The sequence below is a fragment of the Oncorhynchus tshawytscha genome, linkage group LG01 (assembly GCF_018296145.1).
Source record: "Oncorhynchus tshawytscha isolate Ot180627B linkage group LG01, Otsh_v2.0, whole genome shotgun sequence".
Classification (NCBI taxonomy): Eukaryota; Metazoa; Chordata; class Actinopteri; order Salmoniformes; family Salmonidae; genus Oncorhynchus; species Oncorhynchus tshawytscha.
In genome coordinates, this window is record NC_056429.1 from 77,839,567 (window position 1) to 77,900,568 (window position 61,002).

The 61,002-nt window shown below is 43.5% G+C and overlaps 2 protein-coding genes across 14 annotated transcripts; one reads left to right on the plus strand and one right to left on the minus strand.

Moving 5' to 3' along the window:
- Window positions 1–10,501: 10,501 nt before the first annotated feature.
- Window positions 10,502–18,539, minus strand: LOC112257362 (suppressor of cytokine signaling 3). Of its 10 annotated transcripts, none has more exons than XM_042325870.1 (4): window positions 17,975–18,539; window positions 17,254–17,369; window positions 16,196–16,569; window positions 10,502–11,530 (listed from the first exon to the last, which is right to left on the minus strand). In XM_042325870.1, exons 3-4 carry the CDS (start codon window positions 16,322–16,324, stop codon window positions 10,940–10,942), a joined length of 720 nt encoding a protein of 239 aa, XP_042181804.1. In that variant the 5' UTR covers window positions 16,325–16,569; window positions 17,254–17,369; window positions 17,975–18,539; the 3' UTR covers window positions 10,502–10,939. The 10 variants fall into 10 exon arrangements, with proteins under 10 accessions (XP_042181804.1, XP_024286681.1, XP_042181803.1 ...); XM_024430913.2 differs by adding an exon at window positions 17,546–17,615 and having other exon boundaries at window positions 16,196–17,369; XM_042325869.1 differs by adding an exon at window positions 17,546–17,639 and having other exon boundaries at window positions 16,196–17,369.
- An 84-nt stretch (window positions 18,540–18,623) lies between these two features.
- LOC112257339 (CDP-diacylglycerol--glycerol-3-phosphate 3-phosphatidyltransferase, mitochondrial) lies at window positions 18,624–52,846 on the plus strand. 4 transcript variants are annotated; one of them, XM_024430862.2, is made up of 10 exons: window positions 18,624–18,712; window positions 28,028–28,238; window positions 28,734–28,908; window positions 28,988–29,177; window positions 29,297–29,475; window positions 30,137–30,339; window positions 30,510–30,801; window positions 31,843–31,991; window positions 32,357–32,495; window positions 38,646–39,161. In XM_024430862.2, the coding sequence occupies exons 2-9, from the start codon at window positions 28,152–28,154 to the stop codon at window positions 32,474–32,476; spliced, it is 1,395 nt and encodes a 464-aa protein (XP_024286630.1). In that variant the 5' UTR covers window positions 18,624–18,712; window positions 28,028–28,151; the 3' UTR covers window positions 32,477–32,495; window positions 38,646–39,161. The 4 variants fall into 4 exon arrangements, with proteins under 4 accessions (XP_024286630.1, XP_024286621.1, XP_024286613.1 ...); XM_024430853.2 differs by lacking the exon at window positions 18,624–18,712 and adding an exon at window positions 19,640–19,907 and having other exon boundaries at window positions 31,843–31,967; XM_024430845.2 differs by lacking the exons at window positions 18,624–18,712; window positions 38,646–39,161 and adding exons at window positions 19,642–19,907; window positions 52,092–52,846.
- The last annotated feature ends 8,156 nt before the right edge of the window (window positions 52,847–61,002 follow it).

Here is a 61,002-nt window from a genome sequence, read left to right on the forward strand (position 1 = left end):
TGCCACAACTACTGGGGCAGGATGACTTCACATAGGCTCCTGGTTCACCAAATACTTCTCAGATAGGGTTCAGTGTGTCAAATCGGAGGGCTTGTTGTCCGGACCTCTGGCAGTCTCTATGTGGGTGCCAGAGGGTTCAATTCTCAGGCCGACTCTCTTCTCTGTATACATCAATGATGTTGCTGTTGGTGCTGGTTATTCTCTGATCCACCTCTACGCAGACGACACCATTCTGTTTACTTCTGGCACTTCTTTGGACACTGTGTTAACTAACCTCCAGACAAACTTCAATGCCATACAACTCTCCTTCCGTGGCCTCCAACTGCTCTTAAATGCAAGTAAATCTAAATGCATGCTCTTCAACCGATCGCTGCCGACACCTGTCCACCCATCCAGCATCACTACTCTGGATGGTCCTGACTTAGAATATGTGGACAACTACAAATACCTAGGTGTCTGGTTAGACTGTAAACTCTCCTTCCAGACTCACATTAAGCATCTCCAATCCAAAATTAAATCTAGAAATCGGCTTCCTATTTTGCAACAAAGCATCCTTCACTCATGCTGCCAAACATACCCTCGTAAAACTGACTGTCCTACCGATCCTTGACTTCGGTGATGTCATTTACAAAATAGCCCCCAACACTCTACTCAGCAAACTGAATGTAGTCTATCACAGTGCAATCCGTTTTATCACCAAAGCCCCATATACTACCCACCACTGCGACCTGTATGCTCTCGTTGGCTGCCCTTCACTACATATCCGTCGCCAAACCCACTGGCTCCAGGTCATCTATAAGTCTTTGCCAGGTAAAGCCCCGCCTTATTTCAGCTCACTGGTCACCATAGCAACACCCACCCGTAGCACGCGCTCCAGCAGGTATATTGCACTGGTCATCCCCAAAGCCAACACTTCCTTTGGCCGCTTTTCCTTCCAGTTCTCTGCTGCCAATGACTGGATCGAATTGCAAAAATCTCTGAAGCCTCATATCTCCCTCCCTAACTTTAAGCATCAGCTGTATGAGCAGCTTACCGATCACTGCACCTGTACACAGCCAATCTGTAAATAGCACACCCGACTACCTCATCCCTATATTATTACTTACCCTCTTGCTCTTTTGCAACCCAGTATCTCTACTTGCACATTCGTCATATGCACGCACATCTATCACTCCAGTATTAATGCTAAATTGTAACTATTTTCACATCTATGGCCTATTTATTGTCTACCTCCCTACTCTTCTACATTTGCACACACTACATAGATTTGTCTATTTTTTGTTTATTTTCTTTTGTGTTATTGACTGTATTTTGGTATAACTCTGTGCTGTTGGTTTTGTCGCACTGCTTTGCTTTATCTTGGCCAGGTCGCAGTTGTAAATGAGAACTTTTTCTCAACTGCTCTATCTGGTTAAATAAAGGTGAAATTAAAAATTAAAAAAGATAAACAGCACAGCTTTCAAGACCAGAGAACACCCCATTCAGAAGACGCTGAAACGTAGCAGGAGCGTTGCGTAGGCCAAAACTCATGACCGTAAAGGAGATCTGAATGAGTAATAAAAGCAGATATTTCACAAGCTCTTGATGACAAAGGCACCTGCCAATAACTTCAGCAAATCAAACCTGGCAGCATCAACCTGGTCAACACAATCTTCCATCCGTGGGAGTGGGTAACAGTCAGGTTGTCACACTATTAACCTTCCGGTAGTCAGTGCAAAATCTAAGAACCATCTGGCTTGCTCATCAAGAGACACATGGAGGCCAAACTGGAGAATGATGGTACAGCGATATCATTAACTAGCATGTACTTAATCGCTGAATCCAAGTGACGTAGCTTCTCCAATGAGACAATAAAAACGTTTAATGGGGACAGCGACCCCTATATCTCTTGACACAATGATGAAAATAATCATGGCCTCTAAACCTTCAAGCTGCATACTGGACCCTATTCCAACTAAACTACTGAAAGAGCTGCCTCCTGTGCTTGGCCCTCCTATGTTGAACATAATAAACGTCTCTCTATCCACCGGATGTGTACTAAACTCACTAAAAGGTGCAGTAATAAAGCCTCTCTTGAAAAAGCCAAACCAAATCAGCATGGCAGAAGTGTTGTTGCCTACGCTTACCACCAGGGAGCAGCCCTTCAGGAAGTCCAAGATCCAATTGCAGAGGGTCGGTGTTTAGTCCCAGGGTCCTTAGCTTAGTGATGAGCTTTGAGGGCACTATGGTGTTGAACACTGAGCAAAAATCAATGAACTGCATTCTCACACAGGTGTTCCTTTTGTCCAGTTGGGAAAGGACAGTATAAAGTGCGATTTTAGATTGCCATCTGTGGATCTGTTGCGGCGGTATGTGAATTGGAATGGGTCTAGGGTTTCCAGCATGATGGTGTTGATGTGAGCCATGACTAGCACTTCATGGCTACCGACATGAGTGTTACGTTTGATAATCATTTAGGCAGGTTACCTTCGCTTTCTTGGGCACAGAGACAATGGAGGTCTGTTTGAAACATGTAGGTATTACAGACTCGGTCAAGGAGAGGATGAAAATGTCAGTGAAAACACTTGCCAGTTGATGTGAGCATGATTTGAGTACACGTCCTGGTAATCCGTCTGGCCCAGCGGTTTTGTGAAGGTGCACCTGTTTAAAGGTTTTTCTCACATCGGCTACGGAGAGCGTGATGAGTCATCTGAAACAGCTGGTGCTCTCATGCATGCTTCAGTGTTGCTTGCCTCAAAGCGAGCATAAAAAGCATTTAGCTCGTCTGGTAGGCTCGTGTCACTGGGCAGCTCGACGCTGGGTTTCCCTTTGTAGTCCGTAATAGTTTGCAAGCCCTGCCACATCCGAAGAGTGTCAAAGCCAGTGAAGTAGGATTCAGTCTTAGTCTTGCATTGAAACATTACCTCTTTGATGGTTTGTCTGAGGACATAGCGGGGTGTTACGGATACAAATATCCTGTGTGTGTTTCTTTTCTCTCCTTCTCCCCTCACAGGTGAAAATCATCACTCCCCAATCAGTCAACAATCAATCATCAATCAGAAGACACACCTCCTCCTGTTTCCTACCCTATCACAGTTCCTTTCCCTTGGTTTAAAAACCCCATCAGTTGTTTGCTCTAGAGCTCAATCTCTCTGTAAATGCCATGTATGTAGATCTCTGTGTTTCACTCTCTCTTTGTGTCTTAACCTCTCTTTTGTTTGAGCACCTCCAAATCACTTTGTCATCTCCTGTGAGTATTGTTTTTGGTTATGGTGTTTGTGTTTGATTGCTGGTGGGAAAAGGGGAAACCAAGACAAGTCGCCCATGGGCATACACTACCCGTAGGTAGACATTGTTAAAAACACTAGTTAGAACTGGGCGGACCACCCACTGTATTTTTGGTTAGTTAGTTAGCTGTTAAATTAGGCTAGTCTAGCTTAGGGGTGTTTTGGATGCTTATTGTTTCTTTCCTTGGGTCCAGCTCAGCCCCTTTTCCTGCTCCCCCCATTACCGTGTGTTTTACAATAAACCCTGATTTTGACGGTATGATTTCAGTTGTCGTGGTTATTTTGTTCACACTTTTACTTTGTCACAATTATAATTTGCATGAGTTATGTTACGGGTCTCATTACCATCCCCCCCTAGACTGTCGGGCCAAAAGGGATTCGTAACACGGGGGTTCTTCTAAATGTCCTGATTATTGTCCTACTCCTTGAAAGCGGCAGCTCTAGCCTTTAGCTCGGTGCAGATGTTGCCAGTGTTCCATAGTTTCTGGTTCGGTTATGTACTTACGGTCACTATGGGGATGACTATGTCGATGCACTTATTTTTTATTATTATTCATTTTTTTATTTTGCCCTTTTTTCTCCCCAATTTCGTGGTATCCAATTGTTTTTAGTAGCTACTATCTTTTCTCATCGCCACAACTCCCGTACGTGCTCGGGAGAGGCGAAGGTTGAAAGTCATGCGTCCTCCGATACACAACCCAACCAAGCCGCACTGCTTCTTAACACAGCGTGCATCCAACCCGGAAGCCAGCCGCACCAATGTGTCGGAGGAAACACCGTAAACCTGGCAACCTTGGTTAGCACGCACTGCGCCCGGCCCGCCACAGGAGTCGCTGGTGCGCGATGAGACAAGGACATCCCTACCGGCCAAGCCCTCCCTACCCCGGACAACACTAGGCCAATTGTGCGTCGCCCCACGGACCTCCTGGTCGCGGCCGGTTACGACAGAGCCTGGGCGCAAACCCAGAGTCTCTGATGGCACAGCTGGCGCTGCAGTACAGCGCCCTTAACCACTGCGCCACCTGGGAGGCCGTCGATGCACTTATTCATGAAGCTGGTGACTGTGGTGGTATACTCCTTAATGCCATTGGATGATTCCCGGAACATTTTCCAGTCTTTGCTAGCAAAACAGTCCTGCAGCGTAGCATCCGTGTCATCTGATCACTTCTGTATTGAGCGAGTCACTGGTACTTCCTGCTTTAGTTTTTGCTTGGAATCAGGAATATAGAATTATGGTCAGATTTGCCAAATGGAGGGTGATGGAGAGCTTTGTATAGGTCTCTGTGTGTGGAGTAATGGTGGTCTAGAGTTTCTTTCCCCTCTAGTTGCACATTTGACACGTTGGTCTTCGCGTCGGACTCATTAAAGAAAAAACCTTCGTCCAGTTCGAGGTGAGTAATTGCTGTTCTGATGTCCAGAAGCTCTTTTCGGTCATAGAGTTAGCAGCAACATTATATACAAAATAAGTAACAAACAATGCGAAAAAACGAACAAAATAGCACAGTTGGTTTGGAGCCCATAAAACGGCGGCTATGCCCTCCATCGGCATTCTAATCTTACCAAGTATAAGTGAACCAGAGATAATGATTATTAATAAAAACATTAGCCCATCAATCAAGATTTCCCAAAATGGGTAATCTCTTGGTAATGATGGATTCTCAGTGTAATTTTATAGACACTTGCATCCCAAACTTCTAAAGCCTATGTTACATACAGTATGCTCACAGCAGCTCTAAGAAATTAACTTCCCCAGTCACTATGTTTGGCTACAGTCACTTTACTTAAAAAGAAAGATAAGGATACATTGTCGTGCGGATCCTTCCGCCCAGTATCACTCTTGAAAGTGGATTCTAAAATCATTGCTAAGGCATTAGCTTTTCACATAGAAACAGTAATACAAAAGTTGATTCGCTCACAGGTTTTATATGGAACAGGATGTCTTCAGACAATCTGACCTTTTTGAATATATACCAAGAATGCTCCAAAAGTGCTGACAAAGCATTTGATAGAGGCGATTGGAGACATTTGGTGGCTGTTTAAAAAAAAAACATGTTTTGGTCCGATATTTATTTCCTGGATTGAGCTATTGTACAAATCCCCCATTGTAAGTAAACATTTGTTCTTAATTTACTTGCCTGGTTAAGTATTTTTTTTAAATCTATATGAACAAATGGACAGATCTCTGAATCATTCAAGTTATCAAGAGAGACTTGGATGCCCTCTGTCTCGCTATTTATTTTCTTTAGCCACAGAACCCCTAGCATCAATAATTGGAACCCATGGCTCAATCCAGGCATAGAGATTGGTGGAGATGAACATGTGACATTTATTTTACTTATCAGGATTCAAAGTGAATTGGGATTTTTTTTACAATGACCTTTTTTAATTATGACTTTTCTAGCTTAAAGTAAATTTAAGTGGAAATAGACACGTGAAATACCTGAGTGTTCTGATACCATGCAATCTGGAGGAGGCGTATAAAATCAATTACTTTCCTTTTAATAGATAATATTGAATCCGATGTTCAGAGATGGAGATCTCTCCCTATTTCTAGTTAGGTAGGCTCAACATAATCAAAATTAAAATCTTACCAAGGTTGATGTATTTATTCTTGGCCCTGCCAGTTGAAATTCCATCCAACTTTTAAAATAAAATACAGTGGGGCAAAAAAGTATTTAGTCAGCCACCAATTGTGCAAGTTCTCCCACTTAAAAAGATGAGAGGCCTGTAATTTTCATCATAGGTACACTATGACAGACAAAATGAGAAAAAAAATCCAGAAAATCACATTGTAGGATTTTTAATGAATTTATTTGCAAATTATGGTGGAAAATAAGTATTTTCCAAAATAAGTATAAGTACAACTGAATGGAGGAATATCTGAAAGAAGCCGATTGCCAAGTTATATCAAGAAGTTGATTGCCAAGTTTTATCAAGGGTTGATTGATGGTTCAGAACCATTAGGAAAAAAATGGGAAATCTAAAGGACTTTTTTTTATGAGCATGGCCTTATTCTATTTCAGCATATTGAATGACTGTCATTCATATTCCATTCACACTGCTCAGTAAGTTTAGGCTACTTCATGATTCTCATGTTTTCCCTACATCAGTCATGAGGTTTCTTCAAGGGTGTAATCATTAGTCCAACAGTTGCAAACGTTGGACTAAAAAAGTATGTTTATCCCTGTTTTTTTCCATTGTCTTCTGTTTTAGAAGTGTTTTTTTTCAACAGAATCGGCAGAATGAATACACCCCTGATCACACGTAAACACAGTTCACTTTAATAGCAGCCTTAGGATCGGTGTAGAATTCCTTCTCGCATCTACGCGCTCTCCACCTCTCACTTTTTCCCTTCGCTTGTGAACTTCAGTTAGCCATCAAGCTAACAAAGTTATTCCCAGATGAGTTTTGCAATGGAGCCCTCTTTGTCTGGAGAAATAGGAGCTGTAGGAGTTGTATGTACTACAATTTGTTTCGGGACAACCTGGAGTTCCAATATGGAAATTGTTTGCTTGCAGAGGATTATAGGCTTGAGGTGGCATCCTTTTATTTTTATTTTTTTTAAATTTCACATAGCTGACGCTACACATCCAAGGATAACTAACCAAATTATGAAAAACAAGCATTGTAATTTTGAAAAGTGAGCGTGGAAGAGGTGAAAAAAATTGTCTATCAACAATGACAAGCCACTGGGGTCTGACAACTTGGATGGAAAATGAATTATAGCAGATGATATTGCCACTCCTATTTGACATATTTTCAAATTAGCCTAATAGAACGTGTGTGCCCCCAGGCCTGGATGGAAGCAAAAGTAATTCCGCTACCTAGGAATAGTAAAACCCCCTTAACTGACTCAAATAACTGAGTCTTGTTACCAACCATTAGTACACTTTTGGAAAAAGGGTGTTTGACCAGATACAATGAAAAAAAAAATGGTTTGAGACGTCTCATTGTTTTTTGTTATGGGATACTGTCTTAAGAGACCATGCAGTGGCTCATGTCCACTCTATTTGGGCTTGTGGGTTTATTTACATTTTAGATCTCTAGTTGTAACGGACACTTTTCAGCTGTTGTCATACGGTTTTCTTACCACATCCTAATTATTATCTCTGTGGAAATAATTGTGCGTACCTGAAGATACTTACCTTTGGCATTGTTACTTACTTGAAGATCTGTGGATACCTGTACACACTGGAAACCTGTGGAATAAAGTAATTTGGTTTTGGAATCTGTGTTTGTTAGAGTGATGCGCGTCTACCATACAGCCTAAAGCTATGCTATCGCTGCCCCTACATGGCATTTTGTTTTACGTTTGTGAAGTAGAAAAACATAAACAAATGGTTAATTATGTAATCTAATCGGTTCATGGAGAAGGGGAGGCAGTATCGGTAAAGGTGTGTGTGAGGGTTTGTTTGTGTGTGTGTGCATGCATGTGGTTGTGTGATTTTGGCTAGTTGCATGAGAGCTCTAAAGCAGCTGTACCTTTGAGTTAAAAAACTTGAGGTAGAAACCACAATGTAGAAATGAAACTGTGTAGGTGTGTTTTTTCCTTTATGGTGTGAGAAAGCTACTAGATGTTCTGTGTAAGTGTGATTGTGTTTATTCATCTGTGTGCATTCTCAGTACAGGAAACCTCATTGTATGTGTTTAAACCATAGCACTTGTTTTCTGATTACACCGTGTAAGTGTGATACTCAAAAAGCAGAGAGACAGAAATGTGTGTATCCAACAGACAAATGAAGGCACAAGGAGAATCAGTTATTTTGTAAAAATAGTGCTCTTTAATATACATTGTTGAAATATCTTAGAAATATAAATATGTGCAAAGTTCAATCTTTAATTTCTCTTCTGAAATGCTTTTAGTTTTTTTGTTGTTCCAGATAGTTGGGCTTGCACTGTCTGCCAGTCTAGTGGCGAGGTTATGAGCAGTCTTTATAAAAGACAAATACTTCTGACACACACATGTAGCTGAGCTGGTGCGACACATTAGGTTGATATGACGATAATAGATGTTAAAAATTACAACCGTTACTCTTCTACTAACTAGGCTCCTATCAGGAAGACATAGATTTAGCTAAACACAACATCATCTTCAAATGAAGGATTTGTTTTCTGTTTTCACACTGGGCCACAATCTTGCCTACTCATCCTCCTCACCACTCACCACTCACTCACTATACTATACACTATATTACCGCTTCTCCCCCAATCATCCTTGCATGTCCCCCCCTCATCCAGCCTCCGCCATACTCATCTTCAGCACTCTTCCCTCACCCTTCAACCCCCCTCCCCCGGACTACTGACTATGTTCGGCTTCAGTTTCTGAATGTGTCCCAAATGGCACCCAATTTTATATACAGTGCACTACTTTTGACCAGAGCTAGTGCACTTTAAAGGAAATAAGGTGGCACTTGGGACACATGTTGTTCCTGCCTGCCAGGAACTAAAATAATATCCACTGTTAGCTTTGGGGTTGAGTGAGAGAGAGATCTATTTATATAAATAAGCGACCGAGCGGTGTTAGTGTTATCATACATCCGAGTAGATGGATGGAGAGACGGGAAGAAAGACAAAGACACAGAGGCATCTCCATCACATTCTAACAGAAGAGCTACCAAAGCTGCAGTTACAGTGCTGTGAAAAATAATTCTCTATTTTTGCATATTTTTTCCAACATCGCTGTGGAGGAATTTAGGCCCACTCTTGCATGGAGAACGGATTTAACTCAGCCACATTTGTGGGTTTTCATGCATAAACTGCTTGTTTCAAGTCCTCCAACAACATCTCAATTTGGATTAGGTCTGGACTTTGAGGCCATTCCAAAACTTAAAATGTGTTGCTTTTTAACAATTTTCATGTAGACATGATTGTGTGTTTTGGATCATTGTCTTGCTGCATGACTCAGCTGCCTCAGGACCTGGACCACTTGCCTTAATAGACAGAACCATGAATTCTACTCTGTATCAGAGAAATCTACAGGAGAATGTCAGGCCATCCGTCTGTGAGCTGAAGCGCATCTGGGTCACGCAGCTAGACAATGATGCAAAACAAACAAAGTCTACATGAAAATGTCTAAAAAGAAACAAATTTGAAGCCTTGTCAAAGTACGGACCTATTCCCAATTGAGATGTTGTGACAGGACTTGAAACGAACAGTTCATGCTTGAAAACCCACAAATGTCGCTGACTTAAAGCAGTTCTGCATGCATGAGTGGGCCAAAATTCCTCCACAGCGACGTGAGAGACGGATCAACAACTACAGGAAGCATTTGGTTGCAGTCATTGCAGCTAAAGATGGCACAACCAGTTATTGAGTGTAAGGGGGCAATTACTTTCACACACAGGGGCATTGGGTGTTGCCTAACTGTGTTTATGAAATAAGTATATAACTGTTATTTGTTCACTCAGGTTCCCTGTATTTAATATTAGGTTTGGGTTGAAGATCTGATAATTCAATATCAAAAATATGCAAAAGTAGTCCTCCCGGGTGGCGCAGTGGTTAAGGGCCAGCTGTGCCACCAGAGACTGGGTTCGTGACCAGGAGGTCCGTGGGGCGACGCACAATTGGCCTAGCGTCGTCCGGGTTAGGGAGGGCTTGGCCGGTAGGGATATCCTTGCCTCATCGCGCACCAGCGACTCCTGTGGCGGGCCGGGCACAGTGCGCGCTAACCAAGGTTGCCAGGTGTTTCCTCCGACACATTGGTACGGGTGGCTTCCAGATTGGATGCGCTGTATTAAGAAGCAGTGCGGCATGGTTGGGTTGTGTATCGGAGGACGCATGACTTTCAACCTTCGTCTCTCCCGAGGCCGTACGGGAGTGGTAGCGATGAGACAAGATAATAGCTACTAAAAAACAATTGGATACCATGAAATTGGGGAGAAAAAAATAAAAAAATATGCAAAAGTAGAGAGAATTTGAAATGCTTTTTCACAGCACTGTAAGCTGTATGTACGTGGTGTCTTGTGTATGTTTGTGAGGCTCACGGCTGTCTTCAGCCATGATCCCCCACACCCTCCTATGAGGCTATGCTAGTTGGCATACAGCAGTGGAAATGTGTACGACACCACAAACACTTTCACTCTGCTTTTGGCCCCTTCGTTTGACACACTACTGTTCTCTAGACACTCTCATTACACCTCTCTCCTTGTCTCTCGCTTCCTTTCCCTCCCTCTCACAGTCCATTGAGCCCATTCTACATGTCAAACAGGAGAAAAAAGGGAGGAGATGAAAGCCTCTATTGATCAATAGAAGGAGCTATACCTCAGCCACAGCAGCACAACAAACCCCAAACAACCTTCTGGCTATACTCCTAAAGCCACACACGTCACTGTGTGTGTGTTTGCATGCATGTGTGGCATGTCCACGGTCTGCATTTTCGACCTATCAATCTTTTTGACTACCCAATCACAGCACCCGCTGGGAGATTGGGTCACTGGCTGAGAGGGCAACGACTTTTAACCCCCCCAGTCTTGTCTTAACTCCCATTAACGGTCTGTCCAGGAGTGGAGGAGTATCAATGGTTACCTATATTAGGTTCCCCTTGGTAAGAAAGCAGTGGCATCGATTTGGAACAGCTTACCCTTTCCAAATCCTATCCTCAACCGTTAGAGGGGAAAACCCCAAACCTGAACTGTGTGAGTGTGTGTGTGTTTTTGTGTGTATGTGTGTGTGTGTTAGATAGGGGCATCGTACTCGTCCAAGAAGTTCCTGAGTGTGTGAGGGAGCTGGTGTGTGTCGGGGCTGGCCGAGCCCCCGAGGTGTCCGTTCAGGGTCCTCCTACACAGGTGTTGGAGGGAGGACAGGGAGGAGGGGAGGGGTCGACGCAGCTCCAACGGAACCTTCTCTCCCCCTGAGTGTATCAGATACACACTCCCAGTCCCCGACCCCACAGTCTCCCCTGCCGCCGCAGCCGTGCCTCCCCCCGCCCTTACCCCAGCCTCCCCTCCTCCTGCTGCTTCTCCACCTCGCCCCTCCTTCCCCATGTAGTGTCCAATCAGTTTGAGCACACAGTCGAAGCGCGGGGGCATGTGTGTGCAGCACGAGTCGGGTTGCAGGTAAAAGCTTCCCCCCTGGCTGTGGATACGGAGGTTCTTGGTCCCGCGGGCCGTCTGGACCGACAGTGTGAAGAAGTAGTGGTGGTCGGATGAGTCTCGAACCAGGAAGGTCCCGGGGGGCTGGGAGCGGAGCAGAGAGCTAGCCTCACGACCCCCCACCGCACCCCAGTAGAACCCACTCTCTTGTAGCTTACGCACCGCACACAGCACCTGGAGCAAGGAGAAGAATAGGTTACTTACTGTATATTATAAACTGGGTGGTTCGAGCTCTGAATGCTGATTGGCTGAAAGCCATGGTATATCAGACTGTATACCACAGGTATACCACGGGACAAAACCTTTCTTTTTACTGCTCTAATTACATTGGTAAGCAATTTATAATAGCAATTAGGCACCTTGGGGGTTTGTGGTATATGGCCAATATACCATGGCTAAGGGCTGTATCCAGGCACTCCACATTGCCTCGTGCATAAGAACAGCCCTTAGCTACGGTATATTGGCCATATACCCCACCCACTCGTGCTTTATTGCTTAAAAATAGTTGATGACAATAACTACGATACATACACTGTCGTATACATACACTGTCGTATATTCAATCTCTTCCTATCTGCTGTCCCCACTTGCTTCAAGATGTCCACCATTGTTCCTGTACCCAATAAACTAAATTAGTGTCCTGGGCTTCATGGCGGGCTGCCCCCAGGAGGTGAAGGTAGGCAACAACACCACTACACTGATCCTCAACACGGGGGCTCCACAAGGGTGTGTGCGCAACCCTCACTGCACTCCCAGTTCACCCATGACAGAGTGGCTACGGACGTCTCCAACTCAATCATCAAGTTTGAACACAACAACAGTGGTCGTCCTGATTACCAACAATGTCGAAACAGCCGGCAGAGAGGTGGTGAGGCATCTGGCTGAGTGGTGCCAGAAAAGAACCTCTTCCTCAACGTTAAAAAGACGAAGGAGCTGATCGTGGACTTCAGGAGACACCAGAGGGAGCACGCTCCCATCCACATTGACAGGTCCAATTGACAGGTGAAAAGCTTCAAGTTTCCTCAGAGTACACATCACTGACAAACTGAAATGGTCCACCCACACAGACAGTGTGGTGAAGAAGTGCAACAGCCCCTCTTCAACCTCAGGTGGCTGAAGAAATTCATCTTGGCCCCTAAGACCCTCAAACTTTAACAGATGCACCATTGAGAGCATCCTGTCGAGCTGTATCACCGTCTGGGATGGCAACTGCACAGTCCAGAGGTTGGTGAGGTCTGCCCAATGTTGGCATCACCAGGGGCACACTGCCTGCCCTCTAGGACATCTACAGTATCCGGTGTCACAGGAAGGCCCCGAAGATCGTCAAGGACCTCAGCCACATGAGCCACAGCCTGTTCACCCCACTACCATCCAGAAGGTGAGGTCAGTATAGGTGCATCAAAGCTGGTACAGAGAGACTGAAAAACAGCTTCTCACTCAAGGCCATCAGATCGCTAAATAGTCACTACTAGCCGGCCTCTGCCCAGTACCCTGCCCTGAACTTTAGTCACTGTCACTAGCCGGCTACCCTCCGGTTTCTCAAACCTGCACCTTAGAGACTGCTGCCCTATAGGCATAGAACACTGGTCACTTTAATAATGTTTACATACAATTTTTTACCCAATTCATACGTCTATAATGTATTTTAGTCAAGGCCTATCCTATTTAACTATTGCTGTACATATACTATTCTTCAGATATACTACATACTCTCTCCATAATGTCTGTACATCCCATCATACACACACACACACAGTACATTCAGAAAGTATTCAGACTCCTTGACTTTTTCCACATTTTGTTAAGTTACAGCAAGAACAGGTTCAGACATTTTTGCAAATAAAAGAAAACGGAAATAACATTCACAAGTATTACAACCCTTTACTCAGTACTTTGTTGAAGCACATTTGGCACCAATTACAGCTTAGATTCTTCTTGGGTATGACCCTACAAGCTTAGCACACCTGTATGTGGAGAGTTTCTCCCATTCTTCGCTGCAGATCCATCTCTGGAGAGACCTGAACAGCTATTTTCAGGTCTCTCCAGAGATGTTTGATCAGGTACAAGTCCAGGCTCTGGCTGGGCCACTCAAGGACATTGAGACTTGTACGAAGCCACTCCTGCGTTGTCTTGGCTTTGTGCTTAGGGTCATTGTCCTATTGGAAGGTGAACCTTAGCACCCCAGTCTGAGTGCTCTGGAGCATGTTTTCATCAAGGATCTCTCTGTACTTTGCTCCGCTCATCTTTCCCTCCATCCTGACCAGTCTCCCAATTCCTGCCGCTGAAAAACGTAACCACAGCATGATTCTGCCACCACCATGCTTCACCGTAGGGATGGTGCCAGGGTTCCTCCAGACATTCCGCCTGGCTTTCAGGCCAAAGAGTTCAATCTTGGTTTCATCAAACCAGAGAATCTTGTTTCTTCGAAGCCTTTTGGCAAACTCAAAGCATGCTGTCATGTGCCTTTCACTATGCTGTGCCTTGATTGTATTACTGTTGATGATATCTGGAAATGTGCATGTACATCCTGGCCCATCTACTGTTGCTATTCCCAATTCTGACTTGTGCTCAGATATCTGCTTCACTGATTTCTGCTCTCGTAAAAGCCTGTGTTTTCTGTACGTTAACACTAGAAGCTTATTACCTAAATGTATCAATTGAAAGTGTAGGTTCACAGCTCCAATCCAGATGAGTTTGTCATTACTGAGACGTGGTTAATTAAGGAAGTGTGTTAAGAATACTGATGTTAACCTTTCTGGTAATAACCTTTTTCGGCAAGACAGATCTTCCAAAGGTGGAGAAATGGAAATCTTTACCAAGAATCACCTTCAGTGCTCGGTTGTCTCCACCAAGTCTGTCCCCAAACAATTTGATTTGCTGGTTTTAAGCATTAAACTTTCAAATAGCTCTTTGTTGGCTGTTGCTGGGTGCTATTGTCCTCCATCAGCACCGGCCTGTACCCTACCTGCCCTAAGCACTCTCCTGGCCCCTTATTCTAAGTTTGAATTTGGCCTGCTTGGTGACCTAAACTGGGACATGCTTAAACCACCTGACCAAGTCCTAAAGCAATGGGACTCCCTAAATCTTTCTCAGATTATTACCAATCCACAAGGTATGACTACCATTAGGCCATCAGATTTGTCACCACTGCTCCTTATAGGACACATCACTGCACTCAACACTGCTCTGTAAACTAGTCATCTCTGTATACCCATCGCAAGACCCACTGGTTGATGCTTATTTGAAAGACCCTCTTAGGCCTCACTCCCCTTTATCTGCAATATCCACTGCAACCCTCATCCTCCACATACAACACCCGTTCCGCCAGTCACATTCTGTTAAAGGTCCCCAAAGCACACACATTTCTGGGTCGCTCCTCTTTTCAGTTCGCTGCAGCTAGCGACTGGAACAAGCTCCAACAAACACTCAAACTGGACCATTGTCTCCATCTCTTCATTCAAAGACTCAATCATGGACACTCTTACTGACAGTTGTGGCTGCTTTGTGTGATGTATTGTTGTCTCTACCTTCTTGCCCTTTGTGCTGTTGTCTGTGCCCAATAATGTTTGTAGCATGTTTTGTGCTGGTACCATGTTGTTATGTTGTGTTGCTACAATGCTGGGTTGTCATGTGTTGCTGCCTTGCTATATTGTCATCTTAGGTCTCTCTTTATGTGGTGTTGTCTCTCTTGTTGTGATGTGTGTTTTGTCATATATATTTAAGCCCAGGTCCCCGTCACCACAGGATGCCTTTTGGTAGGCCGTCACTAAACAAGAATTTGTTCTTAACTGACTAGCCTAGTTAAATAAAGGTTAAATAAAATAAATAATAAAATACTGAGGAGTGGCTTCCATCTGGCCACTCTACCATAAACGTCTAATTGGTGGAGTGCTGCAGAGAAAGGTTGTCCTTCTGGAAGGTTCTCCCATCTCCACAGCTCTGTCAGAGTGACCATTGGGTTGGTGGTCACCTCCCTGACCAAGGCCCCTTTCCCCCAATTGCTCAGTTTGGCTGAGAGGCAAGCTCTAGGAAGTGTCTTGGTGGTTCCAAACTTCTTCCATTTAAGAATGATGGAGGTCACTGTTCTTAGGGACCTTTACTGCTGCAGAAATGTTTTGGTACCCTTCCCCAGATCTGTGCTTCAACATAATCCTGTCTCAGAGCTCTATGGACAATTCCTTCGACCTCATGGCTTGGTTTTTGCTCCGACATGCAACTGTGGGACCTTATATGTACAGGTGTGCGCCTTTCCAAATCATGTCCAATCAATTTAATTTACCACAGGTGGACTCCAATGAAGTTGTAGAAACATCTCAAGGATGATCAATAGAAACAGTATGCACCTGAGCTCAATTTCGAGTCTCATAGCAAAGTAATTTCTGTTTTTCTAAAGATTCTAAAAACCGGTTTTTGCTTTGTCATTATCGGGTGTTGTGTGTAGATTGCTGTGGAAATTGTTTTATTTAATAAATTTTTGAATAAGTCTAATATAACAAAATGTGGAATAAGTCAAGGGGTCTGAATACTTCCGAGGACAATGTATATGTATCCTAATGTTTCTATATTTATTAATTATATTTTTAACTTTTTAGATGTCTGTATTGTTAGATATTACTTCACTGCTGGAGCTAGGAACACACGCATTTCGCTACACCCGCTAAATATGTGTATGCGACCAATAAAAGTGGATTGATTTATCAACTATGTTGTAAAGACAACAATTGGACAAACCAAGAGACTGGGGGAGGAGTAATGATGGGTTTGCATTCAGTAAAAGGCTAGCTAGTTTACCTTGAGTACATGTGGAGCTGACTGACAGTCATGACGTATTTAACTGACCTGTTGGTAGTGTGCATGTGAGCTGAAGGGTTTATAGCGCAGGTGGTGCACATGAGACCCCTGACCTCTGGGCTCTGGGGGGGTCATGCTGCTCATGGTGGGGGGGTCGCGCCTGCTGTGGGTTACCATGGCGCCCTTACCCCCACGCTCGGCTCGTTGACCGAGGGGTGGGGGGTCCAGAGCAGGGAGGGGCGAGGGAGAGTAGAGGGCAGGAGGGAGAGAGAGAAGAAGGGATGAAGAGGGTTTGCGATGTGGGAAAAGGGTGAGGGCGTGAGGAAGGAGGGGGGGGAGAGGGGTGCACACACGTTTCCCAGAGCGATGACACTGAGGAGCAGTCCAAAGAGGACCTCAGAGAGACCACCCACTGCAGACAGCTGCAGAGAGAAAGGCGAGAGAGAGAGCAGGGGGCAGAAATGTGTTATCATACATTTTCTTGTGAACACTTCAAAGGTGTGAAGCAGTCTTTTTCCACTGATTCTATATGGAGGCCATCACATGGTGGAGTAAATCATCTGTACATAAAACACATTCACAAAAACATACATAGCTACACACCCACAAACATTCAGCTAGAGGTTTGAACCTTGATCCCTGTTGTCAGTCAGGTCATTATCATCTCTGACGTTAAGGTCCAAATAACTGTGTACACACACACACACACACAGCTCAGCTCAAACTCTCTTTTACCACTGGGGGGGGTTCAGAAAACCAGGTTATTATGAATGAGTCCAGGTTCATTCTGAATAAATAACCTCATTCCCATGCAGCCTGCTGCTTTCACCAGCAGAGCTCTATGGTTCTCCGGTTTCATGGTAAATAGGCTACCCCCGGGTGGGTGGGTCTGGCCGTCTCACTGTGCTGCTGATCAGTGCATTTGGAGCAAGACGTAATGGGCCCAGCTCCATATTTAATAGATCTCCATTCACCAAGGACCGATGCTAGTTGTTACTTGAAGCGGCAAGAGATGCCATAACTGCCCGCTCTGCAGCTGCTAAACATGGTGTCTGTCTGAGCTGAGCTGGGGCCCCTTCCAGCCACAAAATAGAAATGTGACTTACCCCCTAATTCTAAGAGTGTAGGCTGACTCGAGGAAACCTGGAGTTCCTCAAGGAGCCATTGCAGTCAATGGGTTCATATTTGCACCTTCGGTTTGTTGAGGGGTTCTTGGAATAACCTTTAATGTTTCAATATAGCAAAGGGTTAACATGATGAACATGAATAACATTTACTCTTACAGGGGGGACAAAAATAACTAAAAGTCATGCCTCCAATATTTTGATAGGCTATTGCCACTACAATATATTATTGAATAGGTTCAAAATTTAACCCCTTGCATCACAAAAAGGTTACCGTTATATGCTTTACACAGGGGTTCCTTGAAGAACTTTTTCAGAGAGGTTCCTCAAGGAACAGTTTTGACCTGAAAAAAAAGGTATGTGGCAATCTGTTGAACACCAAAAGGTTATTTGAGGCATATTTCCTTCCAAGAGTGTACAACATAGCACTGTCTATCTGGAATAAGGAGAATGAGTATAATACATCCCAAAAGCAAAGTCCTGTTCTGCATTGCGCCATTAAGCTGCCTGTAGTAGAGCTGGTTCCCTGTGATGTTTTTGGAGGCACAAATGGCTTCCCATATCGCCGTTATGATAATCATGTTTTTGCGCAATTGCAACGTCTTGCTTAACATGTGCACTGTTACACACATATGCAGTATGCTATTTTATGAACCATGTACAGCAGCACTCTATGCCCCGGGTATGGAGCCTGTTTATTTACCTTGGAGATTGTTCCTGTCCCGGGCTCCAGCGTTCCTCTCCAGGGAGAAAATATCCAAAGTCCCCGAATGTCTGTGTGTTAAATCATTTATTAACTTTGTCATTAACGCTGAATAGACGGCCTCTTCTAACCGACGGAGAAATGTATCGGTAAAGACGTCGGTGTCCTCTCTCTCTCTCGCTCGCTCGCTCTCTCTCTCTCTCTCTCTCTCTCTCTCTCTCTCGCTCTCTAGCAAACGGAGGTAGCTGTGTTACCGCGGTCAACGAGTAGAGCGAAGGCTCCACCTCCTCAGCTCTGAGGTTCTTCCAGTAAACACACACACATGCGCGCGCTTTGGCAGATTGCCAATAAATAATCAGTGCGTGACCTTTTACGGGAAGATTCCCGTAGTTATTGGCTGGTGAGTCCTCCCTTCCCATCCACTCCTCTGACAAGGTGAAACAGTTGAAGCCGTTTGCTTAGACTACCCTTGATAAAAAAACCACAATTCAAGCATGACTGACGACTAGCCTACTGCACTTATAAACAAAGTGTTACACAACACACAATTTAAACTCAAGCTTCCACAGTATACTGTAGGCCCCTCAAACTCAACTCTGGAATCGACGCAGTCACACTGCGTTTTTTCATTGTTACTGTGGTACCCTTACTAAGGTACTGATTTATATCTGGGACACCAGGTGGGTGCAACTAATTATCATGTAGAACAGAAAAACAGCAGGCTCCGGACCTCGTATGGTAAGTTGTATAGCCTGTCCCTTCTGTAGGGTATAATGTACTCCAAAAATAAAATCCAGATCAATAAAACCGCTGTAAACCTTTTATTTATTTAACCTTTATTTAACTAGGCAAGTCAGTTAAGAACAAATTCTTATTTACAATGACGGCCGACACCGGTCAAACCCCGGACGACGCTGGGCCAATTGTGAGCCCTCCCAATCACGGCCAGTTGTGATACAGCCTGGACCTTACCGTGAAATGCTTACTTATAATGCAGTTTAAAAAATGTAGTTAAGAAATTATTTACTAAATACACTAAAGTAAAAAAATTATTTAAAAAAGTAACACAAAATAATACCGAAGCTATATACAGGTACTCAATGCGTGAGGGTACAGGTTAGAAAGTAGGGTTTTCCAAACTCGGTCATGGGCACCCCTTGGTGCACGTTTTGTTTTTTTGCCATAGAACATCACAGCTAATTCAAATAACCAAAGCATGATGATGAGTTGGTTATTTGAATCAGCAGTGTAGTGCTAGGGCATCAAAACAAAAAACTTGCACCCAGAGGGGCCCATGACCGAGTTTGGGAAACACTGCTATAAGGAACCCGAGTTAGGGTAGTTTATCTTTGCAATTTCCAAAGCCTTCTGCCTGTAAGGCCACTTGAATTAGGTAGGCTATCATGCAAGTAAATATTTGTCGCCTTAGAATATTGATCTACCCCTGATAGCTAAATGTGTAGCCTATAGTAGAGGTGCGATTTCAAGGTGCCCATAAAGTACCCTCAAAGTCAGGTCCCGGACAGAACCACCTGGCTCTGTAGTTCAGAACTCGACCGCTAGAGGTCCCACTAGAACTGGAATAGTATTTATTAATACAGACAAATAAGTAATGTACTGTGTGTGTGGCGCATTCAGTTACACTGAAATAGTGTGGATACATAGATTTCTTTAATCCAGATTCTGCCCTCAACTAAATTTGGATGTATAATCCAGCTGTACCCCGATGCACAGACGTTGAACGTTGTGTGCAGAACATTTTGTGCATGTGAGGTGCGGATGTCCTTGTTTCGTTTCAATTTGCTAATAAAGTTGGGTTGATTGAAACGGCTGTTATGATGGCGGCTCCCATGTCGTGGAGGAAACTTGTGTACTCACCGGTCCTCACCCGAATATCAGACCGATTGTTCCGCACACGGGATCGGAGGAGAGGGTAATATACGACTGTTGTAGACATGGATTAAAAAAAGACAGACACTTTTCCTTCGTCAGACGTAATGACAGAGCTCTCATGTCTTGCCAGCGACGTGTGCGTACTGCCTGTCTTTACGTGCACAGTGTTTCCTGATGTTTTTTTTTCGCAATGTCAATTTGATATCTTGCGTCAAATATTATTGAAACATGTTTTTATGTTGCATTCGTTGATCTGATTGTCATTACTGTTGTGTGCAAATAGTTTACATCTTACAACATAGCTACATGCTCAAGTCAAGGTTACATAATAAACGCACGAGCAAGTCAAGTTCAGCCAGTAGATTTAAACTTTGCAAAATATTCTCTGTAGGCTAGATATGGCGCGATATGAGACTTCCTTTCCAGTTTCTTTAGCCCTTATCTGTGAATTCGCCTCTTCTTCCTTGTGTTGTCAAGTCTTTGCGTGTAGAGTAAGTGACTCAGAAATTCTCAGAATGAGGACATATCTAAGGTCTTTTTGTGGTTTCCTGAAAACCTAAAGTAACAACGACTGTCAGATGTCTGTCCACAACTGCATATAGTATGTGTCAGTTTTACATCATCTTAAGTAGCTTATACCATAATGTCTCACAGACAGTCTGTCTGGCCTAGGCATAGCTGTGAGTACCAAGGTCAGGGTTGTAGACTGTCATGCAGGAGTGAGATCAACCCTGGGCGGTCAAAACGACTCCTCATCCAGCCTAGGGTTGCATCCCAAAGGCACCAAATTCCCTATTTAGTGTACTACTTTTGACCAGGGCAAGTAGTGCATAGAGTGCGATTTGGGACATAACTGAGCTTTATCGTCATTCCTATAACCTGAGGTGGCTATCATGGCACCTAGACTAGCTAGGCTACATGTGACTCTAAAATAATAATAATAATAATAATAATATGTGGTATTTATATAGTTTTCAAGGACCAGTATAGCACGCTTATGGCCATAGACAGAACAGTTTTATCTCAATATTCATGGCACCCTAGAGGCTTGATTTGGCTACACACTATCACATCTCTCTACAGATGATGGAGGCACTTGCATGTCCAGTTGAAGTTGGAAGTTTACATACACTTAGGTTGGAGTCCATTAAAACTCATTTTTAAACCACTCCACAAATTTCTTGTTAACAAACCATAGTTTTGGCAAGTCGGTTAGGACATCTACTTTGTGCATGGCATAAGTATTTTTTCCAACAACTGTTTATAGACAGATTATTTCACTTATAATTCACTGTATCCAGTGGGTCAGAAGTTTACATACACTACAGTTGACAGCTTGGAAAATTCTGTCAATTGGAGGTGTACCTGTGGATGTGTTTCAAGGCCTACCTTCAAACTCAGTGCCTCTTTGCTTGGCATCATGGGAAAATCAAAAGAAATCAGCCAAGACTTCAGAAAAAAATATAGTAGACCTCCACAAGTCTGGTTCATCCTTGGGAGCAATTTCCAAATGCCTGAAGGTACCACGTTCATCTGTACAAACAATAGAACGCAAGTATAAACACCATGGAACCACGCAACCGTCATAACGCACAGGAAGGAGACACGTTCTGTCTCCTAGAGATTAACGTACTTTGGTGTGAAAAGTGCTCATCAATCCTAGAACAACAGCAAAGGACATTCTGAAGATGCTGGAGGGAACTGGTACAAAATTATCTATATCCACAGTAAAAACCTGAATGGCCACTCAGCAAGGAAGAAGCAACTGCTCCGAAACCGCCATTAAAAAAGCCAGATGACGGTTTGCAACTGCACATGGGGACAAAGATTGTACTTTTTGGAGAAATGTCCTCTGGTCTGATGAAATAAAAATAGAACTGTTTGGCCATAATGACCATTGTTATGTTTGGAGGAAAAAGGGGAAGGCTTGCAAGCCGAAGAACACCATCCCAACCGTGAAGCACGGGGGTGGCAGCATCATGTTGTAGGGGTGTGTTGCTGCAGGAGGGACTGGTGCACTACACAAAATAGATGGCTCATGAGGAAGAAGAAATGTTGTGGATATGTTGAAGCAACATCTCAAGACATCAGTCAGGAAGTTAAAGCTTGGTCGCAAATGGGTCTTCCAAATGAACAATGACCCCAAGCATACTTTCGAAGTTGTGTCAAAATGGCTTAAGGACAACAAAGTCAAGGTATTGGACTGGCCGTCACAAAGCCCTGACCTCAATCCTGTTGAAATTTTGTGGGCAGAACTGAAAAAGTGTGTGCGAGCAAGGAGGTCGACAAACCTGACTTGGTTACACCAGCTCTGTCAGGAGGAATGGGCCAAAATTGACCCAACTTATTGTAGGAAGCTTGTGGAAGGCTACCTGACACGTTTGACCCAAGTTAAACAATTTAAAGGCAATGCTACCAACTACTAATTGAGTGTATGTAAACTTCTGACCCACTGAGAATGTGATGAAAGAAATAAAAGCTGAAATCATTCTCTCTACTAAACTCAGCAATAAAAGAAACGTCCCTTTTTATAGGACCCTGTCATTCAACGATAATTCGTAAAAATCCAAATAACTTCACAGATCTTCATTGTAAAGGGTTTAAACACTGTTTCCTATGCTTGTTCAATGAACCATAAACAATTAATTAACATGCACCTGTGGAACTGTCGTTAAGACACTAACAGCTTACAGACGGTAGGCAATACTTATAGGTATAGGTTATGAATACTTAGGACACCTAAGAGGCCTTTCTACTGACTCTGAAAAACACCAAAAGAAAGATGCCAGGGTCCCTGCTCATCTGTGTGAGGCATGCTGCAAGGAGGCATGAGGACTGCAGATGTGACCAGAGCAATAAATTGCAATGTCCAGTATTGTGAGACGCCTAAGACAGCGCTACATGACGGACAGCTGATCGTCCTCGCAGTGGCAGACCACGTGTAACAACACCTTCACAGGATCGGTACATCCGAACATCACAACTGGGGGACAGGCACAGGATGGCAACAACAACTGCCCGAGTTACACCAGGAGTACACAATCCCTCCATCAGTGCTCAGACTGTCCACAATAGGCTGAGAGAGGCTGGGCTGAGGGCTTGTAGGCCTGTTGTAAGGCAGGTTCTCACCAGCAACAATGTCGCCTATGGGCACAAACCCACCGTCGCTGGGCCAGACAGGACAAGCAAAAAGTGCTCTTGACTGACGAGTCGCAGTTTTGTCTCACCAGGGGTGATGATCGGATTCACGTTCATTGTCGAAGGAATGAGCATTACACCGAGGCCTGTACTCTGGAGTGGGATGGAGGTGGATGGTCCGTCATGGTCTGGGGCGGTGTATTACAGCATAATCGGACTGAGCTTGTTGTCATTGCAGGCAATCTCAATGCTGTGCGTTACAGGGAAGACACCCTCCTCCCTCATGTGGTACCCTTCCTGCAGGCTCATCCTGACATGACCCTCCAGCATGACAATGCCACTAGTCATACTGCTCGTTCTGTGCGTGATTTCCTGCAAGACAGGAATGTCAGTCTTCTGCCATGGCCAGTGACGAGCCCGGATCTCAATCCCATTGAGCACGTCTGGGACCTGTTGGATCAAAGGGTGAGGGCTAGGGCCAGAAATGTCCAGGAACTTGCAGGTACCTTGGTGGAAGAGTGGGGTAACATCTCACAGCAAGAACTGGCAAGTCTGGTGCAATCCATGAGGAGGAGGTACACTGCAGTACTTAATGCAGCTGGTGGCCACACCTGATACTGACTGTTACTTTTGATTTTGACCACCCCCCCCTGTTCAGGGACACTTTATTCCACATATGTTAGTCACATGTCTGTGGAACTTGTTCAGTTTATCTCAGTTGTTGAATCTTGTTATATTCGTACAAATGTTAACACATGAAGTTTTCTGAAAATAAACGCAGCTGACAGTGAGAGGACGTTTCTTTTTTTGCCGACTTTATTATTCTGACAAAGTGGCAATCCTAACTGACTAAAGACAGGGAATTTTTACTAGGATTAAGTGTCAGGAATTGTGAAACTGAGTTTAAATGTATGTGAACTTCCGACTTCAACTGTGTTATTCATGGTCGTATTAATTTGGGCACACATAGCAAAACGTTTAGAAGAGAAAAACAAAAATGAGCATTATTGTTCAAGTGGTCACTCCATGTTTTAGTCTGTTTTCTTCCTTTTGATGGGAATGAATGACACATTTGTCTGCCAATGCCCTCCTGACTGTGGGGTAAAGGAGGGAGGGAAGAGAGGAGGATTGTGTTGCCTGTTAGCAGTAATATGAAACTGTTTGGATGGAAGACACATGATCTAAATGAACCCCCGGGACAAAGCATACAATGGCAGCCACACGTACTCACAACTAAACTGGCTTTCTTCTAGCTGTCACCGGTGTACCCCTATTGCACTAACTTTTTTTTTCATACATTTCCCCAGCACATATCTCAGCTCTCTAAGATCTTTCCTCATGATATTCCCACTGTTCTACAAAGAGTGAATCTAGTGTGTTCTCTCTATAGACACTGTATTCCAGTGTACTTACACCCATCCAACCTTTGTCCGGTGGTAAAACAGGGGTCTAGTATTGTATGGATAGGACACCGAGTTGTTGGACCACCATAATAAAGATAGTACTTCATAAGGAACCCCCCCCTTGCTTTTCCATAAAAGGATGGTTCAACCCGTAGGCTTTATAGCTATTGGTTCAGAACAGCAGTGGAGCCACATCTCTATGTGACTTGGCTGTTTGGTGTTTATGTTGATTGTTTTGTCTCCTGTGGGTTGAACCCACACTGTAATTCCCCCCCTGCTATTGTTCCTCCCCAACTCTCTGTCCTGAATGAACTCTGGGCCTGCATCCCAAATGGCACTATATTCCCTTAATAGTGCACTACTTTTGACCATGACCCATAGGGTAAAGGGTGACACTACATAGGGTTGGGCAATATTACGATAGCATCAACAATGGTTGTCAGCTATTATTGATGTGACAGACTATGGTTAAGCCTATTGAACTTGACTGGTGCAGCGCAGTAAAAAAAATATTGCAGCACACAAGTGACATTCAGCGTAATTTGCCTATTCCTATTTGCTCTAGCTTATTTGAAGAGATACCTTTTTATATATCCTACAGAATGCAAGATTAGAATCTAGGTCAGAAGGAATTCTACCAAAGGAGTGCAAAATGTCCAGTCAGAGAAATTGATCTGTCAGGTGCATGGGTATTAGGCAATAGCCAAAACTTATTTTTATAACGGACACTCCTTAAATAGCTTGTTTACCTGTTTTTTTATTTTAAAGAAGCCTATATTCCCTTGTCTCTCCATTTGATAGGCTATAAATATGACGGAAGGCTATGCTTCATCGTTTTTATGCATGGCTTTTTCTCGATCAAACAATGAATGTTTCACCTCAGTTATTTGAATAGCCTAAAACCTTAAGGTAGCCAGAGGACTCATTTATTAGCAAACAATATCCATAGCCGGAAAAATCCCTCAATGCTAGTTTGAAAACCTAATTGTCAATCTATCCTCCTCCTAGGCCTATCATGAAAGACAAGTTAAAGTTATGAACAGTAGCTTGTTTCCCAAATATTCTAGCCTATGAAGGTGTCCTAGTTGTTGTAGCTTTCAAAATTAACAAATGAAAGTCTATAGCTTAAGCCTAGACTATTCTCAATCACAGCTTTATGAGGGATAGTACGAACAATATTATGCATTTTTCAACAACAAAAAAAAGCAATTATTATCCAGTTGTGAAGACTGTAGAGTGCTTCTATCCAGTCCATGATGTAGGCCTATAACCTAGCTCACTTCAGTAAGATGGCCCATTCCTCTTCACTGCTCCATCATGTGTGTGTGCACACCTGCTCTGCTTCTCCACCAGAAAGGAGTATTGGAGAAGATTTGCCATCGCCTGCACTTAGCCTCTGCCAAGGCTTTCAACAATATCTTTCGTCATGAAAGTACTGGTCCTAAAGGTGGATGTGTTGCCGTCTCTTTTGTATTTGGCGTACATCTACCCATTGCCGGCTTGTCTGAGGAGGCCTCTAGTGAGGCTTGTGTTTCAGTTCATGTGGAGTGGCAGGTGCGAGTGGGTCGCCAGGGCACGCATGCTCTGTCCCATCGGGGAGGGAGGTAGGGGGGTACCACATTTCCCCCTCAAGCTGGACGCAATTTTTGTTTCTTTCTTGTTAACGGAGCTTGCTCATCCAGTGATACACCCGTCCGGTTACCTCCTGCGGGTGTTCTTCTCGTATCAGGCGAGAAGCGTAATGGTGTGGTCTAACACGGGTCCTCGGGCGGAACAGCTGCCGTGGCACTTTGGTCATGCGGCCAAGTGGCTGCGTGCGCACCCTGAGGTTGAAGTTGCCCGAGTAGGTTTAGATCACAGGCACCTGTACGAGGAGGTCAGAAAGGCAGGGAGTCCGGCGCCTGTAGTGGGCATCTCGGAAGTGGTTGGGGAGGGCGTGCAGGCGCGTGGCCTGGACAACAGGCTCAAGGACCTGAATTGGTTGAGCCTCCATAAGTGCTTGCCGGTACGTTCCATCATGTACCGGTATAGTTTGGTGCAATCCCCCACCTGTCCAAGATCCTCTTGTGGCAGGGAGGGGACTGTGCTCCATGTCTTTTGGGACTGTGCCTTTGCCGGAGTAGTATGGGCTAGGGCACGGGTGTTGTTAGGTTTGGTAAGTGGGGATTTTGTATTGATGTGGGCCAGGTTAGAGAGAGGTGTAGGGAGAGCGAGAGGGACGGATAGGGACAGGTTTCTGCTCTGGCTTATGAGTCTCTTTAAACGGGGGCTGTGGGAAGCCAGGCAGAACATGGTGAAGACAGGGAGAGATTGGGGGGTGGAAGGGATAGTGAGGAGGGTGGAAGGAGATTTGAGGGGGAGGATGAAGAGGGAGGAGAGGAAGTGGGGGCAGCATGCTGCTCGGGAGAGGTGGAAGGGGGGTTTAGGGCTGGGTGTCATTTAGATTTGTAAGGGGATAGATTAGGGACGGGGAGATGGGGAAAGGTAGTTTGTAGGGTGACTGGGAGGGAAGATGCTCCCCTGAGGTTTTGTTTGGGGTTTTTGTTTAGTTAAATTAAAATACCATTATTTGAGTATGTATGAAAATTATGAGTTGTAAAGAATGAATGGTATTGAAGATAATAAATTATTTTTTTAATAAAAAGATAGGCTGTATAGGTTTTACGTTCCGTTTCTTGTTTTTGTATTATCGTGTTTATTCGTTAATTAAACAAGTATCAAAATTACCACGATGCATTTTGGTCCGACTCTCCTTTGACGGAAGAAAACCGTAACACAAAGAGGCACTGAGTTTGAACGTAGGCCTTGAAATACATCCATAGGTACACCCCCAATTGACTCAGGCTAATTGACATAATTTATCAGATGCTTCTAAAGCCATTACATAATTTTCTGGAATTTTCCAAGCTGTTTAAAGGCACAGTCATCTTAGTGTATGTGAACTTCTGACCCACTGGAATTGTGTTATAGTGAAATAATCTGTCTGTAAACAACAATAACATGTACTGCTTTCCCCTCTCTGTGAGTTGATTTTAAGGATATTTCAAGTTTATAAGTCAGAACCCATCAGTATATCACAATGTTTTATGGGTACATCATCAATCATGATAGGACAAAGGTTGACATCGCCCAACCCTAGTATAGGGTGTCATTTGGGATGCACTTAGTGAATGCTGGAGTGAGATCTTTCAGGAATTAAATACAGGGATATTACTGCATGTGAAATGACCTCTGGGGGTCACAACCTTTACAGTAGATTGGGTCCTCCATCCTTTTATCTGTCAGTTGCGTTTTGAAGACGGTCACAGGCTGAGCAACAACAGCCATACTGGTATGAACCAAAGCACCCTAGTGCCTAGTTGAGAATCACATGACGTGTATGTTACTGAACATTAGGCCTAGGGATGGGGTTAGACACGCGTACACACACCAGCAATATGACTGAGTCCTCTGTTGTAAAAGATTTCAGTAAGTGTGATAAGTCACAGTGATAATGGAGGTGGGGGGGTTGGATTCGTTTTTTATCAATGGGAGGCAATCTCCACTCCAGCTATAGACTCATTTCTCTCGTTCTCTTTCCCTCCACGTCTCCCCACCCCCCTACCTCTCTCTCTTCCAGGTCATCCGTGTTGCTCTTAGCACCTCTCCTAGCGGAGGCAGACCCCTCTCCCCTTCCTGTCGTCAGGTCCCCTGGGTCGGATGAAGTTCAGGGCACCGATGGCCTCCGTGCCCGCTTCCGCTGGATGGCAGAACACGTGCCCGCCTTCAGGGTGCCCGGCACACACATCCACATCCTCACATCCCCTGACCAATTCTACCACACCATGAAGGTAAGGTGTGTGTGTGTGTGTGTGTGTGTGTGTGTGTGTGTGTGTGTGTGGTGGAAGCTTTCTCTAAATCATGTGATGTACTAAAAAAGAGGGTGTAATAAACAAAAAATGAGGAAAGGAAATAATTGATTGTTCCCTCCAACACAGTGTGCTCTTTATACCACAGTGGCGCTCAACCGTGTGTGTGTTTGTTTCTGTCCGTGGTTGACTATTTAGTTGAATTGCGTACAGGATGTGTGAGTTTGTGATAATGCTTGAGTCACCGGCATCAACCCTTTCGGGCACAGCAACAAACACAAAAAGCTGTTTATTTGGCTGTGTGGGAACATTAGGAAACAGTGCATGTGACTCACCTGATTGAGAAATAATGACTAGGCTGGAAGAATATCAGGTTCTGTGTGTTTGACGTCTTTGAATTTTATTTGGAGGGAGTTCAAGCCCCCTGATGAAGCCCTCTAGTTTTTTTCCTGTAATGTATTGTTTTTTTCTGTTCAGGCCCGTATCAAGACTGCTAAGAGGCGGGTGGTGATGGCCTCCCTGTATCTGGGTACAGGGCCGCTGGAACAGGAGCTGGTGGACTGTATGCAGGAAGCTCTGGAGCGTTCACAGGAGGGTGACAACCCTGACCTGCAGGTCTCCATTCTACTTGACTACACGCGTGGCTCACGAGGTAGGAGTGTGTGTGAGGGAGAATGCCATATTACTCTTACAAAGTTGTCTGTCTGTAACCCCTCTCTCTGTCGGTCTAGGTAAGACCAACTCTAGGACCATGTTGCTGCCGTTGCTGAAGCAGTACAGCAGTCAGATGCGTGTATCTTTGTACCATACCCCTGACCTGAGAGGGCTGCTCCGGCTCCTGGTCCCACAGCGCTTCAACGAGACCATCGGGGTACAGCACATCAAAGCTTACCTGTTTGATGACGACCTCATCATCAGCGGGTACACGCTCACAAAAAACAGTTGGTGTTTTTCTCATACAGTAGCTGATGTTTTTTTGACGTCTCTCGTTCAACCTTGTCTCTCTGTCCTTCACTCTCCGTCTCTCCCTCCTTCCGCAGGGCCAACCTGAGTGACTCGTACTTCACCAACAGACAGGACCGCTACGTGCTCCTTGAGAACTGTGGGGAGGTGGCCGACTTCTTCTCTGATCTGGTGGGCGCCGTGGGTGACGTGTCGTTACAGCTACAGACCGACAACTCTGTGAGCATGATGTACGGCATGGTGCACCCCTACAAAGGTATAAAACGCACACATAACACAGAAGTAACACACACACAGACCCTAAGTGCGTAACTCCTTGCACACTCTCATAATATAGTGTAATGTGGTGGTGTTGGAAAGGTTAATGGAATCAGATTGGCTGTAAATGTAGTCTGGTTCCAGTTCAGACACACGGTGAAATCGGCGAACTGGCATGTGTGTGAATGAGAGAGTGGGAGGCAGGCGAGAGAGCTGAATGACATGTCTGCAGAACTGGACCGCAGTTGGCACGGAGACCAGAAATAGAGCAGTGATGTCAGAGTTGCTGGTAAGCAATACGGAGTGGGAAGACACACACACTCTAATCATTAGTGAATGAAGTTCCCCAGCTGAAAGGGAGCTTTAACTTTACAGTAAAAGCACGTCTTTAGAATGAACTCAAATGCTGAACTTACAGGTACCCCTCTCCCCTCCCTCACTCTCCGAGTCATGTCTGTGCGTGGCCCCAGCCGCCAGGCGTAGTCCAGATATTTATAAGTCATGTTCTTCATGAATTAATTGATGTGTCTGTGTGTGTGTGTGTGTGTGTGTGTGTGTGTGTATATATCATTAATTTAGAAGTCCTAGAATGGATTCTAGCTTTAACCAGGTCGGTCTGTTTCCTCTTCTATTACATCACTGCATTCTTTTGTCATTAGGCAACAGGGATGATTTTTCGGCGTCGGCTCGGCAACACATTATGGAGGTGGTCAACACTGCTCACGTGCGGCAACACGTCGCCGAATCAGAACGTTTAGTGCGGGAGAGCGAGGGGGAGGAAGGAGGGAAGGAGGATACTTGGGTTTTTCCTCTGGTTCAGATGAAACCTCTGGGAATACAGGTGGATGAGCAGGTCACACAGGTGGGTACACAGACATGCACCTGGATACCACTACCCTCACCAACTAATATCAGACAAATAACTCCCATTGCACATGTTATCTTGGAATGTTTTTGTCTTTTTTGTTCATGTGTGACTTAAAAATGTAAATGTGGCCACTACATCTGAACTTCACCTATTTTCCCTTGCAGCGTTTGCTGACTGATGCAGGTCCCGGTGTGACTGTGTTTCTGACGTCGGGGTATTTCAACCTGACCAGGGCCTACATGTCGCTGGTTCTCGGGCTGGGCGCCGACTACCGGATCCTCACCGCCTCCCCGGAGGTCAACGGGTTTTTCGGCGCCAAGGGCATTGCCGGAGAGATCCCAGCCGCCTACATCCACATTGCCAGACAGTTCTACAGCAAAGTGTGTCAGCTGGGACAGCAGGAGAGGGTTCACCTCCACGAGTACCACAGAGCACAATGGACCTTCCACGCCAAGGGTGGGTGACACGCACACAGAGTGCAGAGAAAGTAGACTACACACACAATATAACCCTTGGCCTGAGAGCCTAGATTGATTCTACTCCAATGTGATTAGTTCTGTTTGGCTGTGAGTTATGCCAGGTAGTGATGTGATTGTTGTTGCTATGATGTGCTACGGTCAGACAGTAAGCTGCTGGGAAGCCGAGGGTGCGTCCCAAATGGCACCCTATTTCCTATATAGCTCTATGGGCCCTGGTAAAAAGTAGTACACTATTTAGGAAATAGGGTGCCCTTAGGGACTCGCACAGTGTCTATTCTAGCCTGACAGACAGATTAGCTGGACCACGTTCTACTGTTTTATTCTCTGGTTCTGCTGTTCTGTCCCTGTGGTAAGCTAGACATGTTGTGGGAGTCCTTGTCAAGTCGTTCACCCTTAGCCCCGGGCCAAAGAAACACACACAGTCATTTCTGGGTTTGATGGACTTCGGGGGTTTCTGTGCTTTAGTGTGTTCTTTATATTTGTGGGCGTGGCAAACAGGAACCAAAATCCCCATTTGAAACAGCTTATAAACAATGCTCTGACAAATGATATCTAAACTACTGCCAACATGCACTTCTCTTTCGCTGATACTTATAGAATAAAAAGGCAATGTGTCCAAAATAAATAATATTAAGACTTAACTGAAATGTTAGTGATGCATTAGTAGCTAGGTAAGTTGTTTTTTATTCTTCAAAAGACCCGTCTTTGAAAAGAAAATAGGGGAGAGGGAGAGCGGGAAATGAACACACACAGTGAAGAGAAGTCCCTTTTATTAGATGAAGCAGGGCGGGCCGGCGGTTTCCCGTAAGCACAGCAAGCACTGCAGGAGCGAGAACAGTGGGGGAGAACACACACAGCACCCAGCTGGGAGAGAATCAATGACCATTAGAGTAGAGCAGACCCTGACCCCCAGCTGCAGAACAAATCACTGATGTGGGGAAACTATACTTCCCTCTTTCCTTCCTCCACCAATATCTCTCTCTCTCTTGTGTGTGTGTGTGTGTGTGTGTGCACGCAGGGTTGTGGTACTACCTTCGGGGGCAAGTGCGGCCATGCCTGACACTGATTGGGTCTCCTAACTTTGGCTATCGCTCTGTGCACCGGGACCTGGAGGCCCAGATCGCCATAGTAACAGAGAACCAGGTACTACAGGCCCAGCTGCAGGAGGTAGGCCATTCAAACTGAGAACTTTATTTAAACGGACTTGATGGCTCGATACTGTGGCTCTGCTTTATACAGCCCTCAACGACAGGCCTGTCTACAAAATTCAACTGGTCTGATAGTTCCTGGTATAATAAGCTATGCTGAGCTGGCATATGCAATGCAGACTGAGATCGAGCTTGGAGGGAAACTTCTTCAGCAACTTGTGCTTAATGCCTGTATGTGAGACAGTGGGAGCTGATGTATGGCTATACTATGGCCTTTCATTTTAATGTGCTGGGTTTACCTGCCACTCCCCTTCATACACACATTATTTATTTATCTTTCTGCTCCTCTACATCTCGATCGCTGTCTCTCTATAACCCACACAGGAGCAGGAGATGTTGTACCAGAGGTCTACAGAGGTGTCCAGCTCTACGTTCCAGCAGCCAGACCGCCATGTGAAACTGTGGGTCAAACTGCTTACTCCCCTCATCAAGAACTTCTTCTGAGAGACACCGCCTAACACAGGTAACACACGCAGACAAGAGCACACAGTGTACTAACCACTAACCACACAGTGTACACTCCCACTGAACGATCATCTCTTAGTCACGCACAGAAGTAGACGCTGTCTAGAATGGCAGAATGTCCTCAGTTACTGCTCTGTGTACCAGCCCTCAACCCAAACTCCAATCCTAGCTTCCAATCTAGCCCTGCCCTAAGCCACATCAACCTCAGAAACTAAACCGAGCTACCCCTGCTTGAATCCTACCCCCACTGCCCTTACCACACAGACCTTTATCCATTGTACATCTAGAGGACACTCCCTCCTCAATGTCCCGGCTCTGAGAAACTCTCTGGCCTCTGATCCCTCCGCTGAGTGCATCAACATTCTGCAGTTAGCATCTGGACCCATTCAGCTGTGCGAGAGTGAGTGAGAAAGGAATGTGGCAGCGTGTTTCCCTCCTCCCACTAGTTAAATCCCCTCTCATTGTGGTGATGATTTGACAGATGGTGTATGCAGTGTACGAGACAGTGGGGTCAAAGGGAGGATAAGAGGGTGACCTGATTTGTGTAGATTTGCCTTTATGTCACAGCCACATGGCTTTGAGCAAGAAATTGACTGTCAGGATTTACATGGACTTGACATGGAAAGAGTCATTGTGGGAGGTTTTGGAAACTAAGGTAGGAACACATTTTTCATTCACAAACTTCTTTACTGGGAAGTTATTATGAATATGCATTTCATATTATCACGGTGAAGGACTATATATTCTCATGTGTTTTTTTTGCTGTAGCCTACATTGATTTATTTTAAGTTATATTTCAATATTGTTATAGCTGGTCTACTGCTACATTGGTATCTTAAATTACACTTAACAAAAATATAAAAGTAACATTGAAATTGTTGGTCCTATGTTTCATTAGCTGAAATAAAAAGATCCCAGAAATGTTCCATATGCACATATGTACAGGCCACTTGAAGCCATTCCAGCCCAGGACCTTCACCTGCAGAATTGTCTGAGACCAGCTGATGAAACTGTGGGTTTGCACAACCGAAGAATTTCTGCACAAACTGTCAATGTCACAGGGAAGCTCATCTGCATACTCGTCATCTTCACCAGGGTCTTGAACTGACTGCAGTTTGGCATTTTGTTACTTTGCAGCCTTATTCTAAGATTAAACATCAATCTACACACAATACCCCATAATGACAAAGTGAAAACCATATTTTTACAAATGTATTAAAAATAAAAAACAAATCACATTTACTTAAGAATTCAGACCCTTTGCTATGAGACTCAAAATTGAGCTCCGGTGCATCGTGTTTCCATTGATCATCCTTGATGTCTCTACAACTTGATTGAACTCATGTTTTGGAAAGGTGCGTGCGTGCGTGCGTGCGTGCGTGCGTGCGTATTTATGTATGCGTGGTCCCACAGTTGACAGTGCATGTCTGAGCGAAAACAAAGCCATGAGGTCGGAGAAATTGTACTTAGCTCCGAGACAGGATTGTGTCAAGGTACAGATCTGGGGAAGGGTACCAAAACATTTCTGCAGCATTGAAGGTCACCAAGAACAGTGGCCTCCATTATTCTTAAATGGAAGAAGTTTGGAACCACCAAGACTTTTCCTAGAGCTTGCCTCCCAGCCAAACCGAGCAATTGGGGGCAAAGGGCCTTGGTCGGGGAGGTGACCAAAAACATGATCGTCACTCTGTCAGAACTCCAGAGTTCCTCTGTGGGGATGGGAGAATCTTCAGATTCTCTGGTCTGATGAAGCCAAGATTGAACTCTTTGGTCTGAATGCCAAGCTTCACGTCTGGAGGAAACCTGGCATCATCCTGACAATGAAGCATGGTGGTGGCAGCATGCTGTGGGTGGTGTTTTTCAGCGGCAGGGACTGGGAGACTAGTCTGGATCGAGGGAAAGATGAATGGACAAATCCTTTGATTAAAAACCTGCTCCAGAGCACTCCTCAGACTGCAGTGAAGGTTCACCTTCCAAAAGGACAATGACACCCAGCCATAGCCCGGACTTGAACCCAATCGAACATCCTCTGGGACCTGAAAATGGCTGTGCAGCGAGGCTCCACATCCAACCTGACAGACCTTGAGAGGATCTGCAGAGAAGAATGGGACAAACTTCCCAAATACAGGTGTGCCAAGCTTGTAGCGTTATATCCAAGAAGACTCGAGGCTGTAGTTGCTGCCAAAGGTGCTTCATCAAAGTACTGAGTAAAGATCCTGTATACATATGTAATATTCCTGAATGTTATTGTTACTTTAGTACATTTGCAAAAATGTTTCTGTTTTTACTGTGTCATAGGGTATTGTGTGTAGATTTGGGGGTCGGGTTATTTAATTCCTTTTAAAATAAGGCTGTAACGTAACAAAATGTGGGGAAAAGTGAAGTGGTCCGAATAGTTTCCGAATGCACTGTATGCATATGGCAGGTGTTCTGTATGCATTGCCCAGTGTCTGTGACATCAAAATATTGATGTCTTCAAATAAGAAATTCGGACTTGAGTATTGCAGTGGGGCTTACACAAGTATGTGGGCAAACTATAGGCTATGGGTCAGTTTCAAGATGGAGCCAATTGAGATGGCCACCCTGTTTTCTAGCTCCTAAGCAACCTTTTTTTAAATTATTATTATGATATATATTTTTTTTATTGGTTATTTCTCACATTATTAGCCCAAAACATTTTTGCGATATCAGAGCGGCGGTAACTCACTAGAATTTCAACCAGATACAAGCATTTCGCTACACCTGCAAAAACATCTGCTGAATATGTGAATGCGACCAATTAAAATAGTATTTTATGCAATTGGTGGGTGTACTGCAGTGATGTCTACAATGCTTTGAATTAATCCCCACCTTGTAGCTCGCTGTCAATTTCACCACCATAGACAGCGTAAACAGCCAAGTAGAGGACTGTCTGCTGTTCTGCTACGTGTGTGTTTGTCACGTCTCCTCATGACCCACCTGGATAACAGCGCCCGTTTTGCACTCACTATGTGACCCGGGACCTCCAGATGTACAAATTAGCACTGATCGTATCGTTTTGACATCACAATATTTTTGCATTACTGACTGTACTTGCACCAAAACGCCAGTATTTTTCCTTCATAGCTTGTTTCCCATCTTTGTTAATAGGGTGCCAATTTTGTATTCAGCACTTTAAAAAAAAAAATTCTTAACTGATCAAAACTTTAGTTTTCTCATGGCTCTCTCTTGTCCAGCTGCAGCGGACATATGGTTTGGAACATCGCATCGCAGTACAATCACAGTATGGGCTTGCAATGCATATAAAATCATGAGAATCACAATACATATCGTGTCGGCACAAGTATTGTGAGGTCCCTGGCAATCCCAACCCCACTGTGGTATCTGGTAACAGTGCCTTTAGGAAGTATTCATTACCCTAGACTTATTCCACTTTTTTTGTGTTACAGATGGAATTCAAAATTGAATAAATCATTTGTTTCCGGTCTTGCCATAGATTTTCAAGTAGATTTAAGTCAACTAACTCAGCCACTCGCTGTCGTGTAAGCATCTCCAATGTAGATTTGGCCTTGTTTTAGGTTATTGTCCTGCATAAAGGTGAATTCATCGCCCAGTGTCTGTTAGAAAGCTGACACAACCAGGTTTTCCTCTAGGATTGTTGCCTGTGCTTAGCTCTGTTCAGTTTTTTAAATGTATTTTTTTATCCTGTAAAACTCACCATACCCATAACATGATGCACCCACCACTATGCTTGAAAATATGTGTAGTGGTACTCTGTATTGTATTGGATTTGCTGCAAATATATCTGTTTGTCCTGAATATTAAGTGTTAATTGCTTTGCCACATTTTTTACAGTCTTACTTTAGTTCCTTGTTGCAAACAGGATGCATATTTTTGAATATTTTTATTCTGTACAGGCTTCCTTCATTTCACTCTGTCAATTAGGTTAGTATTGTGAAGTAACTGTTTTTTTGATCTATCCTCAATTTTATCCCATCACAGCCATTAAACTCTGTTTTTAAAGTCCCCATTGGCTTCATGGCTTCATCGGCAACTGAGTTAGGAAGGACATCTGAATCTTTGTGGTGACTGGGTGTATTGATATACCATCCAAAGTATAATTAATAACTTCACCATGCTCAAAGGGATATTCGATGTCTCTTCTTTTTTTACCCATTTACCAATGGTTGCCCTTTGCGAGGCATTGGAAAATCTCCCTGGTCTTTGTTGTTGAAGCTGTGTTCAAAATGCCCTGCTCGACTGAGGGACCTTACAATTAGCTGAATGTGTGGGATACAGAGATGAGGTAGTAATTCAAAAATCCTGTTGAACACGTATTGCACACACAAGTTCCGTGAACTCACTGTGACGTGTTAAGCAAATATTTACTCCTGAACTTATTTAGGCTTGACATAACAAAGGGGTTAAACTTATTGACTCAAGACATTTCAGCTTTTCATTGTTAATTCATTTGTAAAACGACAAACAATAATTATATTTCGATATTATTGGGGGGGGGGAGAGTGTAGGCCAGTGACAAAAAATAATCCATTTTAAATTCAGTATGTAACACAACATAATGTGGAAAAAGTCCAGGTGTGAACTTTCTGAAGGCACTGTAAATCTGTGGTTGAAGTATTTAACTGCTATCTGGTGATGTGGCAGAGGAAAAAACAAGCCTCGCTCTAACAATAGCTGAGGCGTTAAAGATAGAACTCCTGAAGATAAGAAAATCTATTGTTACACTGTGCTAACAGTAGGCTGGAAGCCCGCCAATAAACAAACCTCACTTTCCCATTCAAAGGGTTATCACTGAGGTGTGTGTGCTACCCATGATAGTACAGGTTGCCCTCTGAGCTTCCTAAATCAACATCAAATCACATTTTATTTGTCACATACACATGGTTAGCAGATGTTAATGCGAGTGTAGCGAAATGCTTGTGCTTCTAGTTCCGACAATGCAGTAATAACCAACGAGTAATTTAACCTAAGAATTCCACAACTACTACCTTATACACACAAGTGTAAAGGGATAAAGAATATGTACATATAGATGTATCACTCATATGAATGAGTGATGGTACAGAACGACATAGGCAAGATGCAGTAGATGGTATCGAGTACAGTATATACATATGAGATGTGGGGTATGTAAACATAAAAGTGGCATTGTTTAAAGTGGCTAGTGATACATTTTTTACATCAATTTCCATTATTAAAGTGAGCTGGAGTTGAGTCAGTATGTTGGCAGCAGCCACTCAATGTTAGTGGTGGCTGTTTAACAGTCTGATGGCCTTGAGATGGAAGCTGTTTTTCAGTCTCTCGGTCCCTGCTTTGATGCACCTGTACTGACCTCGCCTTCTGGATGATAGCAGGGTGAACAGGCAGTGGCTCGGGTGGTTGTTGTCCTTGATTATCTTTATGGCCTTCCTGTGACATCGGGTGGTGTACGTGTGCTGGAGGGCAGGTAGTTTGCCCCCGGTGATGCGTTGTGCAGATCTCACTACCCTCTGGAGAGCCTTGCGGTTGTGGGCGGAGCAGTTGCCGTACCAGGCGGTGATACAGCCCGACAGGATGCTCTCGATTGTGCATCTGTAGAAGTTTGTGAATGCTTTTGGTGACAAGCCAAATTTCTTCAGCCTCCTGAGGTTGAAGAGGCGCTGCTGCGCCTTCTTCACAACGCGGTCTGTGTTGGTGGACCATTTCAGTTTGTCCGTGATGTGTTCACTGAGGAACTTAACTTACTACCCTCTCCACTACTGTCCCGTCGATGTGGATAGGGGGGTGCTCCCTCTGCTGTTTCCCTAAATCCACAATCATCTCCTTTTGTTTTGTTGAGTGTGAGGTTATTTTCCTGACACCACACTCCGAGGGCCCTCACCTCCTCCCTGTAGGCCGTCTCGTAATTGTTGGTAATCAAGCCTACCACTGTAGTGTCGTCCGCAAACTTGATGATTGAGTAGGAACTGTGGGACCATGAATAAGATGTACTGTGACACATCCTTCTCCCACACACATCCTCTTACCTCACTGTAATCAGCATCACATCCCTCCAATAGACATGGATGACAAGGGTTTTTTGTTTTTTTTAGAAACATTGTTTTTGTTATTTTAAAGTATTTCAGATAAAAGTACTTTAGTCTTTTTTTCTTTTTTTTCTCTCTCTCAGGAAGCAGACTGCGGCCAATACCCACTTGGCAGGCTTCTCCTTGGTCTTGAGGTTGAAGGTCCAGATGGTGGGGCCCCTCATACAGGTCTTGTTGATGGGACACTCCTCGTACACATTCTTGGTCTCCTGATGTTTTGACCGGTACCGCCTTGATGAAGATCGGCATGTTGGGTGTCAGCTCCTTCAGACGAGCGTCCACTATCATCCCCGTCTGGGTGTCCCAGCGCGTCCCTGCACACACACTACCACCCCCAACACACACACACTGTATAAAGGGTTGAACTCTAAACATAGAAACATTTGTCATCACTCCATCCCCTGTGACATCGCCACATTGTGTGTGTGTATCTACAGTGCTGTACAAACAGATCCCTTAGTTTACCAATGCTTGAAATATAGTACTGTTTTTACTGCTGTGTGTTTTCATTGAAATACAAACATTCGCCACATATAGACCAACAGGAGGAACTGTAGCACAGGATGTTTTGTACATTCAATAAACTCATTAGTTCTGTATTGACAGAGTGGAATCTGGTACATGAGTCTGTGACTGTAAATAGCCAGGTGTGTCTGAAATTGAATACACAAGTGTGTGTGTGGAGTGTTGATCCCTGGAGGAGCCTTAAAGTGAAAATCCACTTAAATATAGTTTTCTTCATGATGTGGCTGGTGACACTTTACTTCTTGAAAACTTGACTGCTGACATGCAAAACATTTTGGGACCATATCAACAGTGGACTAATGAAAAAATACCTAAAGATAGTTTTTAAGTGGATTTTCCCTTGAAGGACAATTGAGAGGCGAACTGAAGTTTTTAGTGTTTACTACTCTAACCAGCTCATACACTGAGTCACCCCATAAACTGAACTGGACCATGTGTGGGTGTATGACTATCTTTGTAAACTAAAAGTTTTGAGCCGTGGCGGCCCATCAGAAAAAGGGGAGGACCATCCTCAGTGAATTTCATAAATTGTAAAACGTTGCGTTTTTTTTTCTCTTTTTAGGTAACTATACTAATATATTCATGCCACCAAATATTTGATTAAAACACACTGTTTTGCAATGTTCTACAGTAGCCTCAACAGCACTCTGTAGAGTAGCTCCATAGTGTAGCCAGAGAACAGCTAGCTTCCGTCCGTTGGTTCTCACCCCCTTTCCATAGATTTACCCAGTAATTATGACATCTACCATGTTGGAGGACGTCCTCTTGCAGCATGAACTGACATGTCCACCCAGTCAAAGGATCAGAGAATGAATCTAGTATTGAAAGCATAAGCTACAGCTAGGTAGCACTGCAGTGCATAAAATGTGAGTAGTTGACTCAGAAAGACCATAGTTGAACAGTTAACAAATTCATTTAAAAAATGGAGAAGCAAGAGTGTGTAATTTTTATTTATTTATTTCACTTACCTTAGCTAGCAAATGCAGCTGGCTTAAACAGAAAGGGGAAACCTAGTCAGTTGTACAAGTGAATGCCTTCAACTGAAATGTGTGTAATGCATTTAACCCAACTCCTCAGAATCCTAGAGGTGCGGGGGACTGCCTTAATCGACATCCAGAGGGATGCTATGACTATCCAACACAATACTGGAACTCTTCCAAGTCAAGGTAAGCTTTTGGTTTTATTAATGTATTGCCACCAGGGTTCAACAGTGTAACTGCTTACTGACTATACACTGTAACGTTACTGCATGATTGTAGTGGGTTTACTAACACATTAGTTATTAGCTATGTTGACTAGGATGTTACTTTAGCTAATATGGGGACAATTATGTAGGCTGTGTGTAGCGGTTATGACTTGAGTTGCAAAGGTTTTTTCGCCTGGTCACATACAGCTGATGTGTTAATTGAAGTCAACAAACAAATGCAAAAGGTGAGGGGAGGAGAGGGCATAGAGGCGAGAAGGAATACAAACGTGGCTACTATGAAAGTGAACGGTTTATTCGTGATCAGGGGTGTATTCATTCAGCCGATTCTTTTTGAAAAATGTTTCTTAAACGGAAAATACCTGAATTTGTCCAATAGAAACTCTCATTTGCAACTGTTGGACAATTGATTACATCCTAGATAAGATACAGTTGAAGTCGGAAGTTTACATACACCTTAGCCAAATACATTAGTTTTTCACAATTCCTGACATTTAATCCTAGTAAAGATTCCCTGTTTTAGGTCAGTTAGGATCACCACTTTATTTTAAGAATGTGAAATGTCAGAATAATAGTAGAGTGATTTATTTCAGCTTTTATTTCTTTCATCACATTCCCAGTGGGTCAGAAGTTTACATGCACTCAATTGGTATTTGGTAGCATTGCCTTTAAATTGTTTAACTTAGGTCAAATGTTTCGTGTAGCCTTCCACCAGCTTCCCACAATAAGTTGGGTGAATTTTGGCCCATTCCTCCTGACAGAGCTGGTGTAACTGAGTCAGGTTTGTAGGCCTCCTTGCTTGCACAAGCTTTTTCAGTTCTGCCCATAAATGTTCTATAGGATTGAGGTCTGGGCTTTGTGAAGGCCACTCTAAGACCTTGACTTTGTTGTCCTTAAGACCTTTTGCCACAACTTCGGAAGTGTGCTTGGGGTCATTCTCCATTTGGAAGACCCATTTTTCGACCAAGTTTTAACTTCCTGACCGATGTCTTGGGATGTTTCTTCAATATATCCACATAATTTTCTTTCCTCGTGATGCCATCTATTTTGTGAAGTGCGCCAGTCCTTCCTGCAGCAAAGCACCCCCACAACATGATGCTGCCACCCCTGCACTTCACGGTTGGGGTGGTGTTCTTCGGCTTGCAAGCCTCCCCCTTTTTCCTCCAAACATAACTGGTCATTATGGCCAAACAGTCACTAGAACCAAAAATATTACTCCAGTGCTAGACTCCCTACACTGGCTTCCTGTTAAGGCAAGGGCTCATTTCAAGGTTTTACTGCTAACCTACAAAGCGTTACATGGGCTTGCTCCTACCTATCTTTCCGATTTGGTCCTGCCGTACATACCTACACGTACGCTACGGTAACAAGACGCAGGCAGACAGCTGGAGGCAGGGCTTTCTCCTATAGACCTCAATTTTTTATGGAATGGTCTGCCTACCCATGTGAGAGACGCAGACTCAGTCTCAACCTTCAAGTCTTTACTGAAGACTCATCTCTTCAGTAGGTCCTACGATTGAGTGTAGTCTGGCCCAGGAGTGTGAAGGTGAACGGAAAGGCACTGGAGCAACAAACCGCCCGTGCTGTCTCTGCCTGGCTGGTTCCCCTCTCTCCACTGGGATTCTCTGCCTCTATCCCTATTACAGGGGCTGAGTCACTGGCTTACTGGTGCTCTTCCATGCCGTTCCTAGGAGGGGTGCGTCACTTGAGCACGTTGAGTCACTGACGTGGTCTTCCTGTCTGGGTTGGCACCCCCTCCCCCTTGGGTTGTGCCGTGGCAGAGGGCTTTGTGGGCTATACATGGCCTTTTCTCAGGATGGTAAATTGGTGGTTGAAGATATCCCTCTAGTGTTGTGGGGGCTGTGCTTTGGCAAAGTGGGTGAGGTTATATCCTGCCTGTTTGGCCCTGTCCGGGGGTATCATAGGATGGGGCCACTTTCTCCTGACCCCTCCTGTCTCAGCCTCCAGTATTTATGCTGCAGTAGTTTATGTGTCGGGCCCTAGGATCATGCCTCAGGACTACCTGGCATGATGACTACTTGTTGTCCTCATTCCACCTGGCCGTGCTGCTGATCCAGTTTCAACTGTTCTGCCTGCAGCTATGGAACCCGTACCTGTTCACTGTGATTACTGTTATTAGACCATGCTGGTCATTTATGAACATTTTAACAGCTTGGCCATGTTCTGTTATAATCTCCACCCGGCACAGCCAGAAGAGGACTGGCCACCCCTCATAGCCTGGGTCCTCTCTAGGTTTCTTCCTAGGTTTTGGCCTTTCTAGGGAGTTTTTCCTAGCCACTGAGCTTCTACACCTGCATTGCTTGCTGTTTGGGGTTTTAGGCTGGGTTTCTGTACAGCACTTTGATATATCAGCTGATGTAAGAAGGGCTATATAAATACATTTGATTTTATTATCTGTTGTCTTCTGTTGTCTTAGCTAGCTCTCCCAATCAACACCTGTGATTGCTTTATGCCTCGCTTTATGTCTCAATTGTCAAAATGTCTTGTACACTGTTCTTGAGGATAGTTATCATTGTTTTAGTTTACTGCGGAGCCACTAGTCCCACTCAACTTGCCTCAGATACCTCCTTTGTCCCACCTCCCACACATGCGGTGACTTCACCCAGCATAACTAGCCCATCCAGAGATGCAACCTCTCATCATCACTCGGTGCCTGGGCTTACCTCCACAGTACCCGCACCCCACCATACCCCTGTCTGTGCATCATGCCTTGAATCTATTCTACTACACCCAGAAATCTGCTCATTTTATTCTCTGTCCCCAACACACTAGACATCCAGTTCTGAAAGCCTTCAGCCATACCCTCATCCTACTCCTCTGTTCCGCAGGTGATGTGGAGGTTAACCCACGCCCTGCGTGTCCCCAGGCACTCTCATTTGTTGACTTCTGTAACCGAATAAGACTTGGTTTCATGCATGTTAACCTCTCTGCGAGTAATGCTAGTTTCCTGAATTTCCGCCTGTCTGACGTGCCTAAAGTAAACTGCCTGTTACTCAGGCCAGAAGCTAGGATATGCATATAATTGGTAGAATTGGATAGAAAACACTCTAAAGTTTCTAAAACTGTTAAAATAATGTCTGACTATAACAGAACTGATATAGCAGGTGAAAACCCGAGGAAAATTGCTCCCGAAAATGTAGTGACCGCATTTTCCGGTCGATTTCTCAGCCAAACATGAAGAACAAACGGAGCTATTTCGCCTACAAAAATGATCTTTTTGGAAAAAAGGAACATTTGCTATCTAACTGGGAGTCTCCTGAGTGAAAACATCCAAAGTTCTTCAAAGGTAAATGATTTAATTTGATTGCTTTTCTTAATTTTTCTTATTTATGTTGCCTGCCGCTAGCAGAGCCTAGCATAGCATTATGCCATGATAAACTTACACAAATGCTTGTCTAGCGTTGGCTGTAAAGCATATTTTGAAAATCTGAGATGACAAGGTGATTAACAAAAGGTTAAGCTGTGTCTCAATATATTTCATTTGTGATTTTCATGAATAGGAAGATTTTCTAGGAAGATTTATGTCCGCTGTGTTATGCTAATTCGTTTGCGGTGATGATTACGCTCCCGGATCTGGGTTTGAGAGTCGCAATAAGTAATGGTGACATTGTCTGATTTATTTACAATTCAAAACACGTAACCAGCATGGCTACCACAGCATTCTGCAGCAATACGCCATCCCATCTGGTTTGCACTTAGTCCCACTATCATTTGTTTTTCACAGGACAATGACGCAACACCTCCAGGTTGTGTAAGGGCTATTTGACCAAGGAGAGTGATGGAGTGCTGCATCAGATGACCTGGCCTCCACAGTCATCCGACCTCAACCCAATTGAGATGGTTTGGGATGAGTTGGACCGCAGAGTGAAGGAGAGATTGAGAGTGAAGGAAAAGCAGCCAACGTGCTCAGCATTCCAGGTGAAGCTGGTTGAGAGAATGCCAAGAGTGTGCAAAGCTGTCAAGGCAAAGGAAGACTACTTTGAAGAATCTAAAATATATTTTAGTATTTTTAACACTTTTTTAAGTTACTGCATGGTTCCATGTGTTATTTCATAGTTTTCATGTCTTCACTATTATTTGACAATGTAGAAAATAGTCAAATTCAGAACATCCCTTGAATGAGTACGTTTGTCCAAACTTTTGACTAGTACTCTAATATACAGTGCATTCTGAAAGTATTCAGACCCCTTGACTTTTCACATTTTGTTACTTTACAACCTTATTCTATAATTGTTTAAATAGCTTTTTCCCCTCATCGATCTCCACATAGTACCCCATAATGACAAAACGAAAACAGGTTTTTATAGAAATGTTTGCAAATGTATTAAAAATAATAACAGAAATACCTTATTTACATAAGTCATACCCTTCGCTATGAGACACAAAATTGAGCTCGGGTGCATCCTGTTTTCATTGATCATCCTTGAGATATTTCTACAAATTGATTGGAGTCCACCTGTGGTAAATTCAAATAATTGGACATGATTTGGAAAGGCACACACCTGTCTATTTAAGTTCCCACAGTTGACAGTGCAAAAACCAAGCCATAAGGTCAATGGAAGTGTCCGTAGAGCTCCGAGACAGGATTGTGGAGAAGGGTACCAAAACATGTCTTCAGCATTGAAGGTCCCCAAGAACAAAGTGGCCTTCATCATTCTTAAATTAAGTTTGGAACCACCAAGATTCTTCCTAGAACTGGCCACCCAGCCAAACTGAGCACTCAGGGGAGAAGGGCCTTGGTCAGGGAGGTGACCAAGAGCCCGATGGTCACTCTGACAGAGCTCCAGAGTTCCTCTTTTGAGATGGGGGAAGCTTCCCAAAGGACAACCATCTCTACAACCCTCCAAATATCTGACCTTTTATGTAGAGTGGCCAGACGGAAGCCACTTTTAAATAAAAGGCATATGACAGCCTGCTTGGAGTTTGTCAAAAGGCACCTAAAGGACTCTCAGACCATGAGAAACAAGATTATCTGGTCTGATGAAACCAAGATGGATCTCTTTGGCCTAAATGCCAAGCGTAATGTCTGGAGGAAACCTCGTACCATCCCTACAGTGAAGCATGGTGGTGGCAGCATCATGCTGTGGGGTGTTTTTTAACGGCAGGGACTGGGAGACTAGTCAGGATCGAGGGAAAGATTAACGGAGCAAGTACAGCAAGTACAGAGAAATCAATGAAAACCTGCTCCAGATTTCTCTGTACTTTGCTCCGTTCATCTTTCCCTCAAGCCTGACCAGTCTCCCAGTCCCTGCCACTGAAAAATATCCCCACAGCATGATACTGCCACCACCATGTTTCACCGTAGGCATGGTGTCAGGTTTCCTCCAGACATATGCACAAATGTCAAAAAAATTGTTTTTGCTTTATTATTCTGGGGTACTGTGTGTAGATTGATGGGGGGGAACGATTTTAGAATAAGGCTGTAACGTAACAAAATCTGGAGAAAGTCAAGGGATCTGAATACTTTTCCAAATTCACTGTATATAAAAAAATATAAATGCAACATGCAACAATTTTAAAAGATTTTACTGAGTTACAGTTCATTTAAGAAAATCAGTCAATTGAAATACATTTGTTATACCCTAATCTATGGATTTCAGATGACTGGGAATACAGATGCATCTGTTGGTCACAGATACCTTTAAAAATGGTAAGGGGCGTGGATCAGACAACCAGTCAATTTCTGGTGTGACCACCATTTGCCTCATGTAACGTGACACAGGCTGTTGATTGTGGAATGTTGTGCCACTCCTCTTCAATGGATGTGTGAAGTTTCTGGATATTGCCGGGAACTGGAACATGCTGTCGTACACTTTGGTCCAAAGCATTCTAAACATGCTCAATGGGTGTCATGTCTGGTGAGTATGCAAGCCATGGAAGAACTGGGACATTTTCAGTTTCCAGAAATTGTGTATAGATCCTTGTGACATGGGGCGTGCATTATCATGCTGAAACATGAGGCGATGGCGGTGGATGAAGGACACGACAATTGGCCTCAGGATCTCGTCAAAGTATTTCTGTGCATTCAGATTGCCTTCGAATGCACTTTGGTGAACTTTGTTCACAATGTTGACCTTGCAAACGGCTCGCCCACACGATGCCATACGCGTGGTCTGCAGTTGTGAGGCCGATTGGACGTACTGCGAAACTCTAAAATGCAATTGAGGTCGCTTATTGCAGAGAAATTAACATTAAATTCTCTGTCCACAGCTCTGGTGGACATTCCTGCAGTCAGCATGCCAATTGGACACTCCCTCAAAACGTGAGACATCTGTGGTATTATGTTGTGTGACAAAACTGCACATTTTAAAGTGGCCTCTTATTGTCCACAGCACAAGGTGCAGCTGTGTAATCATAATTCTGTGGAATCAGCTTCTTGATATGTCACACCTGTCAGGGGGATTATCTTGGCAGAGAAATGCTCACAAACAGGGATGTAATCAAATTTGTGCACAAAATTTGAGAGAAATAAGCTTTCTGGGATCTTTTATTTCAGCTCATGAAACAACACTATATTTGTGTGTGTGAGAGTAAACTCAGCAAGAACAGAAACGTCATCTCACTGTCAACTGTTTATTTTCAGCAAACTTAACGTGTAAATATTTGTGTGAACATAAGATTCAACAACTGAGACATAAACTGAACAAGTTCCACAGACGTGACTAACATAAATGGAATAATGTGTCCCTGAACAAAGGGGAGCTCAAAATCAAAAGTAACAGTCAGTATCTGGTGTTGCCACCAGCTGCATTAAGTACTGCAGTGCATCTCCTCCTCATGGACTGCACCAGATTTGCCAGTTCTTGCTGTGAGATGTTACCCCACTCTCCCACCACGGCACCTGCAAGTTCCCGGACATTTCTGGGGGGAATGGCCGAGCCCTCACCCTCCGATCCAACAGGTCCCAGACGTGCTAAATAGGATTGAGATCCGGGCTCGTCGCTGGCCATGGCAGAACACAGACATTCCTGTCTTGTAGGAAATCACGCACAGAACGAGCAGTATGGCTAGTGGCATTGTCATGCTGGAGTGTCATGTCAGGAAGGGTACCACATAAGGGAGGAGGATGGCTTCCCTGTAACATAGGTAACGTTGTTGCCGGTGATGTCTGGTGGACTGCCTTACAACAGGCCTACACGCCCTCAGTCCAGCCTCTCTCAGCCTATTGCTGACAGTCTGAGCACTGATGGAGGGATTGTGCGTTCCTGGTGTAACTCGGGCAGTTGTTGTTGCCATTCTGTACCTGTCCCGCTGGTGTAATGTTCGGATGTACCGATCCTGTGCAGGTGTCGTTTCACATGGTCTGTCACTGCGAGGACGACCAGATGTCCGTCCTGTCTCCCTGTAGCTCTGTCTTAGGCATCTCACAGTACAGACATTGCAATTCATTGCCCTGGCTACATCTGCAGTCCTCATACCTCCTTGCAGCATGCCTAAGGCACATTCACTCAGATGAACAGGGACCATGGGCATCTTTCTTTTAGTGTGTTTCAGAGTCAGTAGAAAGGCCTCTTTAGTGTCCTAAGTTTTCATAACTGTGACCTTAATTGCCTACCGTCTATCTGCAAGCTGTTAGTGTCTTAACAACCATTCCACAGGTTCATGTTCATACATTTTTTATGGTTCATTGAACAAGCATGGGAAACGGTGTTTAAACCCTATACAATGAGGATTTGTGAAGTTATTTGGATTTTTACGAATTATCTTTGAAAGACAGGGTCATGAAAAAGGGGAACTTTTTTTTTGTGCCTAGTTTGTATATATTGTGTATATTATACAGTGCTGTGAAAAAGTATTTGCCCCTTCCCTGATTTCTTATTTTTTTGTACATTTCTCACACTTAAATGTTTCAGGTCATCAAACAAATGTTAATATTACACAAAGATAACCCAAGTAAACACAAAGTGCAGTTTTTAAGTGATCATTTTATTTGTCTCATCGCGCACAAGCGACTCCTGTGGCGGGCCGTGCGCGGTGTTTCCTCCGACACATTGTTGCGGCTGGCTTCCAGGTTGGATGCGTGTTGTGATAAGAAGCAGTGCGGTTTGGTTGGGTTGTATATCGGAGGACGCATGACTTTCAACCTTCGTCTCTCCCGAGCCCGTACGGGAGTTGTAGCGATGAGACAAGATAATAGCTACTAATAATTGGATACCACGAAATTGGTGAGAAAAAAAGGGGGTAAAATAAAAAAAATTGAACCTGTCTGACAAAGTGAAGTAGACCAAAAGATCTCAAGAAGCAAGACAATCATGCCGTGATCCAAAGAAATTCAGGAACAGACGAGAAACAAAGTAATTGACTTCTATCAGTCTGGAAAGGGTTACAAAGCCATTTCTAAAGCTTTGTGACTCCAGCGAACCACGGTGAGAGCCATTATCCACAAATGGAGAAAATGTGGAACAGTGGTGAACCTTCCCAGGAGTGGCCGGCCTACCAAAATTACCCCAAGAGCGCAGCGACAACTCATCCAAGAGGTCACAAAAGAACCCACAACAACATCTAAAGAACTGCAGGCTTCACTTGCCTCAGTTAAGGTCAGTGTTCATGACTCAACCATAAGAAAGAGACTGGGCAAAAATGTTATCCATAGCAGAGTTCCAAGGCGAAAACCACTGCTGACCAAAAATAACATCTAGGCTCGTCTCACTTTTGGCTAAAAACATCTTGATGATCCCCAAGACCTTTGGGAAAATATTCTGTGGACTGACGAGACAAAAATTGAACTGTTTGGAAGGTGTATGTCCCGTTACATCTGGCATAAAAGTAACACAGCATTTCAGAAAAAGAACATCAATACCAACAGTCAAATATGGTGTTGGTAGTGTGATGGTCTGGGGCTGCTTTGCAGCTTCAGGACCTGAACGACTTGCTGTGATTGATGGAACCATGAATTCTGCTCTTCCAAAAATCCTGAAGGAGAATATCCGGCCATCAGTTTGTGACCTCAAGCTGAAGCGCACTTGGGTTCTGCAGCAGGACAATGATCCAAAACACACCAGCAAGTCCACCTCTGAATGGCTTAAAAATGACGGTTTTGGAGTGGCCTAGTCAATGTCTGAACTTTAATCCGATTGAGTTGCTGTGGCGTGACATTAAAAAGGTGGTTCATGCTCAAACCCTCCAATGTGGCTGAATTAAAACAATTCTGCGAAGAATAGTGGGTCAAAATTCCTCCACAGGGATGTGAAAGACTCATTGCCAGTTATCGCAAACACTTGATTGCAGTTGTTGCTGCTGAGGATGGCATAACCAGTTATTCGGTTTGGCGGGTAATTACTTTTTCACATAGGGCCAAGAAGGTTCATATGGCTTTTTCCCCTTAATAAATAAAATCATCACTTATCTGCATTTTGTGTTTACTTGGGTTATCTTTGTGTAATATATACATTTGTTTGATCTGGAACATTGAAGTGTGACACATGTGCAAAAAAATAAGATATCAGGAAGGGGGAAAATACTTTTTCACAGCACTGTATATACACTGAGTGTACAAAACATTTAAGGACACCTGCTCCTTCCATGAAAAGATTTGGTATGGGTACCCAGATTCTCAAAACGTTCTACAGCTGCACCATCGAGAGCAGCCTGACCGTTTGTATCACCGCCTGGTGTGGCAACCGCTTAGCATCTGACCATAAGGCGCGACAGAGGGTAGTGCGTACGGCCAAGTACATGACTAGCTTCCTGACATCCAGGACCTATATACTAGGCTGTGTCAGAGGAAGGCCCAAAAAATTGTCAGACACCAGTCACCCAAATCATAGACTGTTTTCTCTGCAACCTCATGGCAAGCGGTACCGCAGCGCCAAGTCTAGGACCAAAAGGCTCCTTAACAGCTTCCCCCCCAAGCCATAAGACTGCTCAAATATTAATCACATGGCCACCTGGACTATTTCCTTTCTTTTTACACTGCTGCTACTCACTGTTTATTATCTATGCATAGTCACTTTACAAATGACCTTGACTAACCGCACATTGACCCGGTACCGCTTTTTTTCCCACTTGAGTATTTTCTTAACTCCATTTCTTCAGTCAGTGTAGATAAAGGGGAGAAGACTGGTTAAAGAAGGAGTTTTAGTCATTGAGACAATTGAGACATTGATTGTGTCTGTGTGACATTCAGAGGGTGAATGGACAAGACAAAATATTTAAGTGCCTTTGAACGGGGTATGGTAGTAGGTGCCAGACGCACCTGTTTGAGTGTGTCAAGAACTGCAACGCTGCTGAGTTTTTCATCCTGAACAGTTTCCCTGTGTATGAAGAATGGTCCACCACCAAAAGGATATCCATCTAACTTGACAACTGTGGGAAGCATTGGAGGCAACACTGGCCAGCATCCCTGTTGAACACTTTAAACACTTTGTAGAGACCATGCCCTGATGAATTGAGGCTGTTCTGAGGGCAAAAGGGGTAGAAACTTAATATTAGGAAGGTGTTCCTCATGGGTTTTTTTTACACTCAGTATATGTGTTGAGCTTTAAAGATTGTTTGTTTATTTGTATGTTTTGGGCTTTAGCTGAGATCTTTCTTTACAGAGTCAAGTATATTTGTCCAGGCATCAATTGTCCCTTGACAAGCACTATTCATTCTCGCTGTCGATAATGATAATGTTATAACTTCTAATAGTAACTGTATCCACTGGCGGATTGGGAGAGAGTGAGGTGATTGCCATCTAAGAGCCAACATTTTTTTTTCAGCAGTGCTGCCTGCCAGTAGTAATTGTCTCTGATTAATTGAGAGATTCAATGAGTTATCATCGTTAAGTAACATAACAGATGCAACGCATTGAATATTTACATTCATGCACTTCAAAATTAACTTTGTCCTAGAAGAATTTAACTGCAGGGTAGTCCCACATCATATTAAGGAATGTGCCTGCCTTATTTACGGGACACAATGAACAGTTGGGAGTTGGGGCAAATTTAATCGTAAAACTTTTCCTTGGTGTTAAGTACAGTCTGTGAACAAATGTAAAATGTATAAATTGATGGTTCGGCTTACGGGATGCCAAGGTCATATTTTTCCATATTCCGTTCCAGTTAAAGGGTTGTTCAGATCCACTTAGATCTGTGGACCATACTTTTTTTTAAATTGCTAGCTCAGAATTAGAGCTTTCCAAAAGTCATTTATATATTATGGAGATCAGTCCTTTCAGGATCCCAGATAAAAAAATATATATAAATAAAAGAGAAACTTGGTTTATATAAGGCTATGGTTGTAGTTGAAGTACTTAGCTGCAATCTGGTGATCTGGCAGAGGAAAACAACACTAGCTCTAACAATAGCTAAGGCATTAAAGATAGATCTTATCTACAGGAGTTCTATTGTTACACTGTGCTAACAGTAGGCTGGAAGCTCGCCAATAAACAAATCTCACTTTCCCATTCAAAGGGTTATCACTGTGTGTGTGTGTGTGCGCAATTGTGCATGCAGGCAGGTGTGTACTGTGCAGTGCCTCTGTGTGTTCTAGCCATGCTGGTACAGGTTGCCCTCTAGTGGAGATTATAGGAACAGTGAGAAAGATGCACTGTGATAGTGGAGTTTTTTCATGCTTTCCAAGCTCAACACACTTCTTTCTCCCCCCTACACATCCTCTTACCTCACTGATAACTGTAATCAGCATCACATCCCTCCAATAGACATGTATGACATAAATATTTATATTATTATTATTTTTTTAGCAACATTGATGTTTTTGTTATTTAAAGTATTTCAGATGAAAGTACTTAAGTCTGTTTTTGTTTTTCTCTCTCTCCTCTCTATTGCACACTGAGCAGGAAGCAGACTGTGGCCAATACCCACTTGGCAGGCTTCTCCTTGGTCTTGAGGTTGAAGGTCCAGATGGTGGGGCCCCTCATACAGGTCTTGTTGATGGGACACTCCTCGTACACATTCTTGGTCTCCTGGTGTTCCACCGGTACCACCTTGATGAAGATCGGCATGTTGGGTGTCAGCTCCTTTAGACAAGCGTCCCCTATCATCCCCGTCTGGGTGTCCCAGCGCGCCCCTGCACACACACACACACTGTATAAAGGGTTGAACTCTAAACATAGAAACATTTGTCATCACTCCAACCCCTGTGACATCGCCACATTGTGTGTTTGTGTGTATCTACAGTGCTGTACAAACAGATCCCTTAGTTTACCAATGCTTGAAATATAGTACTGTTTTTACTGCTGTGTGTTTTCATTGAAATACAAACATTCGCCACATATAGACCAACAGGAGGAACTGTAGCACAGGATGTTTTGTACATTCAATCAATTCTCATTTGTTCTGTATTGACATATTGGAATCTGGTACATGAGTCTGTGACTGTAAATAGCCAGGTGTGTGTCTGAGGGGGAATACACTAACGTGTGTGTGTGTGTGTGTGTGTGTGAAGGTGACTAGACAAACAGGTGTGTACAGCTGTGTATGGAGTATTTGCATCATCTTGATTATTTGGTCGGTGAAACTTTGCTTCTTGAAAGTCCAATATCTTGAAAACTTGACTGCTGACAATGCAAAACATTTTGGGACTGTATCAACAGCGGACTAATAAAAAAAATATTTAAAAAATATTGAATTTGTGATGCATTGTCACACACATACACACACGGTCTCATACCTTGAGTCCGAGGCTGAGCTCTTTCAGAGAGCGCGTGATCTCCTTGGTGAGGAGGTTCTTCTCACACTCCTGGAAGGCCACAATGATGTAGGGAGTTCTCTCCTCCACCTTACCCATGACCTCTATCATGTTGAAACCATCTGGCAGTTTCTCCAAGATCTCATCCAAGATGCCCTTCAGTGAAACATAAGATATTACAGTATTCAATGTCCCATTGGTAGGATAGTCTTGTTCATAAATCATCCATTTTGTTTTCCAATGATTGCACGTTGGCCAATAGAACAGATGGTAGTGGAGGTTTACTCACTCGCCAACGAATTCTCAGAAGGCAACCCGACCTCCGCCCCCTTTTTCTCCGTCATTTCTTTTTGGGCCCGTTCCCAACAAAGCCGTATATCCGTCGCATAGGACTCGTTAAAGAAAAAAAATGTGTCCAGTTTGAGGAGAGTAATCTCTGTTCTGATGTCCAGAAGTTATTTTTGGTCATAAGAGATGGTAGCAGCAACATTTTGTTCAAAATAAGTAAAAAAATAAGTTACAAACATTGCGAAAAAACTAACGAAATAGCATAGTTGGTTAGGAGCCTGTAAAACGGCAGCCATCCCCTCTGGCGCCATTCAACCCTGGCGTGGGTGAAGGCTCAGCTGACATATGCACACGATAGTTGTCATGGCTACCCATGCTGTAGCGCTCCACTAGTTTATCCATGCTGCCCAGCCACTTGGCCACCAGGTGGATGTTCTACAAAATAGAGGGTTTATTGTTTAATACCTGGCAAATAGTCTATACTGTATAGTTAGTATATAATTACTCTATATGAGGTTGTAATTGTAGTTTAATAACAACCAGAGCCAGATAAAGCATTTGGCAAAAATATCCTTCATGTTGGCACAAAATATTCCATGACAATGGTTGCATCCCAAATGGCACCCCTATTCCCTGTAAAGTGGAATAGGGTGTAATTTGATATGCAGAAAGTAACTTGCTGGCTGTTCAAACTCCAGCCTGTCAGTAGAAAGTAAATGGTTCCCATACAGACAGTGTACCTGCAGTATAACCCAGTGTCCTCCTCTACACTCTTAGGAAAAAAAGGTGCCAAGTAGAACCATACAGGGTTCTTCGGTTTGTCCCCATAGGAGAACCCTTTTTGGTGCTGGGTAGAACCCTTTGCAGAGGGTTCCATCTAGAGCCTTCTATGAAGGGTTCTACCAAGAAACATTTCATAATCTGAAGGTTTTTCCTAGAATTGTCTCTGAAGGGTTTTACCAAGAACCCTTATCTTTGGAGGGTTCTTCCTAAAACCCTCTATGAATGGTTTCACCAGCCTTATTAGCCTTTAAAATGGTATTATGCATGACAATACATTACATATATCACAAAGGCTTTCTTTGAGGGCCTATTTATACTCTAGGAATATCCTGGTTTACAGGCCACATCAGGCCTGCAATTCACATTATGCTGGCTTGCAAATTGATGTGTAATTCCCATTGGATTCCAGCCGGAGTTAGAATATCCAAGTGGAATTGTTAATCACCTACATTCAGAATGATTGGCAGGGTAGGAAACACTGAATAAAGAGACTACCTCAATCATCTAAACTTGAACAACCATCTCAGTAACGGGTGCAATAAATCCAACAGATTGGATTAGTTTAGAAAGCTGTATGTTATTTATCTTTGTCTAGCATCAAATGTATTAACCAATACATGTAAATGCAAAAACACATATTACAGTAAAACAAACAATTCTGAAAATCTCCCTGCAGTAAAGCATGCTGGGAAATATTATATACCCTTCTTGCCTTCCAAAGAATCATCAAAGTACCCTTTCTTCCAAAAACGGTTCTGATGTTGAAGGTTCTTGGTAGAACCCTTTGTATTTCAAAGAACCGTTGTCTTCCAAAAACGGATCTTCTGATCAAAAACGGTTCGTGGTAGAATCCTATCCTGCTGCAAAGAACCCTTTTTTCTAAGAGTGTGGCCGCTATGTCTAGAGCAGCCTCCGCCACGACAGACAGGGTTCAAAGTGCTATAGTGTGTGTGTGTAACAACACGTGCACTACTTTCAGAATCATATCTCTACCAGGCATGTGTTTCCATGATCCAATCTTAGCTTGTTTCCTAATTTAGTTATCGTGCAAATTTAGAAAGGCTGTTTGGAGAAATGTCATGACAGCTGCTGTCCATGGAAATGTATTGAGCTCTGATCTTTGCCATTGATCGCTTCTGTGATAGCAAAGCCCATAGAAGGCTTTCCCATCTAGTGACAAGTGGGCTCTCTATACATCTCTATGGGTCCATGTCAGTGGCGACCCGTCATTTTTCTTGTGCCTGTTTTGCATGTTATTTTGGCATTAAACCTGTTAGTGATCCCTTTGCGCGCCAATCCTGTTAGCGGGATTGATTTGACAACATCCAGTGAAATTGCAGAGTGCCAAATTCAAACTACAGAAATATCAATATTCAAGATTCACGAAAATATAAGTGTAATACATCAAAATAAAGCTTAACTACTTGTTAATCCAGCCGCAGTGTCAGATATCAAATAGGCTTTACGGCGAAAGCAGACCATGCGATTATCTGAGGACAGCGCCCCGCATACGAACACATGAAAATCAAGTCAGAAATAACAATATAATAAATGCCTTACCTTTGAAGATCTTCTTCTGTTGGCACTCCAAAATGTCCCAGAAACATCACAAATGGTCCTTTTGTTCGATAATGTCCTTCATTATATCCCCAAAATGTCAATTTATTTGGCACTTTGATTCAGAAATGCACCGGTTCCAACTCGCCCAACATGACTACAAAGTATCTAATAAATTATCTGTAAACTTGGTCCAAACATTTCAAACAGCATTCCTAGGTTGGCAACCTCAGGTATCCTAAAATGTAAATAATCAATAACATTTGAGACAGGATAAACTGTTTCCAATACCGGATTTAAAACAACATGAAGTGCGTTCCAGTTCACGCACACTAAACAGTAGAATCCATCTGGAGTGACACTTACAAAGAACAGCCGTACTTCTTCATTTCTCAAAAGAAAGACTGTTGACATCTAGTGGAAGCCATAGGAACTGCAACCTGGTTCCTATTAAATTTACTGCCCCCTATCCCTAAGAAGTTTTGCCTGTTATTTTGGCATTAATACGTGTCACATATCAGTTTGCAAACAATGTAAAAAAATATATATAATTGAGTTAATAAAGCTGCATACAAACGTGGTCTCTTTTTTGCTTTCTTGAGTAAGGCAGCTCCAAAATGTAGGTGTTTCAGCCTAGCTCAGTGCTTTCTGTGGTGGTGGGGCAGCCAGCGGAAATAAGGAGCGTAGGGGTTGGTAATGTTCTCTAGTTGCACCGTGATTGGCTCAGTGTTCTGTCACTCATCGGGACACTACATGAGCGAAAGAATCTACAGGGAGAGCTCGTAAATTCAAGCCCCTTGGGTGCTGCCATAGAGTTACATTAGAAGTGCCCATCCAAGAAGGCTTAAGGTCATTGGGCACAGATAAAGTGACGTAAAATCACATTATATCTACCGTAGCTTTGATTGGACTGATCATGTCAACATCAAACTTTCAAAATCTTAGCTAGTAAGCTAGCAGTCATCATCATGAATCAAGTTGACAATCTACTGGCAAATCATTTTCAGTCCTCGTCATATGAAGATAAAGATAAATAAATTATAGATAAAACGTATCTGTACTCATCGGCCATTGGACATAAACATTACACAACAAGTAGGAAATCGCAAATTCAACAATGAGTGGTTTGGAAGGAATCAGTGGCTAATTGCAATTCTAGTCATCATTAGCCTGCTATTCAGTGGAGTGGGTGTGTAGTCCAAGTCTGGGTTTAAGGGTCCCTTTCCAAGCTTAAAAGGATAAACATTCAACATTGGCCAGGCTGTCAATCCAGCATGACTTCTACCGTGTTCAAAACAACTGGAAACTCGAAATCTGGTAAATCTCAGACTTCAGTGAGTTCAAGACAACTGGGAACTTAGGGGGAAAAAAACTTTTTGAATGGTCATCCAACTCAGAATTGCAAGTTGGGAACTCTGCCTTTTTCTAGAGCTTCAACCTGAATATCACTGACCTATTGATTCAACCAGTTTTTTTTATTTTAGTTCCCAGTTGGCTTGAAAGCACCATAAATCCAGAGAATGCCAGACTTTGATGACAAAGTTTGGTGACAACATTTACCCATGAAGGACCGCCGCACCACCTTCCTGTTCAAGTAAGCACAGCACAAGGTGAGTCCCAAAATGTATTGTATGCTGCTGCATAAATTATGTAATATGTTAGGGAGTTATGTTTACTGTAGCTAAGAAAGTAATACTAAGTGTATGTTGTGTAGTAAGCTGTTAGTAGCCCATGTGCCTCACCCTAATAATTTGGTTCCTTTTCCCCTCATAACTCCCCTTACTGTTCTGACTGGGTGGTGCACATGTAGCGAATATTGGAAGAGCTTTTATTGCCTACTTATATGCCCCCTTTTATTTATCCAATGGTTCTGACTTGTTGTACAGGGAGAACACCATAAGAACGGCCCATGTTCTGAATTCTGTCGCTGTACATTTCAAAGGTGCTGAACAAATAGTTACATTGACTATGTCCGTCCTAGCTCGCTCATTGTCTTAATCGAAATTATGGATTGCCTCTTATCCGCTAGTCATCCCCTTATGCCATAGTTTGTACATATCAATTGTCAGCAGAGCCCACATTTGCTTAACCAAATCAGCCATATCAACAATTTTTTTAAAGGCAGTAAATGAGGCTGAATGAACTGTTTCGCTGCCAGACAAGCCTCCGCTCATAGCCAGGTGTAGCAGTGGTAAGGTGTTGGAACTGCTGTTGGGACTCTGCTGTTGGGTCAGCTTTATGTAGGCCCTAACAGTTTGTGGGCACCGTTTGTTGCCGCTATAGTGCAATTAATGTATGGTTTAGTGTTGTGTAGTGGCTTTGCTGGCATGCATCTACAAAAAAGACATTTCAGTTTGCCCCACCAAGATTTAAATGCTAAAATCACCACTGGTCTGTGTACGCTCTCTATGGCTCCGTTTATTTGCACTCCATAACCAGAACTGGTGGCTCGAGAAAAGGATTTTGAATGAAAATATAGGAAATCTGTACAGATGGTTGGCTTATAGTATACTGTATATGGCTAATTAAGCATCCCACTGCTACGTGTTAACACCACCTTTTCCAATGTGAGGAGAATAACATTATTTCACCCCCACATGTGAACTTGCAATTCCTGCAAATCACATGTGAGGCTAAAACATCGTATTCTCTTCACATGTGAAAAGGTGGTGTGTTCACTCTACATTTAATACCGAAATATACGGTTTTATATGTGCACAACTGACCTCACGTGCCTCTATTATCCTTTTTTGTTTACCAAGTAGCAAGCCAGCGATGCCAATTAAAATATCACAAATAGAGCTAGATAAAGCCAGAAGAATGCTTTACTTGTTGAGCATAGCTATAGCCAGCAGTCGTTTTCATGGTCATCACTCATTCACTGCATAGTTTGTCACGGTCCGGACATATTAATTTTAACATATTAACGTATATCTGCTGCCTTTTTTAGTGTTTTTTTTGTGAATTCCCAGTGTACAGCAATCAATAATGAAGCATTATCTGAAAATTGTAGCGACCTTAACCCAACACCTAGCGACCTCGTCAGGAGGTTCAGACCTCTTGGCGTAACGGTTAGTGTTAGTTTGACAATTGCTAGACCAGGATTTGAGTCCCGGTCGGGGCAACCCCCTGAATTTGCTACACTGGTGTCAGAACTGGGATGGTGGTTATCGGAGGAGGAAGGGGTTAATGTAGCGACCTTAACCAAACACCTAGCAACCTTGTCAAGAGGTTCAGGCCACTTGGCGCTCAGCTGTTGGCTTGACAGTCACTGCACCTGCTTTCGACTCCCAGTCGGGGATACCCCCTGAATTCACTACAATAATATAGTTGTATTGTGTAGGTTGTATTATATATGCATTGTCTCAGTAATATTATCTAGTATAATGAACAAAAATATAAATGGAACATACAACAATTTCAACGATTTTACTGAGCTACAATTCATAGAAGGAAATCAGTAAATTGGAAAAAATAGATTAGGCCCTAATCTATGGATTTCACATGACTGGGGAGTGCAGTCATAGGTGGGCCTTGGAGGGCATAGGCCCACCCACTGGGGAGCCAGGCCCAGCCAATCAGAATGAGTTTTTCCCCACAAAAGGGCTTTATTACAGACAAAAATACCCTTCAGCACCACCTCAGATGATCCTGTGGGTGAAGAAGCCAGATGTGGAGGTCCTGGGCTGGCATTACACGAGGTCTGTGGTTGTAAGGCCGGTTGGACATACTGCTAAATACTCTAAAACGACGTTGGAGTCAGTTTATGATAGAGAAATTAACATCAAATGATCTGGCAACAGCTCAGTTGGACATTCCTGTAGCCAGCATGCCAATTGCACACACCCTCAAAACTTGAGACATCTGTTGCATTGTGTTGTGTGACAAACTGCACATGTTAAAGTAGCCTTTTATTGTCCCAAGCACAAGGTGCACCTGTGTAATGATCATGCTGTTTAATCAGCTTCTTGATATGACACACCTGTCAGGTTGATGGATTATCTTGGTAAAGGAGAAATGCTCACTAACAGGGATGTAAACAAATTTGTGCACACAATTTGAGAGAAACAAGCTTTTTGTGCATATGAAACATTTCTGGGATTTTCTTTTTCAGCTCATGAAACATGGGACCAACACTTTACATGTTGCGTTTATATTTTTGTTCAGTTTCAAAATGTTATATGAATGGTGACAGTTCCAATGATATAAAAATATTCCTATATCAATACATTTTCAAATATATTGTGAATAATACATGTATAATATGGTCTCAACACCTTATACATTACCAAAAATATATCTCAATTATATATTATTTATATATGTACAATATATTTGAGCATATTGTTACTCTAATATATTCCACAATACATTTAACAAAATGTAAATATATTCAAGATATACAGTACATTTGGAAAGTATTCAGACCCCTTCACTTTTTCCACATTTTGTTACGTTACAGCCTTTTTCTAAAATTGATCAAATAAAAAAAAATCCTCATCAATCAACACACAATGTCCCATAATGACAAAGCAAAACCAGAAATACCTTATTTACATAAGTATTCAGACACTTTGCTATGAGACTCGAAATTGTGCTCAGGTTCATCCGGTTTCCATTGATCATTCTTGAGACGTTTCTACAACTTCATTGGAGTCCACCTGTGGTAAATTCAATTGATTTGACATGATTTGGAAAGGCACACACCTGTTTATATAGAGTAAGGTCCCACAGTTGACATTGCATGTCAGAGCGAAAACCAAGCTGTGAGGTCGAAGGAATTGTCCATAGAGCTCAGAGAGAAGGAATTATCCGTAGGGCTCCGAGACCGGATTGTGTGGAGGCACAGATCTGGGGAAGGGTACCACAACATTTCTGCAGCATTGCAGATCCCCAAGAACATCATTCTTAAATGGAAGAAGTTTGGAGCCAGTAAGGCTCTTCCAAGAGCTGGCCGCCCAAACTGAGCAATCAGGGGAGAAGGGCCTTGGTCAGGGCAAGAACCCGCTGGTCACTCTGATAGAGCTCCAGTGTTCCTTTGTGGAGATGGGAGAACCTTTCAGAAGGACAACCATATCTGCAGTATTCTAAAATAAATCCTTTATGGTAGAGAGGCCAGACGGAAGCTACTCCTCAGTAAAAGTCACATGAAATCCAGCTTGGAGTTTGCCTAAAGGACTCTCAGACCATGAGAAACAAGATTCTCTGGTCTGATGAAACCAAAATTGAACTCTTTGGCCTGAATGCCAAGTGTCAGGTCTGGAGGAAACCTGGCACCATCACTACTGTAAAGCATGGTGGTGGCAGCATCATGCTGTGGGGATGTTTTTCAGCGGCAGGGACTGGGAGACTAGTCAGGATCAAGGGAAAGATTAACGGAGCAAAGTACAGAGATCCTTGATGAAAACCTGGTCCAGAGCGCTCAGGACCTC

Coding starts and splice junctions, on each gene's coding strand:
- LOC112257362 (XM_024430928.2), bottom strand. CDS start 16,324: ATGGTAACCCACAGCAGGCGCGACCCCCCCACCATGAGCAGCATGACC. Junction 11,531..16,195: donor CACATGCACACTACCAACAG/GTCAGTTAAATA, acceptor TCCTTGCTCCAG/GTGCTGTGTGCGGTGCGTAA.
- LOC112257339 (XM_024430845.2), top strand. CDS start 19,810: ATGATGGCGGCTCCCATGTCGTGGAGGAAACTTGTGTACTCACCGGTC. Junction 29,178..29,296: donor GACGACCTCATCATCAGCGG/GTACACGCTCAC, acceptor CTCCTTCCGCAG/GGCCAACCTGAGTGACTCGT. Junction 31,992..32,356: donor TACAGGCCCAGCTGCAGGAG/GTAGGCCATTCA, acceptor TAACCCACACAG/GAGCAGGAGATGTTGTACCA.